At 43.9% G+C, this 71,921-nt stretch overlaps 3 protein-coding genes and 1 long non-coding RNA gene across 11 annotated transcripts in view; 3 read left to right on the plus strand and 1 right to left on the minus strand.

The window, feature by feature from the left end:
* The window catches only part of LOC115178078 (cysteine protease ATG4D), an 8,916-nt gene extending 2,190 nt beyond the window's left edge, over positions 1-6,726 (plus strand). Inside the window, exons 2-11 of the mRNA XM_029739115.1 lie at positions 1-85; positions 430-513; positions 656-829; positions 1,215-1,578; positions 2,085-2,149; positions 2,394-2,551; positions 2,667-2,745; positions 2,846-2,922; positions 3,109-3,228; positions 4,449-6,726. The exon at positions 1-85 is cut by the window's left edge and continues 225 nt beyond it. Of these exons, the coding sequence (XP_029594975.1) occupies positions 1-85; positions 430-513; positions 656-829; positions 1,215-1,578; positions 2,085-2,149; positions 2,394-2,551; positions 2,667-2,745; positions 2,846-2,922; positions 3,109-3,228; positions 4,449-4,643 (1,401 nt within the window). The 3' untranslated portion in view covers positions 4,644-6,726. The remainder of the gene's footprint in view (positions 86-429; positions 514-655; positions 830-1,214; positions 1,579-2,084; positions 2,150-2,393; positions 2,552-2,666; positions 2,746-2,845; positions 2,923-3,108; positions 3,229-4,448) is intronic.
* Positions 6,727-9,846: 3,120 nt separating this feature from the next.
* Positions 9,847-37,802, plus strand: LOC115178267 (transcription activator BRG1-like). Of its 8 annotated transcripts, none has more exons than XM_029739366.1 (35): positions 9,847-10,035; positions 10,602-10,889; positions 14,346-14,718; positions 14,967-15,277; positions 15,623-15,836; positions 16,333-16,428; positions 16,937-17,195; positions 17,727-17,853; positions 18,167-18,340; positions 18,986-19,159; positions 19,867-20,034; positions 20,332-20,382; positions 23,079-23,209; positions 23,323-23,377; positions 23,605-23,744; positions 24,975-25,128; positions 26,783-26,946; positions 27,522-27,588; positions 27,862-27,972; positions 28,158-28,400; positions 29,405-29,518; positions 31,019-31,126; positions 31,890-31,976; positions 32,530-32,576; positions 32,669-32,835; positions 33,311-33,474; positions 33,838-34,107; positions 34,631-34,708; positions 34,956-35,174; positions 35,455-35,711; positions 36,015-36,123; positions 36,204-36,305; positions 36,708-36,840; positions 37,082-37,233; positions 37,385-37,802. In XM_029739366.1, exons 2-35 carry the CDS (start codon positions 10,665-10,667, stop codon positions 37,418-37,420), a joined length of 5,280 nt encoding a protein of 1,759 aa, XP_029595226.1. In that variant the 5' UTR covers positions 9,847-10,035; positions 10,602-10,664; the 3' UTR covers positions 37,421-37,802. The 8 variants fall into 8 exon arrangements, with proteins under 8 accessions (XP_029595226.1, XP_029595227.1, XP_029595229.1 ...); XM_029739367.1 differs by having other exon boundaries at positions 36,018-36,123; XM_029739369.1 differs by having other exon boundaries at positions 36,018-36,123; positions 37,082-37,218.
* LOC115178272 (uncharacterized) lies at positions 36,529-46,227 on the minus strand. The gene is made up of 2 exons (XR_003872591.1): positions 45,551-46,227; positions 36,529-36,851 (listed from the first exon to the last, which is right to left on the minus strand). It is a non-coding gene; the product is annotated as an uncharacterized LOC115178272 (long non-coding RNA).
* A 20,891-nt stretch (positions 46,228-67,118) lies between these two features.
* Positions 67,119-71,921, plus strand: part of LOC115178268 (low-density lipoprotein receptor) — a 21,030-nt gene continuing 16,227 nt past the window's right edge. The window contains exon 1 of the mRNA XM_029739371.1: positions 67,119-67,471. Within this exon, the coding sequence (XP_029595231.1) occupies positions 67,393-67,471 (79 nt within the window). The 5' untranslated portion in view covers positions 67,119-67,392. The remainder of the gene's footprint in view (positions 67,472-71,921) is intronic.

The raw sequence follows: 71,921 nt of genomic DNA on the forward strand, positions 1-71,921 counted from the left end.
AGAGAGGCCTCCACTGCTGGAGAGCCAGACGAGGTGGACAAACTCAAGACCAAACTGATGTCGGCGTGGAATAATGTCAAATACGGTCAGTCAGTGGGTTCATTTGAACTTTTTTCCATAAGGCGGATAGTTCTATATAGCTGTTTAACAGCAACAGACATAACTTCCAGTTTTTCCATACAGTCAGTTTAAACAATGGCTTTTTTAATTTTCTTAAGAAATAGCAACAAGGGAGATTTTCTAGTCTTTGTACTTTCTGTGTGAATAATCTTTTTTAGGTCTTTTTTTATTTCTTCTTCTTAACAGAAGTCTCATACAAAGCTATGTGTAATAGCCCTCCCGAAGTCAACTTCCCCCTTCCTCAACCAGTCATCAAGACATAAAGAATCCCCTCTAAAAAGGTCTGTTCTGTTTCTTTTCCCTCTTTAGGCTGGTCGGTCAAGTCGAAGACCACATTCAACAAGAGCTCTCCAGTGACTGTAATGGGCCACTCATATCTGCTCAATAGTGAAGGTAGCTAACCTCCAACAACCCCACTCCAACTTCAAAAGACTTCCTGGTAAAATAGATGACGCTCCATGCCCAGTGAGAAAAACTGGTTGGAAAGATGTATTTTAACCAGTTCTACTCACTGGGTATCTCTCTCCCCTTCCAGACGAGGTGGAGCGCTTCAGGCGGGCGTTCGTGTCTCGGCTGTGGCTGACCTACCGTAGGGAGTTCCCCCAGCTGGAGGGCTCCACCTTGACTACAGACTGTGGCTGGGGCTGCATGCTGCGGAGCGGACAGATGCTGCTGGCCCAGGGCCTACTGCTACATCTGCTGCCACGAGGTGAGACAGAGTTAGAAAGAGGGCTCTAAATGGGTATAGATACAAAGATGGGACCTCTTCATAACTCTGAGACAACTACACCAACTCTGGCCCAATCCCAAATGGACCCCTATGCGCATACAATTGTGGAGATCTGAGAGGGTTTGTTTGGAATAAGCAATATGATCGGTGAAACTTACACCTAGCGGGGTGGAGCTATTAACATATTGCATACACCTGTCAGATCCTCTCAGATCTCCACCAGTGCGTAGGGGTTCATTTGGGATGGGGCCCCTGTCTGTCTCTCTCTCTCTCTCACTCTTGTTTCTCTTTCTGCCACATCTCGCTCTCCCTTCCTTCCATCTCCCCATCGATCATTACTAACTGTCTGTATTGTGTTGTCTAGACTGGTTGTGGCCAGACGCCCAGCAGTTCGTCGACGTGGACTTTGAGGCTCTGAGACCCCGCTCCCCGTCCCGCGCTGGAGGCGTACCCATCCCCTCCTTCGGCTACTCCTCCTCCTCACGGACCCCCACCACGCCCCAGAAGACCTCCATGCCAGGGGGCACGGCTCTCAACCATACCCAGAAGAAGAGGCCCGAGTCGGGCAGGGACAGGCAGGCTGAGCCCCTCCACCGGAGGGTTGTGGCCTGGTTTGGGGACGAGCCCCCGGCCCCGTTTGGGGTGCACCAGCTGGTAGAATTGGGGAAGAGCTCAGGGAAGAAGGCGGGGGATTGGTACGGCCCCTCAGTGGTGGCACACATACTACGGTGAGGAGCCCTCCATGGGGTGTGGTCAAGATAATGATGCTGTCAGAGCATCAGCCATAGAAGTAGAATCTATAGAACATACATCGTTCAAGTCAGTGATGGCATCAGCATGCATTTGATTTCTGTACTTAGATTTTTGATAGATGTCTGTAATGCCACAATGCATCAGAATGATCTCCAGCAGTCATGTTTACGGATGCACCTTTATTGTGTAGATGTTTTGGTTGCTATTATATTTTTTAAGGAGGCTCGGTGGTGTGCCTGACTGCATGCTGACGTTTACCAGGGTTGGAGTCAATTACATTACAATTCCACTCAATTCAGGAAGTAAACTGAAATTCCAATTGTTTTCAATGTTGTTCAATGAGGAACATTTGGAATTAGAATCAACATTTGGTTTACTTTCTGAATTGAAATGGAATTGAACCAAACCCTGATATTTACTTCATGCCCAGTAGCATCAGTATGTTGTGACATTAAACATGAGCCGTATGTTTGTTTTCCAGAAAAGCAGTTGCCAAGACTTCTGAGGTTCACAACCTGGCTGTATATGTAGCGCAGGACTGTACCGGTGAGTTTGACTTTATACTGTACCTTTCCTACTGGGTGGTTGGTTGGTGGTGTTGGTTGGTGTTGTCATTTGTCGAATTCACCAGATATTGTATGTTTGGTCCATCTCAAATGTTCTCGTCATAAGTGATGTTTTTGTCATTGGTCTTCTGAATGTAGCTGAACTGTGTCTCATTTCAGAATGTGGGGGGGGACATGTCCCTAGTGAAACTTAGGCCCAAGGTGTCATTGTGTGTTTCTTTCAGTGTACAAAAAGGACGTGGTGCATCTATGTGACCAGTCGTTGAACCAGAGTATATCTGATCCTGAGCCCAGTGGTCCAGGCTGGAAGTCTGTCATCATACTGGTTCCAGTCCGACTAGGTGGAGACTCTCTCAACCCCTCCTACATCGAGTGTGTCAGGGTGTGTACACGCATGTACACACACACTTTCATAACCTAACCTTAGTCACAAAGCTTGTTATTTCTCCATGGTTGATGTCGCTCTAACATGAATATGGATTTCTTTGTGTCTTAAGAACATTCTCAGGTTAGAATGCTGTATCGGAATCATCGGCGGCAAACCCAAGCATTCGTTGTTCTTTATCGGCTGCCAAGGTAAGAACTGCACTCTACTTCCTGGTTCAGTTGCTTCTGATTGGACAGTGGGCTGTCATTTAACCTAACCTCGCCTTCTTCCTATTTCCTGTCCAATCAGACGAGCAGCTGCTGTATCTGGACCCTCACTACTGTCAGGCCGTGGTGGATGTCACTCAAGACAACTTCCCACTGGAGGTTGGTTGGACTTGATATCACTTGATCTCTCCTTCGCCGCTCCATCTGTCTTTGGACTTTGTCTGTCTGTGCTATGACGCAGATAAGCATGTTTTGACTGGCTCAAAGTAGGTCATTTCAGATTCAGACGTGTACCTTGTCTGTAATGCTCTCCCCCCTCCCTCTCTCTCCTCCCCACCTCCCCAGTCGTTCCACTGTAGCTCGCCCAGGAAGATGCCCTTCAGTCGCATGGACCCCAGTTGTACTATAGGCTTCTACGCCAAAAACAAGAAGGACTTTGAGTCTCTGTGTTCCGCCGTCTGTGTGGTGAGCTCAGCCTCTTGGCCTCATTTCAAATCTCTTTTTACTCATGTATACATTCATCACTTATACATTAGTTATGCATCACATATAGATAATTTATAGATCTCTGTAACTTTGACGCTGATATGATTTATAGATGCATGAGTTGAAGCGACGCAACTTAGATGGCTTATTCGTCACTTATAGATAGATATGTTACACATTTCTTACGCATCAGTGATGCATCACTTATTCAGAACCAGTCAAAAGTTTGGACACCTACTCATTCCACTTTTTCTTTTTTTTAAACTATTTTCTAGAATAATAGTGCAGACATCAAAACTATGAAATAACACTTATGGAATCATTTAGCATCCAAAAAAATCGTTAAACAAATCAAAATATATTTCAGATTGTTCAAAGTAGCCACCCTTTGCCTAGATGACAACTTTGCACACTCTTGGCATTCTCTCAACCAGCTTCATGAGGTAGTCACCTGGAATGCATTTCAATTAACAGGTGTGCCTCTCCTCCTCAATGCGTTTGAGCCAATCAGTTGTGTTGTGGCAAGGTAGGGGTGGTATTCAGAAGATAGCCCTATTTGGTAAAAGACCAAGTCCATATTATGTCAAGAACAGCTCAAATAAGCAAAGAGAAATGACAGTCCATCACTACTTTAAGACATAAAGGTCAGTCAATCTGGAAAATGTCAAGATCTTTGACAGTTTCTTAAAGTTCAGTTGCAAAAACCATCAAGCGCTATGATGAAACTGGCTCTCATGAGGACCGCCACAGAAAAGGAAGACCCAGAGTTACCTCTGCTGCAGAGGATAAGTTCATTACCAGCCTCAGATTGCAGCCCAAATAAATCCTTCACAGCGTTCAAGTAACAGACACATCTCAACATCAACTGTTCAGAGGAGACTGTGTCAATCAGGCCTTCATGTTGGAATTGCTGCAAAGAAACCACTACTAAAGGACACCAATAATAAGAAGAGACTTGCTTGTGCAATGTAGAAAATAGCAAAAATAATGGAAAAATCATGGAATGAGTAGGTGTGTCCAAACTTTTGACTGATTACATCAACTGTATACATTAGTTACACTAACTGTTACTGTATACATCACTTATGCATCAGTTGCATTGTTACTGTATACATCACTTACATAAAGCTCTTATCTTATTCTGGGTGACATTAATAAGTGACCAATTCAACACTTTCATATTCCCCCCCCCACCCCAGGCCCTATCGTCGTCCGAAGAGAAGTACCCCATCTTTACCTTCGTGGAGGGCCAGGCCCAGGACTATGGGCTGGTGGGCCACAGCTCCTCCCATCCTCACTCTGACACCTCCCCTGGCCCCGCCCACATGCTACCCCAAGGCAAGCTCAGCAGGAGCAACACAATAGGCAGCTCTGACGACTTTGTCTTCCTGTGAGTACTGGTTTGTGTTCCTGAGGAACGAAATGTAAGCAAATGGGGAAAGACTGACTTTGAATTTTGGGATGGATTCCATTTCCCTGTTTTTATAGAGCTCAAAGTGGATATGCTTTCTGCTATATCACAAACTCTGGAATTTGTGTCTGTCATATTCGAGGCGAGGCTTCAACTGAATCTCACTGTCGGTCTGTCTGGGCAGAAACAGGTCTTAGAAACTAACGCTAGGCATTTCTAAATTGGACTGTTGCCCCATCCCAAATGGACCCCTAAGCCCTATACAATTATGGAGATCTGACAGGTGTTAGTAATATAAACTAGGCTAGGTGTACGCTTCACCATATTGCTTATACCAATCAAATCCGCTCGGATCTCCAAGGCCGTAGGGATTTGGGATGGGGCCTCTGACTTCATTTAGGGAATAATAACAACTGGAAACACGGAGCCTGTTTGATACATGCTACATGACGGGGGTCACTAGTAGTGGAAGAGAAGGTACTCAGCCCTCTTCTCTCTGACTTGTATTATAATACTGCTGTATACTTTTTACATTAATTTCTGTTTTGTAAGAGCTATTAAGTGTGTGTGAACTGAAGCTGTTGGTGTGTTGAGTTGCTGTTATGTTCACATTCCTCTACTGTACTCTTATATTCCCTATGCCATCTTAATTCAGTGTCATGGCTATAGTACTACATGGCTATATGAATTTCATTGCAGCATTCCCAACCCTCTCTTTAGTTGTGCCGTCCTTTGACACACCATTCAGGTGACAGTAAATGACCTGGGCTGGGCTCCCTACCTAACCTCGCTCACTGGTTTCCACACCTGGGTTCAAATAGTATTTGCTTTTTTTTTTTTTTTTTCCCAAAAGGCACTGAGAGTTGATTTAACCTGCCTGGAGTGCCAGATGGGCAATGTTTGCACTTTTGGGACTATTCTTTTTGCCCTGGCAAGCTCAGAAAACCAATACTAATTGAACCCCTGATCTGCAACACTCTCACACTATTTCATCAGCTCTCTCTTGTCAATTAGTCTATCAGTATCAACTTGCAACACACTAACAGGAATCCACTGTTACAACAATAGCCCCTTTTGTGTAATGTGTTACACTAGCTCCTATCTAGATGATGGGAAATTATCCATTTACCAAGAGGCTATGTCCAAAATGACACCCTATTCCCTACATCATACACTACATAGAGAATAGGATGCCTTTTTGGGTGAAGACAGTTTTTGGTTGTAGTGAGACTTGTTGAATGAATGATTCTGAACTCCATTCCTTTAAGAGTCCTCCTCATAATTTTTTTAACAAGGTGGTGCTGCTGAGTACTGGTGGGGGGGATGCCTCACTTTGGACAAAGTGCAAGGTGTTTTTGAACACGTGTAACTTCAATTTATTAAGGTAGAGTTAAAAGCCTTGCACTTTGGAGACCTGCATATTAATATCTAAGTCAGGGCTGTTCAAGTCTGGTCCTGGAGGGCCAAAACACTTCTGTTTTTTGGTTTCTACCTGGTAGTTAATTGCACTCACCTGGTGTCTCAGCCAGGTCTGCATTAGGTCCTTATTAGAAGGAGAGGATGAAAACCAGGACTGACAATGAACAGCCCTGATCTAAGCATTAAACCCCCCAAGTTAGATATCAAAGTCACGTCACAAGCTCCCTCAACCCCAAAATAAAATGAAGTATTCTGGGCAGTGGTTAAAACACTGTTGATTGGATGCTTGATCTCACATTTTAATTAGGCTTCTGACCTGTGTGCAACAGGTATCCTCTAAGGGGCAAATCTTGACTTTCACTTAACCTGAATGTTCACTGATCATTCATTGAAGTCAATGGGAGAATAAGTGAAAATGCGAGGTTAGCGAGTTAGGATTCACCCCAGTAATCTGTGTATTTCACTCTTGTCCATGTGTATATTATCTCATAAAGGTGACATTTATTTTCTCAATAAAGTGAAGAATTGTCATGTGTAGAAGTCTTTAATGTGCTAATGGCCACCCTAATAAGGGACTGCATTCATGTGGACAACATGACTTTGTAAAACTGTTGTATAGAATGTTATTAAAGGTAACTTTTTTTGTATTTATTGTCTGAATATAAGATTGATTGAACTCTTGGCCTACATGTGTATGTTTTGTGCCAGCCAGGATTCTGGCGAGTAACAACCTCCTTATCTAAGTGTCTATTGTCCCACATCGTCACAGTCTTTATCCTGTATAAAAAAAACACTATCTCTTATAGTGCCTTGAGAAAGTATTCACACCCCTTGACTTTTTCCATATTTTGTTGTTACAAATTGGGATTAAAATGAATTTACTTTTTGTGGAAGGAAAAATTCTAACACTTAAAAAAAAATATATATATATTTTTTTTTTATATATATATATATATACACACACACACACACACACACACCAGTGCATTCTAAAAGTATTCATACCACTTGACTTTTTCAGAATTTTGTCACGTTACAGCCTTATCCTAAAATGAATTAAATTGTTTTTTCCCCCCCTTATCAATCTACACACAATGCCTCAATGACAAAAGCAAAAACAGGTTTAGAAATGTATTAAAAATAAACTGAAATATCACATTTACATATGTATTCAGACCCTTTACTCAGTACTTTGTTGAAGCAGCGATTACAGCCTCAATTCTTCTTGGGTATGACGCTACAAGCTTGGCACACCTGTATTTGGGGAGCTTCTCCCATTCTTCTCTGCATATCCTCTCAAACTCTGTCAGGTTGGATGGGGAGCTTCGCTGCACAGCTATTTTCAGGTCTCTCCAGAGATGTTTGATCTGGTTCAAGTCCGGGCTCTGGCTGGGCCACTCAAGGACCTTCACAGACTTGTCCCGAAGCCACTCCTGCGTAGTCTTGGCTGTGTACTTAGGGTCGTTGTCCTGTTAGAAGGTGAACCATCGCCCCAGTCGGAGGTCCTGAGCACTCTGGAACAGGTTTTTATCAAGGATCTCTCTGTACTTTGCTCTGTTCATCTTTGCCTCAATCCTGACTAGTCTCCCAGTCCCTACTTCTGAAAAACATCCCCACATGATGCTGCCACTACTATGCTTCACCGTAGGGATGGTGCCAGGTTTCCTCCAGCGGTGAAGCTTGGCATTCAGACCAGATAATCTTGTTTCTCATGGTCCGAGTCCTTTGGTTGCCTTTTTGGGAAACTCCAAGCAGGCTGTCATGTGCCTTTTACCCAGGAGTGGCTTCTGTCTGGCCACTCCACCATAAAGGACTGATTGGTGGAGTGCTGCAGAGATGGTTGTCCTTCTGGAAGGTTCTCCCATCTCCACAGAAGAACTCTGGAGCTCTGTCAGAGTGACCATCGGGTTCTTGGTCACCACCTCAATTTTGAGTCTCATAGCAAAGGGTCTGAATACTTATGTAAATAAGGTATTTCTGTTGTTTATTTTTAATAATTTGCAAAAAATTATAACAGTTTTTGCTCTGTTTATTATGGGGTATTGTGTGTAGATTAATGAGGGGAAAATGTATTTAATCCATTTTAGAAAAATGCTGTAACAAAATAAGGGAAAGGGATCTGAATACTTTCTGATTTCACTGTATATCTATATCTACAGTGCCTTCGGTAAGTATGCAGACCCCTTGACTTTTTCCACATTTTGTTAAGTTACAGCGTTATTGTAAAATTTGCTTAAATAGAAACCACTCCTCAGCAATCTATACAATACCCCTGTTTTTGCTTTGACATTATGTGGTATGGTGTGTAGATTGATGAGGGGGGAAAAAAATATTGTAGAATAAGGCTGTAGCGTAACAATGTGGAAAAAGTAAAGGGGTCTGAATACTTTCCGAAGGCACTGTAAATATTTTGTATTCACCCCTGAGTCAATACATGTTAGAATCACCTTTGGCAGCGATTACAGCTTGTCTTTCTTGGTAAGTCTAAGAGCTTTACACACCTGGATTGTACAGTATTTGCACATGTATTATTTTTAAACTTCTTCAAGCTCTGTCAAGTTGGTTGTTGATCATTGCTAGACAGCTCCAGTGTATATTTGGCCTTATGTTTTGGGTTATTGTCCTGTTGAAATGTGACTGTGTCCCAGTGTATGTTGGAAAGCAGACTGAACCAGGTTTTCCTCTAGGATTTGGACTGTGCTTAGCTCTATTCCGTTTGTTTTTATCCAAAAAGCTTCCTCGTCCTGGCCGATAACAAGCATACCCATAACATGATGCAGCCACCACCATGCTTGAACACATTAAGTGGTTCTCAGTGATGTGTTGTTTTGGATTTTCCCCAAACATAATGCTTTGTATTTGGGACATAAAGTTAATTTCTTTGCCACATTTTTTTGATGTTTTACATTTTGTGCCTTATTGCAAACAAGAAGCATGTTATTTAGGTTACATTTGTGGAGTAACTTCAATGTTCTTAATCCATCCTCAGTGTTCTATCGCAGCCATTAAACTGTTTTAAAGTCACCATTGGCGTCATGGTGAAATCCCTGAGCGGTTTCATTCCCCTCCGGCAACTGAGTTTGGAAGGACGCCTTTATCTTTGTAGTGTCTGGGTGTATTGATACACCATCCAAAGTGTAATTAATAACTTAATCATGCTCAAAGGGATAGTCAATGTCTGCTTTATTATTATTATTATTATTGTTTTACCCTTCTACCAATAGGTGCCCTTCTTTGCATTGGAAAACCTCCCTGGTCTTTGTATTTATTAAGGATCCTGTCAACAGCTACTCCTCCTGGGGTCCAGCAACGTTAAGGCATTTATATACTATTTAAAATGACATTACATAAACACTTAATGTATTGTGTAAAGGGTTGTGGTTGAATCTGTGTTTTGAAGGCACTGTATGCTCCTACATGGATAGTGGTATTTGGTTTAGATATAACATCTGTAACACAGAATAGACCCTTTGCTGTAATAGCTTCAAATCAAATAATATCCTTGGAACTGATATTGATCTAAATTCAGTCTGGGGAAAATAGTCACTGCTCAGTCTGTGTGAAGGAATCATCTTTGCATTTGGTTTTTATCTAAATATCAATCATCAAATAACATTTGACTTGGAAATCTAGACAAGATATAACTAATATACAAAGTACAGTGTGTAGCCTAGCCTACGGTCAGTTTGCAACAATACACAATAGGCTACCTTGGCTCTGTTGCTGCACAGGGACGCATGCGCAATTCTCGGTGGCGGTGACTCTACAGTCGGTCATCACTGCAACGGTGAGGGAGGGGGCGCTCGAGCCACGTCGTTGACTCAAATACCGCTTCAAGCGCAGCTCCAATGTTTACGAAAGAGCAAGGGTGAGAACATTAATTACGACAGTCGCGACGTGTCTAATAGAACCAAATTCTGGACAACGGGACACCGGCGAGCCTTTAATTTTTCCCGGTAAGTCCGACTGTGGCACAATCACAGACAGTCCGACATTCCCCCTTCATCGAGACTCCTATTTAATGCTCTATAGGCAAGGGATAATATAATTTTCATGTTTCCCCCTTTTCAAGTTGAGTCGATAGTCCGACGTGTATAAACAGCGGTATAATTGCTATGGAACGGGAGGCTGTGCGCAGCGAGTGCTTTGATGCAGCGCAGGGTGTGAGTGCATCAAACAGCCAGACAGAAAGGATGGATAACTAGTGAAATCCTATTTTTCTATCATGCAATCGTGACTTAGTAGCGATAGACAGATAATCGATAGGTTATTGGATTTATATATTTCTATATTTCTTCAATAAACCTCCGGCATTTCATCATTCCAACCATTCAGTTTATTATGGCCATACCATTTAGCTATCATGGGTGGGTCCTATTAAAACGCTTATTACATTGTCATGTCTATAAATAAATAAATTACTAACTACACACATTTTAATGGATTATGCCCAATGGGATTTCAGTACTAATTAATTAATGATCAGTCTTAATGCATGTTTATCCTCTGTCTCGCTCTCCAGTGGTCCCTACTATCATCCAATAGCAGGAGGGTCTTCCCCCTCCACCCAACCCATCCATTCTGGATGTCCACTCCAGACCCTCCCATAGGGGGTACCCCTCGACAGGGTCCTTCCCCAGGCCCGGGGCCCTCTCCTGGGGCAATGCTTGGCCCCAGCCCTGGTCCTTCTCCAGGGGGGTCCTCTCACAGCATGATGGGGCCCAGCCCAGGGCCTCCATCCTCAGGTCACCCCCTGCCTCAGCCTGGACCCTCTGGATACTCCCAGGAGAACATGCACCCTCTGCACAAAGTAAGGACACCTTGTGGATTATTGAGTGCTACTGTACCTAACCAGCTGTACCCTTCAGAACCAAAGGCACATTTCCACATTGTGTGGACAATAATGTTTTTTCTTCTTTTGTTGTGTTCTATTCTATTCCATGCTACTTTGTCTGCCATCTACAGTACCAGTCAAAAGTTTGGACAGACCTACTCATTCAAGGGTTTTTCTTCATTTTTACTATTTTCTACATTGTAGAATAATAGTGAAGACATCAAACTATGAAATAGCACATATGGAATCATGTTGTAACTAAAAAAGTATTAAACAAATCAAAATATATTTTATATTTGAGATTATTCAAAGTAGTCACCCTTTGCCTAGATGACAGCTTTGCACACTCTTGGCATTCTCTCAACCAGCTTCATGAGGTCGTCACCTGGAATGCATTTCAATTAACAGGTGTGCCTTTTTTTAAAGTTAATTTGTGGAATTTCTTTCCTCCTTAATGTGTTTGAGCCAATCAGTTGTGTTGTGACAAGGAAGGGGTGGTATACAGAAGATAGCCCTATTTGGTAAAAGACCAAGTCCATATGATGGCAAGAACAGCTCAAATCAGCAAAGAGAAACAACAGTCCATCATTACTTTAAGACATGAAGGTCAGTCACTCCGGAAAATGTAAAGAACTTTGACAGTTTCTTCAAGTGCAGTCGCAAAAACCATCAAGCGCTATGATGAAACTGGCTCTCATGAGGACTGCCACAGGAAAGGAAGACCCAGAGTTACCTCTACTGCAGAGGATAAGTTCATTAGAGTTACCAGCCAAATAAATGCTTCACAGAGTTCAAGAAACAGACATATCTCAACATCAACTGTTCAGAGGAGACTGTGTGAATCAGGCCTTCATGGTCGAATTGCTGCAAAGATATGGAATCATGTAGTAACCAAAAAACTATTAAACAATTCAAAATAAATTTTATATTTGAGAGTCTTCAAAGTAGCCACCCTTTGCCTTGATGACAGTTTTGCACACTCTCGGCATTCTCTCAACCAGCTTCACCTGGAATGCTTTTCCAACAGTCTTGAAGGAGTTCCCACATGTGCTGAGCACTTGTTGGCTGCTTTTCCTTCACTCTGCGGTCAAACTCATCCCAAACCATCTCAATTGGGTTGAGGTCGGGTGATTGTGGAGGCCAGGTCATCTGATGCAGCACTCCATCAATCTCTTCGGTCAAATAAGCCTTATACAGCCTGTAGGTGTGTTGGGTCATTGTCCTGTTGAAAAACAAATGATAATCCCACTAAGCGCAAACCAGATGGGATAGCGTATCGCTGCAGAATGCTGTGGTAGCCATGCTAGGTAACTGTGCCTTGAATTCTAAATACAGTGGGGGAAAAAAGTATTTGATCCCCTGCTGATTTTGTACGTTTGCCCACTAACAAAGAAATGATCAGTCTATAATTTTAATAGTAGGTTTATTTGAACAGTGAGAGACAGAACAACAACAAAGAAATCCAGAAAAACGCATGTCAAAAATGTTATAAAATGATTTGCATTTTAATGAGGGAAATAAGTATTTGACCCCTCTGCAAAACATGACTTAGTACTTGGTGGCAAAACCCTTGTTGGCAATCACAGAGGTCAGACGTTTCTTGTAGTTGGCAACCAGGTTTGCACACATCTCAGGAGGGATTTTGTCCCACTCCTCTTTGCAGATCTTCTCTAAGTCATTAAGGTTTAGGCTGACGTTTGGCAACTCGAACCTTCAGCTCCCTTCACAGATTTTCTATGGGATTAAGGTCTTGAGACTGGATAGGCCACTCCAGGACCTTAATATGCTTCTTCTTGAGCCACTCCTTTGTTGCCTTGGCCGTGTGTTTTGGGTCATTGTCATGCTGGAATACCCATCCATGACCCATTTTCAATGCCCTGGCTGAGGGAAGGAGGTTCTCACCCAAGATTTGACGGTACATGGCCCCGTCCATTGTCCCTTTGATGCGGTGAAGTTGTCCTGTCCCCTTAGCAGAAAAACACCCCCAAAGCATAATGTTTCCACCTCCATGTTTGACGGAGATGGTGTTCTTGGGGTCATAGGCAGCATTCCTCCTCCTCCGAACACGGCGAGTTGAGTTGATGTCAAAGAGGTCCATTTTGGTCTCATCTGACCACAACACTTTCACCAGTTGTCCTCTGAGTCATTCAGATGTTCATTGGCAAACTTCAGATGGGCATGTATATGTATTCTTGAGCAAGGGGACCTTGCAGGCGCTGCAGGATTTCAGTCCTTCACGGCATAGTGTGTTACCAATTGTTTTCTTGGTGACTATGGTCCCAGCTGCCTTGAGATCATTGACAAGATCCTCCCGTGTAGTTCTGGGCTGATTCCTCATCGTTCTCATGATCATTGCAACTCCACGAGGTGAGATCTTGCATGGAGCCCCAGGCCGAGGGATATTGACAGTTCTTTTGTGTTTCTTCCATTTGCGAATAATCGCACCAAATGTTGTCACCTTCTCACCAAGCTGCTTGGCGATGGTCTTGTAGCCCATTCCAGCCTTGTGAGCTTGGAGAGCTCTTTGGTCTTGGCCATGGTGGAGAGTTTGGAATCTGATTGATTGATTGCTTCTGTGGACAGTTGTCTTTTTTACAGGTAACAAGCTGCGGTTAGAAGCACTCCCTTTAAGAGTGTGCTCCTAATCTCAGCTCGTTACCTGTATAAAAGACACCTGGGAGCCAGAAATCTTTCTGATTGAGAGGGGGTGAAATACTTATTTCCCTCATTAAAATGCAAATCAATTTATAACATTTCTGACATGCGTTTTTCTGGATATTTTTGTTGTTATTCTGTCTCTCACTGTTCAAATAAACCAACCATTAAAATTATAGACTGATCATTTCTTTGTCAGTAGGCAAACGTACAAAATCGGCAGGGGATCAAATACTTTTTTCCCCCACTGTAAATCACTGACAGTGTCACCAGCAAAGCACCATCACACCACCACCTCCATGCTTCACGGTGGGAACCACACATGCGGAGATCATCCATTCACCTACTCTGCGTCTCACAAAGACACGGCGGTTGGAACTAAAAATCTCAAATTTGGACTCATCAGACCAAAGGACAGATTTCCACCGGTCTATTGTCCATTGCTCTTGTTTCTTGGCCCAATCAAGTCTCTTCTTCTTATTGGTGTCCTTTAGTAGTGGTTTCTTTGCAGCAATTTGACCATGAAGACCTGATTCACGCAGTCTACTTTGAACAGTTGATGTTGAGATGTCTGTTATTTGAACTCTGTTAACCATTTATTTGGGCTGCAATTTCTGAGGCTGGTAACTCTAATGAACTTATTTTTGACTGGAACTGTAACTCCTCCCTGTAAATACAGTACATACACTTTTTTGAAACAATTCCTTTCAACAATCAAAACCTGTTTCCATGTAGATATATCTACATTTGTTTGTATCTATGTCTCCCTCCCTGTAGCCACTGGAAGGTATGGAGAGAACTGCCATGGAGAGGTCTGCCATGGAGAGGACTGCCATGGAGAGGACTGCCATGGAGAGGACTGCCATGGAGAGGACTGCCATGGAGAGGACTGGTATGGAGAGGACTGCCATGGAGAGGACTGCCATGGAGAGAACTGCCATGGAGAGGACTGCCATTGAGAGGACTGCCATGGAGAGGACTGCCATGGAGAGGACTGGTATGGAGAGGACTGCCATGGAGAGAACTGGTATGCATGAGAAGGGCATGAGTGAGGAGTCCCACTTTGCCCAGATGAAGGGCATGCCTATGAGACAGGGAGGACACAGTGGCATGGGCCCTCCTCCCAGCCCCATGGACCAACACTCTCAAGGTAGGTACACACTCTCACCAGGGGTCTGTTCAGTAGGGTGCACAGTTGAACAATGTTCAGAATTAACTGTATTGTATAGAACCTATATGAATATCTATCATGGCAGAATTGGATATTGTCAGATCTATTCATTTTTATGTCATGTTTCACCTCACTAAATATCCCCTTTCTCTATCTCTCTCGCTCTCTCTCTCTCTCTCTCTCTCTCTCTCTCTCTCTCTCTTTCCATCTCCCTCTCTTTTCACCAGGCTACCACTCCCCACTCGGCGGCTCTGACCACTCCAGCCCTGTCCCTTCCAACGGGCCCCCCTCTGGCCCTCTCCAACCCTCTAGCGCTGGTCCAAACCCCTCAGACATCTCCTCCAACCCGGACTCCCAAACCCTGGGGGGGCAGAACCAGCAGCAGAACCGGCCCGGTGGGCCCCAGCAAAGTGTCTCCGGCCCTGGCCCTCATGGCCCCAGCCCTGGCCCCACCACCCCTGGTGGCCCCGGAGGAGGCCCTACTCCTTTCAACCAGAACCAGCTTCACCAGCTGCGGGCCCAGATCATGGCCTATAAGGCATGTACAGATATTGATGATTTAATGGTTGAAAGACCGATACGTGTTTAAGATGATACATTATAACTGATATATAATGTGTAATGACTGCCTATGGTTATTTATAATGTCTCCAAACTCTGAGCGGTCCACAATGTTGTTTTTAATATGTAGCTAATATGCCTTGTCACCAGTTATATAAATATTGTAGTGACACTTTATATGCTTTTTAATTTAATTACAATTTCATGACTAAGGGGTCATGAAATTGGGTAGACAAGCAAATCAATGAACATCATTCACATGTTACAATAACTAACATTAACGTACTGGATTGATACTTTAATAAACGTTTCTCTCTATAAGATGCTGGCCAGGGGGCAGCCACTACCGGACCACCTCCAGATGGCTGTCCAGGGGAAGAGGCCCATGGGGTGCAGCCCAGGGATGCAGGGTCCGGGGCCAGGGCAGGGGGGACTGGGGCAGCCCATGCCCAGCCTGGCTCCTGGAGGTCCTGGAGGTGTGGGGCCAGGACAAGGACCAGGAGGACCCATGGGCCAGGGCTACAGCAGAGCTCACGGTGAGGGAGGCAGAATGAGGAGCATTGGATATTGATCTGTATAATTACAGTAGCTAGTTGAAACGGGAAGATTGATCAGTCAAAGCATTGATCAGTCAAAGCAGTGATCAGTCTGCTCCAGCCTCTCCAACCTAATGTGTGTGTATCGGGTGGGGTTGGATACAAAGCAGAAGACACATTTCCATCTCGTGTGGACTAAAAATATATTTTATATCTCAAGCATTTCGCTACACCCGCAATATCTGCTAAACACGTGTATGTGACCAATAACATCTGCTAAACAAGTGTATGTGACCAATAACATCTGCTAAACACGTGTATGTGACCAATAACATTTGATTTCATCAGTCAATTAATCAGCATCTAAATGCTGTGAGAAGTAGCAAGCTTGTATTGTTTTGATCTGGTATAGTAGCTGGATATCTGTTTTCCAGTAGGTCTGAAAAGTTTGAAACATTAGCCTTTCTCTAAATATACCACTGATATAATGTTGTAGGAATGATGGGACCCAACATGCCTCCTCCAGGCCCCTCTGGTCCAACAGGCATGCAGGGACAGAACCCCAACGGACCCCCAAAGTCCTGGTCTGAAGGTGAACATAATAACACCAGCGTTATTGTCACTTTCTACTGAGGGGCAATGCGTTCAAGTTTATTATAGTATGTCACATAGTAGGAACAGATGTGGGATCTTAATTTGATCACAGTTTTGTTGTTGAGAATTTTCCTTCAAAGCTGGAAATGTGAACTTGTAGTGTATTTGAGTTTTAAAAAGTCTTCTAAAGTTTGTAATTTCCACTTTGAAATTGTTGACTTGATTTGCTCTAATGAACAATCTATCAACCCATACAAAAATATCTTGTTGCTGCAGGATTATTTTCCTGCTGTAGCAAACTAAGATCCTACATCTGTACTCACATAGTAGTTAGTCACGTAGCAGGTAGTTAACACAGAGTTAATTGTTAAAACATTATTCATGATGGTATTTCATGATTTAGTCCTGTATATAATTTTAATCCATGTTAGGTTTTGGTCAGTTACAATCACATCAATAAATTGATTGATGGTTAGTTACCTTTGCCCTTTCTTTCCTTCCCCCAGGTCCGATGGTAAACGCTGCCGCCCCCTCTAACGCCCCCCAGAAGTTGATCCCTCCCCAGCCGACGGGCCGTCCCTCCCCCGCTCCACCCTCCATACCCCCCGCGGCCTCCCCAGTCATGCCACCCCAGACCCAGTCCCCTGGGCAGCCGGTTCAGCCCCCACCCATGGTGCCCCACCATGCCAAGCAGAACCGCATTACCCCCATCCAGAAACCCCACGGACTCGACCCGGTGGAAATACTGCAGGAGAGGGAGTACAGGTAACCTATGAGCCCTGACCCTTGAGCCCTGACCCTTAAGCCCTGACCCTTAAGCCCAGACCCATGACCCCTAACCCTGTGGAGAAACTGCTGGAGAGGGATTACAGGTAATATACTGACCCTTAACCCCTGACCCCTAACCCGGTGGAGATACTGCAGGAAAGCGATTACAGGTACAGTACACAATTAATCAAAACGTATTTATAAAGCCTTTTTTACATCACAAAGAGCAGTAACCTGGCCTAGACCCCAAAGAGCAGTAACCTGGCCTAGACCCCAAAGAGCAAACAGCATTATATCTATCATTCATCATACATTAATTGAATAGATAGATACATAGTTACAAAGTTAGTCCTACTATATATACATTTATAATAGCAGACAGTTCTCTACAGCACTAGTACTGTCTCTCTCACACTATCCCCCTCTCTACTTTTCTCTCTTTCTCTCTCTCCCTCTCACTCCTTTTCTCTCTCTCTTTCTCTCTCTCTCCCTCCCTCCTCTATCTCGTGTCTCTGTGGTATCTAACAGACTGCAGGCTCGTATCACCCATCGTATAGCTGAGTTGGAGAACCTCCCTGGCTCTCTGGCTGGAGACCTGAGGACCAAGGCCACCATCGAACTCAAGGCCCTCCAGCTGCTCAACTTCCAGAGACAGGTAGACTACTGGCCTGCCCTGCGGATCACACACAGGACTGTGTTGTACTGTAGCACTCCTTCGTAACGTCTACATGACACTGTCATTACAATGACCCTTCATAATGGCTACATAACACTGTCATTACAATGACATAACAGAAGTCCTATAAACAGTCATGACTCTTGAACTGTGTTGTACTGTTGTAACTGTCCTGAAAACATTGGAGACTGTTGAGACCCTCTCCCATACAGTATTCCCACACACGATGGTGACGATGATGATGCAGTTCTATCCACATTTCTCATTCCTCCGGTCTCTTCCAACCCCACAGCTGCGTCAGGAGGTAGTGGTGTGTATGCGTAGGGACACAGCTCTGGAGACAGCTCTGGACGCTAAGGCCTACAAGAGGAGCAAGCGCCAGTCCCTACGGGAGGCTCGCATCACAGAGAAACTGGAGAAACAGCAGAAGATCGAACAGGAGCGTAAACGGCGACAGAAACACCAGGTACACTAACACAAACCTAGGGCCAGATTACACCTGCTTCTAGACAAAGCTATTTACAATGGACATTATTTGGGAGAAGTGAAGTGCTGTTCAAGGCACAATGTCAGATAACATCCTTCATGAAGTTTAGATTATTTGAATTCCTTTAATCCTTAATGGGGACATTTGGGAGAAGTATATCTCACTCTAATATATTTCACTCTTTCGCTGTTCATCATAAAAAACAGAGGTTATTAGATACAGTACATTACGTTAATCAGTAGTAGCAGTAGGAAAGAGAAAGGGGGAATTCTAGTCAGTTCTACACCCGAATGCCTTCAACTGACATGTCTCTTCCTCATTTAACCCAACCCCTCTGAATCAGAGAGGTGCGGGAGGGCTGCCTTAATCCACATCCACGGCGCCCGGGGACCAGTGGGTTAACTGCCTGTAGTAGTAGTAGTAGTAGTAGCGGTAGCAGTAGCAGTAGCAGCAGTAGCAGTAGCAGTAGTAGTAGTAGTAGTAGTAGTAGTAGCAGCAGTAGTAGCAGCAGCAGTAGCAGCAGTAGTAGCAGCAGCAGCAGTAGTAGCAGAACAGCCTGCAAGCAAGAAATGCTAGCTATGGGACAGAACTGAATACTGACTCTCATCTCTTGTCTGTCTCCAGGAGTATCTGAGCATTATCCTGGCCCACGCTAAAGACTTTAAGGAGTACCACCGCTCCATCACAGCTAAGATCCAGAAAGCCACCAAGGCCGTGGCCACATACCACGCCAACACAGAGCGCGAGCAGAAGAAGGAGAACGAGCGTATCGAGAAGGAGAGGATGAGGAGGCTGATGGTGAGGACCATTACTTACATAGTCAGACAGCACATATTCTCATTCACACACTTGTGTGTATAAAGACACACACGTGCAAACACTCATACTCTTTCACATACTTACACACAATCATGTGTATACAAAGACACACACTGTGGAAACACACACACACACTCTTACAACGCACATTACTTTACCCTACTCTCGCTACTCTGATTCCCACACACACTCATCCATCTCACATCAATGAGTTTTGTGTCTGAATATCTCCCCCTTCTTTCCCTCTTCCCCCCTCTCTCTCTCCCTCTCCCCCATTCCTCTCTCTCCCTCTCCCCATTCCTCTCTCTCTCTCTCTCTCTCTCTCTCTCTCTCCCCCTCTCTCCCTCTCCCCATTCCTCGCTCTCTCTCTCTCCCTCTCTCCCCATTCCTCTCTCTCTCCCTCTCTCCCCATTCCCCTCTCTCTCTCTCTCTCTCTCTCTCTCTCTCTCTCCCTCTCCCTCTTCCCCCATTCCCCTCCTTTCTCTCTCTCTCTCTCTCTCTCTCTCTCCCTCTCTCTCTCTCTCTCTCTCTCTCTCTCCCCCCATTCCCCTCCTCTCCACCCTCTCTCTCTTACCCCATTCCTCTCTCTCTCTCTCTCTCTCTCTCTCTCTCCCTCTCCCTCTTCCCCCATTCCCCTCCTCTCTCTCTCTCTCCACCCTCTCTCTCTCCACCCTCTCTCTCTCCAGGCTGAGGATGAGGAGGGCTACCGTAAGCTGATTGACCAGAAGAAGGACAAGCGTCTGGCCTACCTGCTGCAGCAGACGGATGAGTACGTGGCCAACCTCACTGAGTTGGTCCGGGCTCACAAGCTGGTACAGGCCCTCAAAGAGAAGAAGAAGAAGAGGAAGAAGAAGGTATGAGAGAGAGAGGTGCGACAAAGGAAACATACACACATCCAATAGGTTCAGGTGCTGGACAGAAGGGGGAAAAAACGTATGTCCACGACTGATATGTTCCTATAGTGATTCGTTGAGACGGACACATGACAGACGAGGTATCAACCCAACCGGGATCTCCTGAGGAATTTGTGTGTGTAGATGTGTTTGTGAGCTGTAGTCAGCACTAGTCTCTGTAGGGAGTTTATAGAGTCAGTGTGTAGATGTGGTTGTGAGCGTGATAAACACACTGATGTGTGGATGTCTTTCCTACAGAAGCTGGAGAACGCTGAGGGTCAGACTCCTGTACTGGGACCTGATGGAGAAGTGAGTGGGATATTAAACTAACGTACTGGACATTTGAGTCATTTAGCAGACGCTCGTATCCAGAGCAACTTACTGTAATGAGTGCATAAATGTTCATACTTATTCATAACCAATCTACAGTACACTGTTACATCACTATGGTTACCAGTATGTTACCTGTTGTTATACAGTAATTCTAGACATAGTATTTGCCAGCAAAAAAACACCCTGTGGCGTACTGCACTAGCAGTCCCCGCGATATGCAACTTTTCAGGGAAGTCAGGAACCAATACACACAGTCAGTTAGGAAAGCAAAGGCTAACTTTTTCAAACAGAAATTTGCATCCTGTAGCTCTAACTCCAAAAGGTTTTGGGACACTGTAAAGTCCATGGAGAATAAGAGCACCTCCTCCCAGCTGCCCACTGCACTGAGTCTAGGTAACACTGTCACCACCGATAAATCCATGATAATCGAGAATTTCAATAAGCATTTCTCTACGGCTGGCCATGCTTTCCTCCTGGATACCCCAACCCCGGCCAACAGCTCCGCACCCCCCGCAGCTACTTGCCCAAGCTTTCCCAGCTTCTCCTTAGCTGATGTTCTGAAAGAGCTGCAAAATCTGGACCTGTACAAATCATCTGGGCTAGACAATCTGGACCATCTCTTTCTAAAATTATCCGCCGCCATTGTTCCAACCCCTATTACTAGCCTGTTCAACTTCTTTCGTATCGTCCGAGATTCCTAAAGATTGGAAAGCTGCCGCGGTCGTCCCCCTCTTCGAAGGGGGTGACACTCTAGACCCAAACTGTTACAGAACTATATACATCCTGCCCTGCCTTTCTAAAGTCTTCGAAAGCCAAGTTAACAAACAGATCACTGACCATTTCGAATCCCACCGTACCTTCTCCGCTCTGCAATCAGGTTTCCGAGCTGGTAACGGGTGCACCTCAGCCACGCTCAAGGTACTAAATGATATCATAACCGCCATCGACAAAAGACAGTACTGTGCAGCCATCTTCATCGACCTAGCCAAGGCTTTCGACTCTGTCAATCACCGGCAGACTCAACAGCCTTGGTTTCGCAAATGACTGCCTCGCCTGGTTCACCAACTACTTCTCAGATAGAGTTCAGTGTATCAAATCGGACGGCCTGTTGTCCGGACCTCTGGCAGTCTATGGGGGTACTACAGGGTTCAATTCTCGGGCCGACTCTTTTCTCTGTATATATCAATGATGTCGCTCTTCCTGCGGGTGATTCCTTGATCCAACTCTACGCAGATGACACCATTCTGTATACATGTGGGCCTTCTTTGGACCCAGTGTTAGCAAACCTCCAAACAAGCTTCAATGCCATACAACACTCCTTCCGTGGCCTCCAACTGCTCTTAAATGCTAGTAAAACTAAATGCATGCTCTTCAACCGATCGCTGCCCGCACCCGCCCGCCCGACTAGCATCACGGTTCTGACTTAGAATATGTGGACAACTACAAGTATCTAGGTGTCTGGCTAGACTGTAAACTCTCCTTTCAGACTCACATTAAGCATCTCCAATCCAAAATTAAATCTAGAATCGGCTTCCTATTTCGCAACAAAGCCTTCTTCACGCTTGCTGCCAAACATGCCCTTGTAAAACTGACTATCCTACCGATCCTCGACTTCGGCAGTGTCATTTTACAAAATAGCCTCCAACACTCTACTCAGCAAACTGGATGCAGTCTATCACAGTGCCATCCGTTTTGTCACCAAACCCCATATACCACCCACCACTGCGACCTGTATGCTCTCGTCGGCTGGCCCTCGCTACATATTCGTCGCCAAACCCACTGGCTCCAGGTCATGCTAGGTAAAGCTCCGCCTAATCTCAGCTCACTGGTCACCATAGCAACACCCATCCGTAGCACGCGCTCCAGCAGATATATCTCACTGGTCATCCCTAAAGCCAACACCTCCTTTGGTCGCCTTTCCTTCCAGTTCTCTGCTGCCAATGACTGGAACAAATTACAAAAATTGCTGAAGTTGGAGACTTATATCTCCCTCACTAACTTTAAGCATCAGCTATCTGAGCAGCTTACCGATTGCTGCAGCTGTACACAGCCCATCTGTAAATAGCCCATCCAACTACCTACCTCATCCCCATATTGGTTTTATTTACTTTTTTGTTCTTTTGCACACCAGTATTTCTACTTGCACATCATCATCTGCACATCTCACTCCAGTGTTAATTTGCTAAATTGTAAATACTTCGCTACTTTGGCCTATTTTTTGCCTTACCTCCTTACTCCATTTGCACACACTGTATATTTCTATTGTGTTATTGACTGTACTTTTGTTTATCCCACGTGTAACTCTGTGTTGTTGTTTGTGTCGCACTGCTTTACTTTATCTTGGCCAGGTCGCAATTGTAAATGAGAACTTGTTCTCAACTGGCCTACCTGGTTAAATAAAGGTGAAATAAAAAAATATTTTAAAAAATAGTGATGGTTCAGCAGGCATCTACATTAACCCACACAATCAGCATCAGTATCCACAGCCGTTCTGACTCTTATCACCAGACATATTGGACCCCAGGAAGAGTAGCTGATGTGTTAGCAGCAGCTAATGGGGATCCTAGTAAAATACTAAACATTATCAGTATTTGTAGACGCCAAGAATAGTGTATTTCCCCTTCAACGTCAGCATCCAGTGTTTTTCTGACTCGGTGTTCCCCCCCCCCCAGCCTCTAGATGAGACGTCCCAGATGAGTGACCTACCAGTGAAGGTGATCCACGTGGACAGTGGTAACATCCTGACAGGGGCGGACGCTCCTAAAGCTGGACAACTGGACACATGGCTGGAGATGAACCCTGGGTACGAGGCTGGAGGAGGAGGATGAGATGGGCCTATTAGGTTTTTAGGGGTATATTTTAGCGGGGGTAAAGGTATGTTTGTGGTTGTAATACTGATGTTCTCTGCTGTTCCAGGTACGAGGTGGCCCCTCGCTCTGACAGTGAAGACAGTGGATCGGAAGAGGAGGAGGTGGGTTTGGTCATAAAAGATAGTACCCAACCATGACTAAACTCTTAATATAGAGATTACAGGATGAAAACGCTACAAATAGGAACAAAATCAACTGAATTGGTTGTACAGTCATAAAGACTAGATTCATTCCACACTCTCTCTGTACCAAAGCTATGACCAGTTTGTCTGAATGGTGATTGACAGGTTGTTGTTGTCCCGCCCCTGGCCTGTCATTGGCCTGTCAGGAGGAAGAGGAGGAGCCCCAGCCGGCAGTGCCTCCAGTAGTGGTCCTCCCAGGGTTAGTGGGGTTAGAGGAGAAGAAGAAGAAGATCCCAGACCCAGACAGTGAAGAAGTATCAGAGGTGGACGTACGACACATCATAGAGTGAGCACACTACACCTGGGTCCCTATAGAGTAACAAAGTATGAGTCATAATATCCATAAAACCTAGCGGTCAAACAGGGAAATGGTTCCAATCGTCACCATTCCTTTTTCTTGATTTTATAAACACTTAAAATAAGGGCTGTGTTTCGTGTAGGCTTACCCTGGCATGACAGGGTAGCGGCAGGGTAGCCTAGTGGTTAGAGCGTTGGGCTAGTAACCGAAAGGTTGCAAGTTTGAATCCCCGAGCTGACAAGGTACACATCTGTCGTTCTGCCCCTGAACAAGGCAGTTAACCCACTGTTCCTAGGCCGTCTTTGAAAATAAGAATTTGTTCTTAACTGACTTGCCTAGTTAAATAAAGGTAAAATAAAAATAAAAAATAACCGTGGAAATCTCTCTATCAATATTTTCGCCTGTATTTAACCCTCAAAAATGGAATGCTAATGAGCTGCTAATGTAGCATTTTGGAATATCGTAGTAAATGGAGACGAATATATTGATAAAAGTCACCTAGACCCAGAGAGATTTACATGGTTATCAAAATGTCATGCCAGGGTAAGTCTACACGAAATACAGCCCTTATTTTAAATCTTTCTAAAATTGAGACGTGATTTGACTGAAATTGTTTGGAAGGGCCCATAAGTAAGCATTTAACTGTTAGTCCACACCTACTGTTTACAAAGCATGTGTCAAATACATTTAGATTTGATTTGAAATGTCTGGTGTATGATTCATGTTTGGAGTCAAAAGAACTGTTCATTTTCAGTGAGGAATTGGGTGAATCTCGAACCTCTGACCTTCTCCAATGTGTTTTGAGGAGGCAAGAAGATAGGACACAAGGAGACACAATTGAGATTCACCTGTTGTGCACTCCTGCCTACACATTGGATTTATTTAAATAAGCCATAAAGACAGAAATGCCTACAATTCAGTTTTGGGGTCAAAAGTGCCATTAATATTCAGTGAGAATTTGACCCAAATGCTGTTTTGCTGACTTGCAAATCCTTATCAATGACGGAGTGAATTTTCCAGCTAAAGATGCTTGTCTCTCATAGCGATATAATTTTTTTAAATAGCACAATTACTTTATAGGGCTCATGCCAATATGTAATAATAATACATTGAATTTATAACATGTTTTTAACTGAAGAACTATCATAAAAGTGCTACAGTGATTGCATTAAAGCCATTCAGCCAGTGATGTTGTTTCTTCCCTGGTTCCGTCCCTAGGCACGCTAAACAGGATGTGGATGATGAGTATAACAGTGCAGAGGCAGCGTTCGCTCGGGGACTCCAGTCTTACTACGCTGTGGCCCATGCTGTCACTGAGAGAGTGGAGAAACAGTCTACTATACTCATCAACGGACAGCTGAAACAGTACCAGGTGAAGCAGCACTGACAAGAGGCTGGATAAGCCTGAGAAGTGACATTTCCTTTCTTAAAACATCTTACATCTAGATGTTCCGCTAGCGGAACGCCTCGCCAATATCCAATGATAGAGCGTGGCGCGAATTACAAACTCCTCAAAAATCCCAAAACTTCGATTTTTCAAACATATGACTATTTTACACCATTTTAAAGACAAGACTCTACTTTATCTAACCACATTGTCCGATTTCAAAAAGGCTTTACAACGAAAGCAAAACATTAGATTATGTCAGGAGAGTACCCAGCCAGAAATAATCAGACACCCATTTTTCAAGCTAGCATATAATGTCACAAAAACCAAAACCACAGCTAAATGCAGCACTAACCTTTGATGATCTTCATCAGATGACACTCCTAGGACATTATGTTATACAATACATGCATGTTTTGTTCAATCAAGTTCATATTTATATCAAAAACCAGCTTTTTACATTAGCATGTGACGTTCAGAACTAGCATACCCACCGAAAACTTCCGGTGAATTTACTAAATTACTCACGATAAACGTTCACAAAAAACATAATTATTTTATGAATTATAGATACAGAACTCCTTTATGCAATCGCGGTGTCCGATTTTAAAATAGCTTTTCGGTGAAAGCACATTTTGCAATATTCTGAGTAGAAAGCCCGGCCATCATGGCTAGCTATTTTGACACCCACCAAGTTTGGCACTCACCAAACTCAGATTTACTATAAAAAAAATTGGATTACCTTTGCCGTTCTTCATCAGAATGCACTCCCAGGACTTCTACTTCAACACCCAATGTTGTTTTGGTTCCAAATAATCCATAGTTATATCCAAATAGCGGCGTTTTGTTCTTGCGTTCAAGACACTATCCGAAGGGTGACGCGCCGGCGCGTATCGTGACAAAAAATTTCAAAATATTCCATTACCGTACTTCGAAGCATGTCAAACGCTGTTTAAAATCAATTTTTATGCGATTTTTCTCATAAAATAGTGATATTATTCCGACCGGGAGACCTTGTTTTCGTTCAAACACTGAAAATAGAAAATGGAGTCTTCACATGCACGCTCGCACCCGTGTCATTGTTCTCAGAACGACCACTTTCCAAAAGCCCTACTGTTTTTCGCCCAGGGACTGCAGAGTCATCATTCCCCGTTCTGGCGCCTTCTGAGAGCCTATGGGAGCCTTAGAAAATGTCACGTTACAGCAGAGATCCTCTATTTTCCATAAAGAGGCTATAGAAGGACAAGAAATGGTCAGAGAGGGCACTTCCTGTATGGAATCTTCTCAGGTTTTGGCCTGCCATATGAGTTCTGTTATACTCACAGACACCATTCAAACAGTTTTAGAAACTTTAGGGTGTTTTCTATCCAAATCAAACAATTATATGCATATTCTAGTTTCTGGGCAGGAGTAATAACCAGATTAAATCGGGTACGTTTTTTATCCGGCCGTGAAAATACTGCCCCCTATCCTAAACAGGTTAAGTCATTAGAAGAAACCCAGACCAACCTGTACAATTGTGGCTGGCTGACATTGTCCTTTGTCTTTCTCTGTTGATTCTCTCTCCTCTTCCTCTCCTTGTCTCTCCTTTCCACTCAAACTGTTTCTCCCTCCCTCCCTCTGTCCCTCCCTCTGTCAGATTAAAGGTCTGGAGTGGCTGGTGTCTCTCTACAACAACAATCTGAACGGTATCCTGGCTGATGAGATGGGACTAGGAAAGACCATCCAGACCATCGCTCTCATCACGTACCTGATGGAGAACAAACGAGTCAACGGACCTTTCCTCATCATAGTACCGCTCTCGTGAGTACTGTACCGCTCTGCCACGCACAGAGAACCATGGCTTCAATTACAATTAAACTTTAAAGGGACATTACACTCCAAAATCAATCACGTTTTCAAGACCCCAACATTGGTCGTACGTTGAGCTACTGTAAGTCCGTGTCACAGGCCGTTTTGTACATTCAGCTATATGCCACAATCCAAAATGAATGGAAGACATAAGCTCCACATAATTTTCCAGATTTGCTGTGCTTATTTTTTCCATTACTTTGGGGTTGAGGTACAGTATATAGCTGGATATACACAACTGATGGTGTGGGACTTTTGAAGAGTACTGTCCCTTTAATTGTAACTGTATTCATAGTACACTTAACGTGACTGTCATACATGATATGATGGAGTACAGTACTAATGAGAGGGAAACAATGATCCGGAGAGAGGGGTGGGTAAGGTTTGGTACAGTCGCATAATTCAAAAGTAATAATTAAAATAGAAATAGAATAGTAATATATATGTATCTATCGCTATGGGTACAGTGCTATTTGTTTGCTTAGGTAAGTTTGGCCCTCTGTTTTCCTCTCTTCTCACATTGACAGAACTCTCTCTAACTGGGTGTATGAGTTTGACAAGTGGGCTCCGTCTGTAGTGAAAGTCTCCTACAAGGTGAGTTGGAGCAGCTAACCTTCCGCCAACTATATGGTAACCATGGAAACGCTAATTACTTGAGGTCCTGAAATACAGCCATATGGGCGGCCGTGTGGAAGCCTGTCTATAATGCATTCAAATCAAAAGTGTATCACTTGCAGTCAGAACAACAACAACTAGGCTTATTATGAATACAAATGTAAAGTCGCACCATTTTAGTAATTATTCATTTAATTAATTCATTAATGTCAAGTTAAGTCCAAGTTCCTGTCCTTCATGTTGTCTCTGCAGGGTTCCCCTCAGGCCAGAAGGGCCTTCATCCCCCAGCTACGCAGCGGCAAGTTCAACGTTCTCCTCACTACCTATGAGTACATCATCAAGGATAAACAGGTCCTAGCCAAGGTAACACACAGACACACACTCTACCTCCAGCGTGATTCTGAACAACTCTCACCATGACCATTTGGCTGATGACCTATATACCCTCTTTCTCTTTCTCTCTCTCTCTCTCTCTCTCTCTCTCTCTCTCTCTCTCTCTCTCTCTCTCTCTCTCTCCTCCATCACACCCCTGCTCCCTCCCCCCACAGATCCGGTGGAAGTACATGATTGTGGACGAGGGCCACCGGATGAAGAACCACCACTGTAAGCTGACCCAGGTCCTCAACACCCACTACCTGGCCCCCAGGAGAGTGCTCCTAACTGGGACACCGCTCCAGAACAAGCTGCCTGAGCTCTGGGCCCTGCTCAACTTTCTCCTGCCCACCATCTTTAAGAGCTGCAGTACCTTCGAACAGTGGTTCAATGCACCGTTCGCTATGACTGGAGAGAAGGTGAGTTTTTTTTAGCTGAAAGAACACCAGTCTCAACGTCAACAGTGAAGAGGCGACTCCGGGATGCTGGCCTTCTAGGCAGAGTTCCTCTGTCCAGTGTCTGTGTTCTTTTGCCCATCTTAATCTTTTCTTTTTATTGGCCAGTCTGAGATATGGCTTTTTCTTTGCAACTCTGCCTAGAAGGCCAGCATCCCGTAGTCGCCTCTTCACTGTTGACGTTGAGACTGGTGTTTTGCGGGTACTATTTAATGAAGCTGTCAGTTGAGGACTTGTGAGGCGTCTGTTTCTCAAACTAGACCCTCTAATGTACTTGTCCTCTTGCTCAGTTGTGCACCGGGGCCTCCCACTCCTCTTTCTATTCTGGTTAGAGACAGTTTGCGCTGTTCTGTGAAGGGAGAAGTACACAGCGTTGTACGAGATCTTCAGTTCCTTGGCAATTTCTCGTATGCAATAGCCTTAATTTCTCAGAACAAGAATAGACTGACGAATTTCAGAAGAAAGAGCTTTGTTTCTGGCCATTTTGAGCCTGTAATCGAACCCACATATACTGATACTCCAGATACTCAACTAGTCTAAAGAAGGCCAGTTTTATTGCTTCTTTAATCAGTACAACAGTTTTCAGCTGTGCTAACATAATTGCAAACGGGTTTTCTAATGATCAATTAGACTTTTAAAATGATAAACTTGGATTAGCTAACACAACGTGCCATTGGAACACAGGAGTGATGGTTGCTGATAATGGGCCTCTGTACACCTATGTAGATATTCCATAAAAAATCTGCCGTTTCCAGCTACAATAGTCATTTACAACATTAACAATGTCTACACTGTATTTCTGATCAAGTTTGTTATTTTAATGGACAAACAATGTGCTTTTCTTTCAAAAACAAGGACATTTCTAAGTGACCCCAAACTTTCGAACGGTAGTGTACCTTTAGTCAATTGTATACATTTCTGTTCATGAAATTAAATAATATTTAACTCCGTTCTCTTCTTCTCTCCAGGTGGATCTAAATGAAGAGGAGACCATCCTGATTATCCGTCGCCTCCACAAGGTGCTCCGCCCCTTCCTGTTACGCAGGCTCAAGAAGGAAGTAGAGGCTCAGCTACCGGAAAAGGTATAGGTCGTCTCTCCATCTTCACATTTCTTTTAAATACAAACTCATGTTCACAGCTTTCTTCAGTATTTTGTCCATTGGGTGTCCTCTTACCTATGCTGTCAGGTATTTTTCAGCTGACTGTGTTTGCATAATATCTCCATTCTGTGGTTTTAATTGATTGATTGGCTGATTGATTGGTTTATTGATCTCTCTCTCGCTGCGTCTCTCTCACTCTCTCGCTGCGTCTCTCTCTCTCTCTCGCTGCGTCTCTCACTCTCTCGCTGCGTCTCTCTCTCTCTCGCTGCGTCTCTCTCACTCTCTCGCTGCGTGTCTCTCTCTCTCTCGCTGCGTGTCTCTCTCTCTCTCGCTGCGTCTCTCTCTCTCTCTCGCTGCGTCTCTCTCTCTCACTCTCTCGCTGCGTCTCTCTCTCTCTCGCTGCGTCTCTCTCACTCTCTCGCTGCATCTCTCTCTCTCTCTCTCTCTGCGTCTCTCTCTCTCTCTCGCTGCGTCTCTCTCTCTCTCTCTCTCGCTGCGTCTCTCTCTCTCACTCTCTCGCTGCGTCTCTCTCTCTCTCTCGCTGCGTCTCTCTCACTCTCTCGCTGCGTCTCTCTCTCTCTCTCTCTGCGTCTCTCTCTCTCGCTGCGTCTCTCTCTCTCTCTCTCTCACTGCGTCTCTCACTCTCTCGCTGCGTCTCTCTCTCTCTCTCGCTGCGTCTCTCTCTCTCTCTCGCTGCGTCTCTCTCACTCTCTCGCTGCGTCTCTCTCTCTCTCGCTGCGTCTCTCTCTCTCTCGCTGCGTCTCTCTCTCTCTCTCGCTGCGTCTCTCTCACTCTCTCGCTGCGTCTCTCTCACTCTCTCGCTGCGTCTCTCTCACTCTCTCGCTGCGTCTCTCTCTCTCTCTCGCTGCGTCTCTCTCTCTCTCTCGCTGCGTCTCTCTCTCTCTCGCTGCGTCTCTCTCTCTCTCTCGCTGCGTCTCTCTCTCTCTCTCGCTGCGTCTCTCTCTCTCTCTCTCGCGCTGCGTCTCTCTCTCTCTCTCGCTGCGTCTCTCTCTCTCTCTCGCTGCGTCTCTCTCTCTCTCTCGCTGCGTCTCTCTCTCTCTCTCGCTGCGTCTCTCTCTCTCTCGCTGCGTCTCTCTCTCTCTCGCTGCGTCTCTCTCTCTCGCTGCGTCTCTCTCTCTCTCTCTCGCTGCGTCTCTCTCTCTCTCTCTCGCTGCGTCTCTCTCTCTCTCTCTCTCTCTCGCTGCGTCTCTCTCTCTCTCTCTCTCGCTGCGTCTCTCTCTCTCTCTCGCTGCGTCTCTCTCTCACTCTCTCGCTGCGTCTCTCTCTCACTGCGTCTCTCTCACTCTCTCGCTGCGTCTCTCTCTCTCTCTCTCTCGCTGCGTCTCTCTCTCTCTCTCTCTCGCTGCGTCTCTCTCTCTCTCTCGCTGCGTCTCTCTCTCTCGCTGCGTCTCTCTCTCTCTCTCTGTCTCTCTCTTGCTGTGTCTCTCTCTCTGTCTCTCTGTCTCTCTCTCTGTCCTCCAGGTGGAGTATGTAATAAAGTGTGATATGTCAGCGCTCCAGAGGGTTCTGTACAGACATATGCAGGCTAAGGGAGTCCTACTGACAGACGGCTCAGAGAAGGACAAGAAGGTGAGGAGGAACAACTCAAGTTCTTTGTCTAAAACATACAGTTTGTAAAATATGTACTTTTTTAGATCATATTCTGAATATATGAATATGTATAAGAAGCTTTTTGATTATATTGCAAGGTGAAATAATTATAAAATGTACAAGGCAGTATTAGTTTTGTCTTGTTTTAAAAACATTCTCACATGCCTCACTTCCATAAATTCATAGCTTGTGGTGGCTAAAGTCAGCTAAAGTTTGAAGTTGCAGTTTGAAGAAAACAGATTAGTTTCCCCAGGCCCATATACTATTTTCATGGTGAGGAACCATCTAACATCGCGTGGTAAAATCCTGAACTTCTCCTGTAAAATCTCTGTGTCTATTGTAGGGTAAATCCTCCTGTAATATCTCTGTGTCTATTGTAGGGTAAAATCCTGAACTCCTCCTGTAATATCTCTGTGTCTATTGTAGGGTAAAATCCTGAACTCCTCCTGTAATATCTCTGTGTCTATTGTAGGGTAAATCCTGAACTCCTCCTGTAATATCTATGTGTCTATTGTAGGGTAAATCCTGAACTCCTCCTGTAATATCTATGTGTCTATTGTAGGGTAAATCCTGAACTCCTCCTGTAATATCTGTGTGTCTATTGTAGGGTAAATCCTGAACTCCTCCTGTAATATCTGTGTGTCTATTGTAGGGTAAATCCTGAACTCCTCCTGTAATATCTATGTGTCTATTGTAGGGTAAATCCTGAACTCCTCCTGTAATATCTGTGTGTCTATTGTAGGGTAAAGGAGGTACCAAGACTCTGATGAACACCATCATGCAGTTGAGGAAGATCTGTAACCATCCCTACATGTTCCAACAGATAGAGGTACAGTGGGAATACACACACAGATAGAGGTACAGTGGGAATACACACACAGATAGAGGTACAGTGGGAATACACACACAGATAGAGGTACAGTGGGAATACACACACAGATAGAGGTACAGTGGGAATACATTCACAGATAGAGGTACAGTGGGAATACACACATACATATATACACACACAGATAGAGGTACAGTGGGAATACACACACAGATAGAGGTACAGTGGGAATACACACACAGATAGAGGTACAGTGGGAATACACACACAGATAGAGGTACAGTGGGAATACACACACAGATAGAGGTACAGTGGGAATACACACACAGATAGAGGTACAGTGGGAATACACACACAGATAGAGGTACAGTGGGAATACACACATACATATATACACACACAGATAGAGGTACAGTGGGAATACACACACACACACACACACACACACACAGAGGTACAGTGGGAATGCACACACACAGATATAGGTACATACAGTGGGAGAATACTTTCTATTGATGAACTAACCCCACCACAATTCTGTATTTGTTCATAGGAATCTTTCTCTGAGCATTTAGGATTTTCCGGAGGGATAGTGAGTGGGTAAGTGCATAAATCGATTGAGAATAATTTTCACAACAACGACCCGAAATGCTTTCACTCTATTGGCCTGGTTGTTCTCTCTCTGCCCCTAGTCTTGACCTGTACCGAGCCTCAGGGAAGTTTGAGGTGCTGGACCGTATCCTGCCCAAGCTGAGGGCCACCAACCACAAGGTGTTGTTGTTCTGTCAGATGACCTCGCTCATGACCATCATGGAGGACTACTTCGCCTACCGTAACTTCAAGCACCTGCGTCTGGACGGTACGGTGTGTGTGTGTGTGTCTCGGTATCAGAACTGGGTTCAAATAGTTACTTGGCGTCTTTCTATTACATGCCTGGTGCAATGGAACAAATGGGACAAACCCCACCCATCTGGCATTCCATAAAGGCTCAATCATACTCAAAGTATTTTGTAGTCTAGAAAATAAATACTTTTTGAACCCATGTCTGCTACGCATATGATACAAAATCAAAGTTGGGATTTTTGTCTCTCTTAGTTGCTGTGTTTTACTCATCCACTTCCCTCTCCCTCCCTCCGTCCGCCTCCCTCCCTCCCTCCCTCCGTCCGCCGCCCCCCTCTCCCTCCCTCCCTCCCTCCCTCCGTCCGCCGCCCCCCTCTCCCTCCCTCCCTCCCTCCCTCCGACCGCCGCCCCCCTCTCCCTCCCTCCGACCGCCGCCCCCCTCTCCCTCCCTCCCTCCCTCCGTCCGTCCGCCGCCCCCCTCTCCCTCCCTCCAGGCACCACCAAAGCAGAGGACAGGGGCATGCTGTTGAAGGCGTTTAACGACCCGGCCTCCCAGTACTTCATCTTCCTGCTCAGTACCAGAGCCGGCGGGCTGGGCCTCAACCTGCAGTCAGCTGACACCGTGGTCATCTTCGACTCTGACTGGAACCCTCACCAGGTAGGGGGAGTAACACACTCACTCACATACACACACACACACACACACACACACACACACACACACACACACACACACACACACACACACACAACTCCTAAGGGATTGGCTGGAACCCACAGCAGGTACACTTGCAATGTTAGTAGTTGAAGTCATATTTTAACATTACTTGAGTAAATATTCAGTTAGAAGTACAAAATAGCCCACTAAACTTGCCATGTTAGTATTGACATGCCACCATGGGCCAGATACTAACTGAATCATTGCTAGCCATCGGAATTTGAACTACGAATATCTAACGATTCAGCCCAAAGTTTCCTACCGTATTCTAACCATCTCTCCCTCTCCTCCCTCTCTCTCCAGGATCTGCAGGCCCAGGACCGTGCGCACCGCATCGGCCAACAGAACGAGGTCCGCGTCCTGCGTCTCTGCACCGTCAACTCCGTAGAGGAGAAGATCCTGGCGGCGGCCAAGTACAAACTCAACGTGGACCAGAAGGTCATCCAGGCCGGCATGTTTGACCAGAAGTCATCGAGCCACGAGCGCCGAGCTTTCCTGCAGGCCATCCTGGAGCACGAGGAACAGGACGAGGTCGGGGCCCCGGGGGGCGTGTGGAAGTCTGGGGGGTCTTGGGTGGGTGTGACCGACGAAAGCCCGGAACTCCCACACCCTCAGAATACCCACGCTGCCCACTGACACACCTAGCTCTCTCCGTTGTACTGTTCTTCCCTCTTCCTCTTTTTCATCCGTTGTACATCTCTCTCTCTCTCTTGCTTTCAATCCCTCTTTCTTCTTTTCACCACTCTCTTTCTCTCACATATTTTGTCCCTTGTGTATTTGTCTTAGGTGGACAAACACAATGTGGATGGTATTTCATCTACACTTCTTTTGAATGCTAATACTGTTTTAAAGACTTTACATGTACTGTAAATTACATGTTGTGTATATTCACCCATTCCTTGATGATTTTACAGAGTGGTGGATTGGATAGTCTGGTCCCAGACCTGTTTGTTCTGTCTGACAATTCCTCTTGTCATTGCTCATATGGTCACAAACAGATCTGGAACCAGGCTATAGAGCTATAGCTTTGCTCATGTCCTTCTGTCCTGCTGTGTGTTGGGTCTGTCTGTCCATTGATGTGTGTTTGACCGCTCAGGAGGAGGACGAGGTGCCAGACGATGAGACGGTCAACCAGATGATCGCCAGGAGCGAGGAGGAGTTTGACCACTTCATGGTTAGTTAGTGTCTGTTGGTCATCATGGTCATTTCTCTGGGTCAACGTGTCAAGGGCCAATCCAATATCTATACATACAATGATGCAGAATACTCTGTTCGTTCCTCTGCCTACTACGTTACACTTTCGTTTCCTCTTTCTCCTCTCCTCCTTTCTCCTCCCTCTACCTCTGTCCCATCCGCTGTTTTCTCTGTCTTCTCCTCTCTCCTGCCCCTTCTCCTGGTCTCTATCTCCCCGCCCCCTCCAGCGTATGGACCTGGACAGGCGGCGTGAGGACGCTCGGAACCCCCGGCGTAAGCCCCGTCTGATGGAGGAGGACGAGCTGCCCACCTGGATCATGAAGGATGACGCCGAGGTGGAGAGACTCACCTGTGAGGAAGAAGAGGAGAAGATGTTCGGGAGGGGGTCCCGCCAGCGCAAGGAGGTGGACTACAGTGACTCACTCACCGAGAAGCAGTGGCTCAAGGTTAGAGGTCAAGGGTCAGGGGTAAAATGACACTCTGGGATTGGTGTATTCATTTGATGTTGTTTATTAAGTGACAAGGTGCTCATCATGTGTTTGCCTCTCTCTTTCTCCCTCTCTCTCTCTCTTTCTCCCTCTCGCTCTCGCTTTCTCCCTCCCTCTCGCTTTCCCCCTCCCTCCCTCTCTTTCGCTCTCTCTTTCTCGCTTTTTCCCCCTCCCTCCCTCTTTCTCCCTCCCTCTCTTTCTCCCTCCCTCTCTCTCCCCCCTCTCCTTCTCCCTCCAGGCCATTGAGGAAGGCACGTTAGAGGAGATCGAAGAGGAGGTGCGTCACAAGAAGACCACCCGGAAGCGAAAGCGTGACCGCGATGACCTCCCTGGCCCCTCCTCTTCCTCCTCGGGCGGCAGGCGGAGCCGGGACGAGGACGGGAAGAGACAGAAGAAGAGGGGACGCCCCCCCGCAGAGAAACTCTCCCCCAACCCCCCCGCTCTCACCAAAAAGATGAAGAAGATAGTGGACGCTGTTATTAAATACAAAGACAGGTAAGACTGGGGCTAGTGTTCTCTTTAGCTTGTCCATCCTCTTTAGCTTGCTTTACAATTTTGACTTACATGCTGGTTGGAGCTAGCCTGGGTACCAGTCTGTTTGTGCCGTCTTGACACTCTTTGTCATGCCAAACATGTTTGGGACCAGGCTAGGTTGGATCAAGGTGCTTGCAACACCAGAGTTGTGAGACTGATTTCCCATATGGGCCACAACATGCTGCAGTACTGACAGTCTGTGTAACTGCTGTGTAACATCAGTACTACGGGTACTAACGTCAGTATCTCTGATGTCTTTCACAGCAGTAATGGTCGTCAGCTGAGTGAGGTCTTCATCCAGCTGCCCTCGCGCAAAGAGCTGCCAGAGTACTACGAGCTCATCCGCAAGCCTGTCGACTTCAGGAAAATCAAGGTAAATTAACACACACACTCATTCTCATCCCCCCTCTAATCTCTCTCTCTCTCCCTCTCTCCTGTCTGTTCCTCCTGTAGGAGAGGATCCGTAGCCACAGATACCGTAGTCTAGGAGACCTGGAGAGAGATGTGATGCTACTCTTTCAGAACGCACAGACCTTCAACCTGGAGGGATCACTGGTGAGACACACACACTTTATACTGGAATGAGTACACAACAACACAAACACATCGATAACAATAGATGTAACAATAGATTAAATGAGTGGATGACTTTGTGTGTTTATCGACTTTAACTCACATCGTCCAGTAACTTCATTAGAGATGCTGCTTACAGGAGTTGTAACTGCTCTTCCTATATGCGCTCTTGTTCCTGTATAAAAATGTATCAAGGGACCAGTCCTTTTTTTGATCAACTTTTTATTTGAATGTTTTGAAGCAGGTTAAGGCTGAATAACAATAAGCAGTGGACCAAATAACAATACCATTGTTGGCACATGTCCAACTGCATCTGTTCATGAGCCTAAAATAGCTACATCGGTCTATGGTCTGGTTGCTGTCTGGTTGCTGCCTCGTTCCCAGATCTACGAGGACTCCATCGTGCTCCAGTCGGTGTTCACCAGTCTGAGACAGAAGATCGAGAAGGAGGAGGACAGCGAGGGAGAGGACAGTGAGGAAGAGGAGGAGGACCTGGACGAAGGCTCCGAGTCAGAGTGTGAGTCATCACTGAAGAAAGGAAGTAAGGAATGAAGAAGCACAGGAAGGAAGAAGGAAAAAAAAATACTGAGAAAAATAAAGAATTAATGAAAGACAGAGAGAGAATGATTAAACCAGCCATTTCTGTGACCTTGCAATAAACTGTGTTGTGTTGATCCTGTGGTGCGTGTGTTTGGTGTGTGTGTGTCTGCATGTGTATGATATGAATGTGTGTGTGTGTGTGTGTGTCCATCCTCTAGCCCGCTCAGTGAAGGTGAAGATCCGTCTGGGACGGAGAGAGAAGAGTAGTGACCGGGGGAAGGGTAGGAGACGTATGGGACGCACCCGAGCCAAACCTGTAGTCAGCGACGACGACACTGAAGAGGAGCAGGAGGAGGTGAGGGGAGAGGAGGTGTGTGTGTGTTTGCACCTTCCATCTTTGATGTTTTGTTTTATAATCCCTCTGCAAAAATGTGTTGGCCATATTGTGCATGACACCCAGAAATATTCCCCCTTCTCTCTCTCTTTATATTTCTGTCTCTCTCCTGTTCCACCTCTCACAGGAACGCTCCCCCAGTGGCACTGATGAAGAATCCTAAATGGAAACTAGCTACTAACTCCAAGATCCAACTCTACTTCCATTATTACCAGGTTTTGTTCAGCTCCATTTCATATCTACTTGGGAATGGGGAATTTCACTCAATATTGACGCCAACTCCCTCCCTGTTATGTACATTAGCACAGCTTTCATAACAATAACTACTGGACATGAAGCACTGCTTAGGTGTGGAAAATAGACTCATTCTGCCTCCTCCTGTTAGTCGATGTAAACAACCTTGTTAATGTAATATGTGTCAATTACTAAAAGTGTTATTTATTATGTCTGGTGACTTTTGAGGGGTAAGTTGAGGCCATATACAGTGCCTTCAGTAAGTATTCATACTGCTTGACTTATTCCACATTTTGCTGTGTTACAGCCTGAATTCAAAATATATATATTTTTAAATCGGACACCCATCTACACACAATACCCCATAATGACAAAGTGAAAACATGTTTTTAGAAATGTTTGCAAATGTATTGAAAATGAAATATCTAATTTACATAACTTGAGTCAATACTTTGTAGAAGCATCTTTGGCAGTGATTACAGCTGTGAGTGTTTCTGGGTAAGTCTCTAAGAGCTTTCCACACCTGGATTGTGCAACATTTTCCTTTTATTATTTTCAAAATTCTTCAAGCTCTGTCAAATTGGATATTGATCCTTGCTAGACAACCATTTTCAGGTCTTGCCATAGATTTTCAAGTAGATGTATATCAAAACTGTAACTCGGCCACTCAGGAACATTCACTGTCTTCTTGGTAAGCAACTCCAGTGTATATTTGGCCTTGTGTTTTAGGTTATTGTCCTGCTGAAAGGTGAATTCATCTCCCAGTATTTGGTGGAAGGCAGACTGAACCAGGTTTTCCTCTAGGATTTTGACTGTTCTTAGCTGCATTGTTTCTTTTCTATCCAGAAAAACTCCCCCAGTCCTTAACAATTACAATATGTAGAGTGGTACTCGGTAATGGATTTGCCCCCAAAAACATTACATTGCTTTTCCACATTTTTTGTAGTATTATTTTAGTGCCTTGTTGCAAACAGGATATAGTTGTATTCTGTACAGGCGTCCTTCTTTTCAGTCTGTCATTTAGGTTAGTATTGTGGAGTAACTACAATGTTGTTGATCCATCCTCAGTTATCTCCTATCACAGCCATTAAACTCTGTAACTGTTTTTTAAAATCACCATTGGCCTCATAGTGAAATCCCTGAGCGGTTTCCTTCCTCTCTGGAAACTGAGTTAGGAAGGACGCCTGTATCTTTGTATCGACTGGGTGTATTGATACCCCATCCAAAGTGTAATTAATAACTTCACCACGCTCAAAGGGATATTCAAAGTCTGCTTTTTTATTTTTTACCCATCTACCAATAGGTGCCCTTCTTTGTGAGGCATTGGAAAACCTCCCTGGTCTTTGTGGTTGAATCTGTGTTTGAAATTCACTGCTCAACTGAGGGACCTTACAATTATATGTATGTGTGGGGTACAGAGAGGGGATAGTTATTCAAAAATCATGTTAAACACTATTATTGAACACAGAGTGAGTCCATGCAACTTATTATGTGACTTAAGCACATTTTACTCCTGAACGTATGTAGGCTTGCCATAACAAAGGGGTTGAATATTTATAGACTCAAGACATTGCAGCTTTGAATTTTTTATTTATAAAAAAATAAAAAATCCACTTTGAAATTATGGGGTATTGTGTGTAGATCAGTGACACAAAATCTCAATTGAATCAATTTTTAATTCCGTCTGTAACAACAAAATGTGGAAAAAAATCGGGTGTGAATTCTTTCTGAAGACACTGTAGGTGTGTGTTCATCGTCTATTTTGACAGAGGCCCTCTGTTAGAATTGCCACCGCTTCTTTCTGTGGTGGTTCTAGGAATCTGTGTACATTTGAGCAAGGCTCCGTCCTAAACTGACTTGAGTTGAAATGGAATTGACCCCAAGCTAAAACTGACATACAGTACCTGTCCATGTATTATACCATAACTCACCCAGTAACTGCACCAGAGATGCTGCTTACAGTAGTTGTAACTGCTATTACTATACACTCTTATTACTGACGATTGTATAACAATTAATTAAGGGGCAAATCCTAACTTCCATTTAGGTCAAATTTTCACTTAATCTCACTTAGGCCTGGATTCAATCCGGAAGCGTGGATGATCCTCGTTATAGCGCAATTGACATTTAAAAGTAATTCCCGATTGAGCCTACATAGGCAGCGTTTACCGTGAATGCGGTCTCCGCCAACGCGGAAATGTTACCTTTCAAAGGTGCATAGCCGGAAAGGGCCGATCGAATTAAAACTATCCCAAGGTCTCCCATTGACGTCAATGCTGACTATGTGAAAATTATATTTAAATGGAAGTTAAGTTTGCCCCTAAGTATTAATAATACATTAAGTAATGTAGAAGTAAGTGAAATTTCAAATGCTTCTATTTGGATGTTGTGCTGCATAGTGTAACTAAACAAAATGTCAGACTGTTTGAATCTACTTTTTTGCACATTTTCTTCCATGTTTGTTGTTTTTAAGATGACGGACCAGAGGGACAGTAGTTCTTCTCTGTATTCATGTATGCCTCATGGCAGTACGGTGTTAGATATCTATGGTTATGTCATTCTAGATATGCATGTATACACTGAGTGAACAAAACATTAGGACCACTTTCCTAATATTGAGATGCGCCTCCTGTTGCCCTCAGAACAGCTTCAATTCATCGGGGCATGGACTCTATAAAGTGTTGAATGCATTCTACAGGGATGCTGGCCCTTGTTGACTCCAATGCTTCCCACAGCTGTGTCAAGTTGGCTGGATGTCCTGTGGATGGTGGACCATTCTTGATACATATGGGGAAACTGTTGAGCGTGAAAAACCCAGCAGCGTTGCAGTTCTTAACACACTCAAACCAGTGCACCTGGCACTTACTACCATACCCCGGACAAAGGCACTTAAATATTTTGTCTTGCCCATTCACACTCTGAATGGCACGCACACACAAAAACCATGTCTCAATTGTCTCAAGGCTTAAAAGTCCTTCTTTAACCTGTCTCCTCCCTTTCATCTACACAGATTGAAGTGGATTTAACAAGTGACATCAATAAGAGATCATAGCTTTCACCGGGTCAGTCTGTCATAGATAGAGCATGTGTTCTTAATGTTGTGCATACTCAGTGTATGTATGTAGGATACAATCCAATGTACTGTATTTTTTCATATGACAAAGTTAATGTTATGAGTAGGTCTGAGTGTTTTGTGTAATTATGTGACATGCCTGGATTTTAACCTTTATTTAAAGCTTTTTCATCAAACTGTCCTCTTTTACTTTCATGTCATAGAGTTCAGGGCCATCCTAAGTCAATTGCTTCGATTTTTGGTGTAATTATCATTTCTGGAAAAGGTTTTAGATACAAGATAAATGATTGCGCAAAACACAGGGCCCTAGAAGAGGTATTAACCAAAGTGGCAGTATTCGACTCCCTCCTTCAATGTTGGGGACCTCTGTATCGTGTTGTCATTCACTGGATCTTCAAGATTACAATAAACTACAGTAAGGAAACCATTGAGATATATAGGCTACAGTATTCATATTCAATTTCTTATAAAGAAACGTGATGATTTCCATTTTATTTCAGATCTACAGGTAATTGTGCTTAATGCATGATGGTGTAATGGCCGTTCTTGTCCACAGTGAGGCGATCTCACTCAAACCTTCCAAGCAGCCTTTCCCAGCTAAACGGAGGTGTGTTCCTATCTTATTAGCAGACTAGATAGATCTTTTTAATGCATTTTTATTTCTTCTGTTTCCTTCTTCCGTCTCAGTCTGGGTGGGTGAGTGAATGAGTGTGTGTTAGTGGGGTATTTTGACAGAGGGTGTATGACTTGGAAGGGTTTCTCTCTGACTGAGAAGCAGTGATGCGAGGAACACTTCTTGACAGGTCAACCTCAACCAAAAACACATTTTATGTTATTCCACAGACACAAACTCTCATCAACAAGAGGTTGCAAGAGGTCCATTTAACCTGTCTGGGAACCTGGGACGCTTGCGTCCCACCCTAGTCAACAGCCAGTGGAATCGCGTCGCGCGAAATACAAATACCTCATAAATGCTATAACTTCAATTTCTCAAACATATGACTATTTTACACCATTTTATAGATACACCTCTCCTGAATCGAACCACGTTGTCCGATTTCAAAAAGGCTTTACAGCAAAAGCAAAACATTAGATTATGTTAGGAGAGTACCCTGCCAAAAAAAATCACACTGCCATTTTCAAAGCAACTAGCATGCATCACAAATACCCAAAACACAGCTAAATGCAGCACTAACCTTTGACAATCTTCATCAGATGACACTCCTAGGACATCATGTTACACAATACATGCATTTTTTGTTCGATAAAGTTCATATTTATATATAAAAACAGCATTTTACATTGGCGCGTGACGTTCAGAAAATATTTTCCCTCAAATGCTTCCGGTGAATCAGCGCTACAATTTACAAAATTACTATTAGAAAACATTGTTAAAATGTAATATTGTCATTCAAAGAATTATAGATTAACATCTCGTGAATGCAACCACATTGCCAGATTTCAAAATAACTTTACTGGGAAATCACACTTTGCAATAAACGAGGTGGTATGCTCAGAAAAATAGGCTAGGCGATACATGTTAGCGCCATCTTGGAACCATCTAAAATCAAATATACTATTGTAAATATTCCCTTACCTTTGATTATCTTCATCAGAAGGCACTTCCAGGAATCCCACGTCCACAACAAATGTAGTTTTGTTCGAAAAAGTTAATAATTTATGTCCCAATAGCTCCTTCTTGTTAGCGCGTTCCGAAGGCTACTCATAATGTACGAGGCGCGCTGGACTTGTCGTCACGAATGTGCAAAAAATATATATTTACGTTCGTTCAAACATGTCAAACGTTGTATAACATAAATCTTTAGGGCCTTTTTCAACCAGAGCTTCAATAATATTCAAGGCGGACGATTGCATTGTCTTACTAAACGTTTCGGAACAAAAGGGTTCCCATGGGCGCCCGCGTCATAGTAGTAATGGCCCTCCCCCTGTGACCAACTTTCCAAGCCTCTCTTTCGGTCAGTTTCTACTGGAGAAGACTCAAACCACTTTGTAAAGACTGTTGACATCTAGTGGAAGCCTTAGGAAGTGCTAAATGAATCCTAACTCATGGTGTGTTTCAAAGGCAAAATGTAGAAGGTGATTCCACAAATCAGATTTCCACTTCCTGCATGGAATCTTCTCAGGTTTTGGTCTGCCATATGAGTTCTGTTATACTCACAGACACCATTCAAACAGTTTTAGAAACTTTAGAGTGTTTTCTATCCAAATCTACTAATTATATGCATATTCTAGTTACTGGGCAGGAGTAGTAACCAGATTAAATCGGGTACGTTTTTTATCCGGCTGTGCAAATACTGCCCCCTATCCCCAACAAGTTTTAAGGTCAGGTGACTCAGGTCAATAAATTCATCTATTTCTATCTAACCTGTTTAAACAACATGGAATACACCAATCAGAAGTGATGTTTATTTTTGCGGCACATTGGGCGGATTCGATTATGTTGAGTCGTGGAGCACCAGGCAAAGGCCCATCACCTCATTGGGCAAAAGTTAGTAGGGAGGAGCAGCCTTCTCAAATAGAACAGTTTAGGCCACTGGTTTATTTATTTTTTAGCTAGGATTTTTAGCCCATAGATTTTGTTGTAATGTTTGAGTCACTCGAATATGGGAACCACTGATTTAGGGGGTTAGAAATAAATTCCGACGCCACCGTGATGTAGACTAGAATAGCTTTCTGGAGATATTTTTGTATTTATACCAATAGACTATTCGAAGGGGCACGCAAGCTCTTTTTTGTTGAATGTTAAATGAAGCAGCCAATAGAATTGATGGGTAGTTTGAAAGAAGAGCGAACGCGCGATGGCGATAGGCTATAACAGTTATTTATTCAGACCCATAACCATTCAATCTTCGTGAAGAGAAGTGAAAACCTTCTGAATCCAATTCTAGTTCTATATTATTCAAGGATGTCATAAGAATGATGAAGATGAGGACAACGAAACTTATTTCATTTAACTGTTGAAAGCGAGAAAGCAATGAAGGATCATTAGAGAAAGAGGGGGTAGGCTAATAACATTAGGGGAAATATTATGAAAGGTATGTACACATCAGTTTACTATTATTACAGGCCCTATTATATTTCAACATTTAAATCCAATTTGCTAGCCTATACTTGTAACTTTGTAGGCCGCATGTGATGCACCAGAATCGCATGTTCTCTTCTGCTTTATCATGGTTTAAACGATATGCATAATTCCAGTCCGTATAATACAATACACTACAGTAATACAGTTCACACTCAAAAATATTAGTCTACTGGCGCTAATTTCAGGTATTCACTAGAGAGTATATAGCCAGCTACATCTATGGGCGTTTGTTTTTCTGTTGTGCGAAGCCTATGTACGTCATATACAGTGCATTCCTGAAAGTATTCAGACCCTTTGACTTTTTCCACATTTTGTTACATTACAGCCTCATTCTAAAATTGATTACATTATTTTGTTCTCATCAATCTACACACAATACCCCATAATGACAAAGCAAAAACCGGTTTAGACATTTTTGCAATTCTATTGAAAATGAAATAAAGAAATATATGATTGGAGTACACCTTCGATAAATTCAATTGATTCAATTGACACCTGTCTCTATAAGATCCCACAGTTGACAGTGCATGTCAGAGCAAAAATGACCTGGTCTGATGAAACCAAGATTGAACTCTTTGGCCTGAATGGCAAGTGTCACGTCTGGAGCAAACCTGGCACCATCCCTACGGTGAAGCATGGTGGTGGCAGCATCATGCTGTGGGGATGTTTTTCAGGGGCAGGGACTGGGAGACTAGTCAGGATCGAGGCAAAGATGAACGGAGCATAGTACAGAGAGATCCTTGATGAAAACCTGCTCCGGAGCGCTCAGAACCTCAGACTGGGGTGAAGGTTCACCTTTCAACAGGACAATGACCCTAAGCATACAGCCAAGACAACTCAGGAGTGGCTTCGGGACAAGTCTCTAAATGTCCTTGAGTGGCCCAGCCAGAGCCTGGACTTGAACGCGATGGAACATCTCTGGAGAGACCTGAAAATAGCTATGCAGCAACTCTCCCCATCCAACCTGACAGAGCTTGAGAGGATCTGCAGAGAAGAATGGGAGAACCTCCCCAAATACAGGTGTGCCAAGCTTGTAGCATCATACCCAAGAAGACTCGAGGCTGTAATTGCTGCTGAAAGTGCTTCAACAAAGTACTGAGTTAAGGGTCTGAATACTTTTGTAAATGTGATATTTCTGTTTTAAATGTTTAAACTAGCAAAAAAAAATGTAAACTGTTTTTGCTTTGTCATTATGGGGTATTGTGTGTAGAATGATGGGGGGGAAACAACTATTTAATACATTTTAGAATAAGGCTGTAAACCAGCAAAGTGGGAAAGGTCAAGGGGTCTGAATACTTTCAGAAGGCACTGATATATATATATATATATATAACACACAGTACCAATCAAAAGTTTGGACACACCTACTAATTCAAGGGATTGTCTTTATTTTTACTATTTTCTACATTGTAGAATAATAAGTGAATACATCAAAACTATGGAATCATGTAGTAACCAAAAATGTGTTAAACAAATCAAAATATATGTTATATTAGATTCTTCAAAGTAGCCACCCTTTGCCTTGATGACAGATTTGCACACTCTTGGCATTCTCTCAACCTAAAACAAAAGATCTAGCTTAAAGGAAAAATCCATCCAAAACCACTCATTCATTTAATTTACTGTGTTAAATAACACTAATATGTGAGATCAATATTTTTGGTAAACAAATGTTTCATTTTGGCATTATAATAAGGTTGGTAGCAACTACAAAATCCATAATGCAGTGGTCTCTCTATTGGCTGGCTGACTGGCTGGCTGGCTAGCAAACGTAGCTACACACAATAATACCAAAGACAATATCAGCATGTAAAGTAGCTAGTTAGTGCAGTTTGTTTAGGTGAGTTTACAGCTATCAATTTAGGAGTCTACAATCTCACCATGTTCAACCTGCAGATCGAGGTCCCACACAGAGTGGAGTCTGACATTCGCAACGGCTGATATACTTTTGAGGAGATGGGAAACGTTGCCCATGTTACGTCAATGGGACGCGCTCTCCTTCAAGGAGTGAATGGGAGTCTATTGGGCGCTAGCTCAAAAACCCAACATTAGCACGAATTTCGTCAACAAGAAGTACAACATCATATCTTTTCCAAGATGTGAGAAAAATAGGCAAGTTTCTCAACACTGACATTGAGAAGGGATTGCGTGATGATTTGCTTACCAACCGTGTAACACAGCATGACAACGTGAACGCGATTGGTTGACAGTCTGCTGGGTGGGGCGTTAACGTTCCGGTCATTCATTGGATTCATTTCTCCTCTCTATAATATCTCTGGCAACGGCACCATGCAATGCACCCTGGACTAAATTTACTAGACCCTCTGTTAAATTACACATTTCTCGAGGTAGGAATATCACAAAAATAGGATCAATGGCTCATTCGAGAGAAGACGTCCTCCCGAATTATGACATCGGCCAGTATTGAAATTTGACATGTATGATAGACGTTTTTGGCGATGTAAAAGTCTTATTCCTGTTAACTTCCAGTGAAGTGAGAGACTTTATCACAGTGTTACGTCATACCATCCGGATATCTGCCTGCTTGAACGCCAATAACTCAGATACACGTGAAAACATGAAATGACTAAGGGAATCGATGGATCATCACTCAGAGATGCACAAAAACAATATAATATAAAACATCAGTGAACTTTTCGTTTAAACTGATGGATTTCGATGGGGATTTTTAAAATTGTTACTTAGATTGATGTACTGGTGTGTCAATCAACTCTAGGGGATTAATTACAAACTGCAGCAAATGTTATGCATATGGAGCCTATATTTTTGTTTCTGGTTGATGTTAAGCCACAACATTAGGTCATAGTTCAACCTTACCTTACTCACTTGATGCAGGTCAACCTTAACTGTTAAAAACACATTTCATGTTTGAGTTTATTTTATTTTTACAGGGACAGTGCACATTAATCAACGTTTCAGTAAAAGTGCCGGTTTTAGCCAGCCGGCTAATTTTCAACCGCAGTCCCTGGGCAGGTTATTAAAAACAATTACAATATAGACAATCATAGAACAGTGAGCACACGCAGAGTAACATAGGACAAGCAAGACATAGCATAAAGACAGAGCAACATAGGACAAGCAAGATGTAGCATACAGACAGAGCAACATAGAACAAAAAGCAACAAGACAAAATCCATAAAAAGTGAGTGTTTCCACACCTCACAAGCTACAGACAACAGACAACATGGAAAGCGGCAATACACAGCTAGGGATTATGTTCACAAATCTGATTGACCTTTAGCCATGTCTTCATGCATTTTGTGAAAGTGTGATATGTGGTGCAGTTATGTGTGTCTGATGGCAGTGTATTCCAGACATGGGACGCTCTCACAGAGAAAGCGGATTTACTAAAGGTGCTTTTCCTTAAGGGAACTATACAGTCACCTCTCATGGCAAACCTTGTGGATCTGCTGCCATATGTTTGGATTTTCTGTTTAACAAAAGTACTGAGTGGAGGGGGAGCTAGGCCATTTAGGATCTTGAATACAAGACATGCGTCGGTGTATTGCACCAGATTTTCCCAACTCAGGAGCTCATGCTTTCTGAGGATGTAACAGTGATGATGGCTACAGGATGTAACAGTGATGATGTTTGTCCACAACATGACAAGAGGTCCAATAAATGACTCACTATCTGACTGATATAAGCAACCTGGATTACACCAATCAGAACTGATGTTTATTTATGTGGAGCATTGACAGTAGGCACAGGATAGAGAATGGTCAGTGTGTGTGTGTGTGTGTTTTGACAGGGGCCCCAGTGTTTGACTTGGAAGGGTTTCTCACTCTGGAGCCGTGCTTCGAGGAACACTTCCTGACTTCTAGGAACCCCTTGTCTGGACCTCTGGAGGAACGTGCACACACACATCCAGAGCAAGTCTCAGCGAGCTGTTCACATCTGTCAAGGGGGAGGGGCGGCACGTTCATGTTCTCCCAGTTGGAGGGAGGATGGGGAGTGGGAAAGCCATGTGTCTAAAGCTAACTCAAAGCCATGTACATAGAACAGGTCCTAAACATGAGTAGAACAGGTAGGGTAAACACTACCTAACTTGGAAAACAAGTTGCTGTTGTTTTGAATGTAGAGTCCTCAGGATTGCTATCTAAAGGTCATATGAAAAAGGTTATATGAAGTCAATCAATAGCCTCTGAGAAAATATGTTTTATACTCCCACACACGAACAGGGCCAGACAAGATTAAAGCTAAAGCCATCCTGTCCATTACGAGGGATGGGGAGAGGTACCATTTTCACAGGCCACGTGAGTTTGTTTCAGTGTGCGTGAGTGCTAGTGTGTGTATGGACACAATGGTCATCACCCATCTTGCTGTACCAAAGTATGAAGCACTTGTCAGAGGTCTTAAACATTAGGCCCTAATTGGAGCAGAGTGGAGCCCTCTTCCTCCCACCCTATCCTAGCACTGGGCTTGAGATGCTGTATACAGAGTACAGGGCCGTGGTATCAGCTTCCAGTCCAACCAGCACATGGCCTGACTGGCTGCATCTATCGATCTGTCAAGGACACACACACACACACAAAATAATCACTCTAGGACATGCACTGTTACTTGATTGAAGACTACTGCACTGAAAAGCCTGTGTTGTTAGATAATGTGATATAGGATATTGCTGGAGTGTTGCCCAGGCAGGAGGTTTGTTTCCCACAAATGCTCCATGTTGCACTTTCTGTCTGAAAGAGAGATCAGTTGTCAGCCTCAGGGTTCGTTTAAGGTCAAGATTCCATTGTGTTTTATAGGAGTCAATGATTCAAATCAAACGTCATTTAACCTCTTACATCTAGATGTTCCGCTAGCGGAACACCGCTCCAATATCCAATGATAGGGAGTGGCGCGAATTACAAATTCCTCGAAAATCCAAAAACTTCAACTATTTTACACCATTTTAAAGACAAGACTCTCCTTTATCTAACCACACTGTCCGATTTCAAAAAGGCTTTGCAACGAAAGCAAAACATTAGATTATGTCAGGAGAGTATCCAGCCAGAAATAATCAGACACCCATTTTTCAAGCTAGCATATAATGTCACCAAAACCACAGCTAAATGCAGCACTAACCTTTGATGATCTTCATCAGATGACACTCCTAGGACATTATGTTATACAATACATGCATGTTTTGTTCAATCAAGTTCATATTTATATCAAAAAACAGCTTTTTACATTAGCATGTGATGTTCAGAACTAGCATACCCACCGCAAACTTCCGGTGAATTTACTAAATTACTCACGATAAACGTTCACAAAAAACATAACAATTATTTTAAGAATTATAGATACAGAACTCCTTTATGCAATCGCGGTGTCCGATTTTAAAATAGCTTTTCGGCAAAAGCACATTTTGCAATATTCTGAGTAGATAGCCCTGCCATCATGGCTAGTTATTTTGATACCCACCAAGTTTGGCACTCACCAAACTCAGATTTACTATAAGAAAAATTGGATTACCTTTGCTGTTCTTCGTCAGAATGCACTCCCAGGACTTCTACTTCAATAACAAATGTTGGTTTGGTTCCAAATAATCCATAGTTATATCCAAATAACGGCGTTTTGTTCATGCGTTCAAGACACTATCCGAAGGGTAACGAAGGGTGACGCGCAGACGCGTATCGTGACAAAAAATTTCAAAATATTCCATTACCGTACTTCGAAGCATGTCAAACGCTGTTTAAAATCAATTTTTATGCGATTTTTCTCGTAAAATAGCGATAATATTCCGACCGGGAGACGTCCTTTTCGTTCAAAGACTGAAAATCTAAAATGGACTCTTCACGTGCATGCGTGCGCCCGTCTCATTGTTCTCAGATCGACCACTATCCAAATGCGCTACTGTTTTTCAGCCATGGGCTGCAAAGTCATCATTCAATGTTCTGGTGCCTTCTGGCGCCTATGGGAGCCTTAGAAAATGTCACGTTACAGCAGAGATCCTTTATTTTGGATAGAGATGACAAAGAAGGCCAAGAAATGGTCAGACAGGGTACTTCCTGTACAGAATCTTCTCAGGTTTTGGCCTGCCATTTGAGCTCTGTTATACTCACAGACACCATTCAAACCGTTTTAGAAACTTTGGAGTGTTTTTTCTATCCAAAGCCACTAATTATATGCATATTGTAGTTTCTGGGCAGGAGTAATAACCAGATTAAATCGGGTACGTTTTTTATCCGGCCGTGAAAATACTGCCCCCTATCCATAACAAGTTAAAGTGCATTTAAAATCGCAACACACATTACAGAAGTAAAAGCAAACGGGAGCAGTGAAAGGGATGCATAAAAGAACATAAAAACACACATGATGTCTAAAACAATCAAATCCAAGGTGTGACAGTGGTGTGAACTACCTTGATTCAGCACCTGAGTGAGCCAACTCATCTAGCATGCAACAGTAGATAGAATGGAATGTGATGAAAATGAGTCCTCGTTATCAACAAGAAGTGTAGGAAAGTAATCAATACTTCACAGTTTCTGTTGGGCAATCATTTTTGGTAACAGTAGTAGCCCTAACCCTACCTTCATGTCCACATCCTATTTTCACTGGCTACGTGTGTATGGACACAATGGTCATCTTCACTCTTGCTGTACCAGAAGATGAAGCACTTAACAGAGTTAGAGATCTTGATAGTTAGACCTGAGCTGAAGCAGAGTGTAGCCCTCCCACCCTATCCTATAGAGCTGGGCCTGAGAGTACAGCAGTGGAGGCTGCTGAGGGGAGGACTGCTCGTAATAATGGCTGGAATGGAGTGGTATCAAATATATTTTGTAGTAGCATTCCATCGACTCCATTCCGGCCATTATTATGAGCCATCCTCCCCTCAGCAGCCTCCACTGGAGTACGGGGCCGTGGTATCAGCTTCCAGTCCAACCAGCACATGGCCTGACTGGCTGCATCTATCTATCTGTCAAGGACACACACACACACACACACACACAAAACATTCTACTATTCAGCAGAAAACGAAATAATCACTCTCTAGGACCTTCAGTGTAGACTACCACTAGAACCCCTGTGTTTTTAGATAATGCGATATAGAATACTGCTGGAGCGTTGCTCAGTCAGGATGTTTGGTTCTTTAATGCTCTGTTGAAGTCTGTCGGAGAGAGACATATCCATTGTGATAGGAGCCACTGATTCATAGATGTGACAGTGAACGCCTTCAGCAACCAAATAATCCAGCATGCAACAGTAGATGTGATGGAAATGAGTCATCATTATCAACATGGAGTGTAGGAATGTAATTAACACTTACAGTTTCTGTTGGGCAAGAATTTTCGGTAACAGTAGTAACACTAACCCTAGCTTCATGTCCACATCCCAGTTCAACCCTAACCCTGGCCTCAACCCTAACACTAACCCTAGTTAAACCCTAACCCTAGCTTCATGTCCATATTCCGCTTCAACCCTAACCCTAGATTCATGTCCACATCCCAGTTCAACCCTAACCCTAGCCTCAACACTAACCCTAGCTTCATGTCCACATCCTAGTTCAACCCTAACCCTAGCCTCAACCCTATCACTAACCCTAGTTAAACCCTTGCTTCATCTCCACATCACGCTTCAACCCTAACCCTAGCCTCAACCCTAACCCTAGCTTCATGTCCACACCCTAGTTCATTCCTAACCCTAGCCTCAACCCTAACCCTAGCTTCAACCCTAACACTAACCCTAGCTTCATGTCCATACCCTAGTTCAACCCTAACCCTAGCCTCAACTCTTTAACACTAACCCTAGTTCATTCCTAACCCTAGCCTCAACCCTAACACTAACCCTAGCTTCATGTCCACACCCTAGTTCAACCCTAACCCTAGCCTCAACCCTATCACTAACCCTAGTTAAACCCTTGCTTCATCTCCACATCACGCTTCAACCCTAACCCTAGCTTCATGTCCACACCCTAGTTCATTCCTAACCCTAGCCTCAACCCTAACCCTAGCTTCATGTCCACACCCTAGTTCATTCCTAACCCTAGCTTCAACCCTAACACTAACCCTAGCTTCATGTCCATACCCTAGTTCAACCCTAACCCTAGCCTCAACCCTATCACTAACCCTAGTTAAACCCTTGCTTCATCTCCACATCACGCTTCAACCCTAACCCTAGCCTCAACCCTAACCCTAGCTTCATGTCCACACCCTAGTTCATTCCTAACCCTAGCCTCAACCCTAACCCTAACCCTAGCTTCATGTCCACACCCTAGTTCATTCCTAACCCTAGCCTCAACCCTAACACTAACCCTAGCTTCATGTCCACACCCTAGTTCAACCCTAACCCTAGCCTCAACTTTTTAACACTAACCCTAGTTCATTCCTAACCCTAGCCTCAACCCTAACACTAACCCTAGCTTCATGTCCACATCCCGGTTCAACCCTAACCCTAGCCTCAACTCTTTAACACTAACCCTAGTTCATTCCTAACCCTAGCTTCAACCCTAACACTAACCCTAGCTTCATGTCCACACCCTAGTTCAACCCTAACCCTAGCCTCAACTTTTTAACACTAACCCTAGTTCATTCCTAGCCCTAGCCTCAACCCTAACACTAACCCTAGCTTCATGTCCACACCCTAGTTCAACCCTAACCCTAGCCTCAACTTTTTAACACTAACCCTAGTTCATTCCTAGCCCTAGCCTCAACCCTAACACTAACCCTAGCTTCATGTCCACATCCCGGTTCAACCCTAACCATAGATTCATGTCCACATCCCGGTTCAACTCTAACCATAGATTCATGTCCACATCCCAGTTCAAGCCTAACCCTAGCCTCAACACTAACCCTACAACAGAGTTACTATGGATACCTTAACAGGAAGTGTCAGTCAGGGAGTTGACCCACATCCACTTCCTGCTCACCTATGTTACTTCCTGTAGAAGTCAGAATATAATGTGGTTTACAATGACAGGAAGTCACAACTATCGTAAACCATGTTTAGTTTGATAACTTAAAGGAAGTTAAGGCCATAGAGTACATTGTATAGTGAACATTTCCACTTAATAAGTTACATATTTGACCACCCATATCTAAATTGGAATAGGATTGAAAATAGTTTATTGCCCATGAACAAAAGATTACAGGAATTTGCTCTGACAATGATTAACTCAGGACAAAAGTATTTCTGTTACTACTATTTCTTCTTCAGTCATGCCATTCTGTATGTAGGTAGGTAATTAATGTGCACTTGTCTCTTTCTATGTCAGTCTGTCTACATTTATGTGTAGGTAAGGAATTAACAACACTAATTCATACACTTGTCTCTGTCATTTCAGTCTGTTTATTTATGTATGTATTTACACTACATGATCAAATTATGTGGACACCTGCTCATCGAACATCTCATTCCAAAATTATGGGCATTAATATGGAGTTGGTCCCCCCTTTGCTGCTATAAAAGCCTCCACTCTTCTGGGAAAGCTTTCCACTAGATGTTGGTACATTGCTGCAGGGACTTGCTTCCATTCAGCCACAAGAGCATTAGCGAGGTCGGGCACTGATGTTGGGCGTTTAGGCTGGCTTGCAGTCGGTGTCCCAATTCATCCCAAAGCTGTAGGATGGGGTTGAGGACAGGGCTCTGTGCAGGCCAGTCAAGTTATTCCACACTGATCTCGACAAAACATTTCTGTATGGACCTCGCTTTGTGCACGGGGGCATTGTCATGCTGAAACAGGAAAGGGCCTTCCCCAAACTGTTGCCATAAAGTTGGAAGCACAGAATCGTCTAGAATGTCATTTTATGCTGTAGCGTTAAGATTTTCCTTCACTGGAACTAAAGGGCCTAGCCCTAACCATGAAAAACAGCCCCAGACCATTATTCTTCCTCCAACAAACTTTACAGTTGGCACTATGTATTGGGGCAGGTAGCGTTTTCCTGGCATCCCAAAACCATATTCGTCCGTAAGACTGCCAGATGGTGAAGCGTGATTCATCACTCCAGAGAACGCGTTTCCACTGCTCCAGAGTCCAAATGTGGCGAGCTTTACACCACTCCAGTGGACACTTGGCATTGCGCATGGTGATCTTAGGCTTGTGTGTGGCTGCTCGAATCATGGAAACCCATTTCGTGAAGCTCCAGATGAATAGTTCTTGTGCTGACGTTTCTTCCAGAGGCAGTTTGGAACTCGGTAGTGAGTATTGCAACCGAGGACAGATGATTTTTACACGCTTCACCACTCTGCGGTCCCGTTCGGTGAGCTTGTATGGCCTACCACTTCGCGGCTGAGCCGTTGTTGCTCCTAGACGTTTCCACTTCACAATAACAGCACTTACAGCTGACCGGGGCAGCTCTAGCAGGGCCACAAACTGACTTGTTGGAAAGGTGGCATCCTATGATGGTGCCACATTGAAAGTCACTGAGCTCTTCAGTAAGGCCATTCTACTGCCAATGTTTGTCTATGGAGATTGTATGACTGTGTGCTTGATTTTATACACCTGTCAGCAATGGGTGTGGCTGAAATAGCAGAATCCACTAATTTGGAGGGGTGTCCACATACTTTTGTATATATAATTGTATGTTTGTATGTACAGTATGTATGTGTGTGTATAAACAGAGTTTATACACAATTACACGTACACTCGTCTCTGTTTTTCAACAACTGATGGACCGCCCCCAGGTGGTATAGGTAGGCAACAACACATCTGCCAAGCAGATCCTTAACACGGGGACCCCTCAGAGGTGTGTGCTTAGTCCCGTCCTGTACTCCATGTTCACCCACGACTGCATGGCCAAGCACAACGCCAACACCATCATTAAGTTTGTGGATGACACAACTGTGGTAGGCCTGATCACCGACAATGATGAGACAGCCTGCAGAGAGGAGGTCAGAGACCTGGCAGTGTTGTGCCAGGAAGACAACCTTTCCCTCAACTTGATCAAGACGAAGGAGCTGATTGTGGACTACAGGAAAAGGAGGGCCGAGCTCACCCCCATTCTCATCGACTGGGCTGTAGTGGAGCAGGTCTTGAGCTTCAAGTTCCATGGCGTCTACATCACCAACAAACTATCATGACAGTCGTGAAGAGGGCACGACAATGCCTATTCCCCCTCAGGAGACTGAAAAGATTTGGCATGGGTCCTCAGATCCTCAAATATGTCTACAGCGGCACCATCGAGAGTATCTTGACTGGTTGCATCACCCACCGCCTGGTATGGCAACTGCTTGTCATCTGACCACATGGTGCTACAGAGGGTAGTGCGTAAGTCCCAGTACATCACTGGGGCCAAGCTTCCTGCAATCCAGGACCTCTATACCAGGCGGTGTCAGGGGACGGCTCCTTAACTTCTTTGGGATAGGGGGCGGTATTTTGACGTCCGGATGAAAAGCGTGCCCAAAGTAAAGTGCCTGCTACTCAGGCCCAGATGCTAGGATATGCATTGTAGATTTCGTGCCCGATTGCAGTTCCTAGGGCTTACACTAGATGTCAACAGTCTTTAGAAAGAGTTCCAGGCTGGTTTTTGGAAAAATGAGCCAGAAATTGTAGTTTTTCTAGGTAGCTCCCATTTTGGCTGTAGTGTTTCCAAGCGTGTGAATGAGAGTGCGTTCTTTGGTATTTTTCTCCGGTAAAGACAATAACGATTCTCCGTTTTTAAATTGTATCATTTATTTGCGTATTAGGGTACCTAAGGTTTGATTATAAACGTTGATTGACTGGTTTGGATAAGTTTATTGGTAACGTTTGGGATTCATTTTGCATGCATTTTGAAGGAAGGAAACCGAGTGGATTATTGACTGAAGCCCGCCAGCTAAACTGAGTTTTATGGATATAAAAAAGGACTTTATTGAACAAAAGGACAATTTGTAATGTAACTGGGACCTTTTGGAGTGCCAACAGAAGAAGATCTTCAAAGGTAAGGCATATATTATATCGCTATTTCTGACTTTCATGTCGCAACTCCCTGGTTGAAAATTATTTGTTATGCATTTGTGTGCTGGGCGCTGTCCTCAGATAATCGCATGGTTTGCTTTCGCCGTAAAGCCTTTTTGAAATCTGACACGGTAGCTGGATTAACAACAAGTTAAGCTTTATTTTGATGTATTGCACTTGTGATTTCATGAAAGTTTAATATTTATAGTAATTTACTTTGAATTTGGCGCTCTGCAATTACACGCTAGCGTCCCACTAATCTGCAAGAAGTTTTAACAGCTTCTACCCCCAAGCCATAAGACTGCTGAACAGTTAATCAAATTGCTACCCGGACTATTTGCATTGCCCCCCCCCCGCCCCCCTTTTTTACGCTGCTGCAACTTGCTGTTTGTTATTTATGCAGAGTCACTTTACCCCTACCTACATGTATATATTACCTCAATTACCTTGACTAACCTGTACCCCCGCACATTGACTTGGTACCGGTACCTCTTGTATATAGCCTCGTTATTGTTGTTTTATTGTGTTACTTTTTGAAACTTTCATTTAGTAAACATTTTCAAAACTGCATTGTTGGTTAAGGGCTTGCAAGTAAGCAATTCACTAAGGTTGTATTCGGCGCATGTGTCACGTCCTGACCATAGTAAGTTGTTATTTTCTATGGTAGAGTAGGTCAGGGCGTGACAGGGGGTGTTTGTCTGTTTTTGTATTTCTATGTTCAGTTTCTAGTTTTCTATTTCTATGTTGGTGTTGTTTGGGTTGATCTACAATTGGAGGCAGCTGATCCTCATTACCTTTAATTGGAGGTCATATTTATGTTGATGTTTGTCCCACCTGTGTTTGTGGGTGATTATCTTTTGAGTAGTGTGTTTTCCTCTCTGCGTCACGGTTTGTTGTTTTTTGTGTTTCAAGTAATTTAGGTATTGCATTTAGTTTCACGGAATAAATAAATATGTGGAACTATGAACACGCTGCATTTTGGTCCGATCCTTCAAACAGCCGTGACAGCATGTGACATAACATTTGATTTGATTTTATGTCAATCTGTCTGTGTTTGTAGGTATAGAAGGAGGAGTATGTCAGTCTTTCAACGTACACTATGTCGGATGTTGCAGGAGGAGCTACACATGAGAAGAGTAAAATAGGTTAACGTTATGGCTGGGCTCTGTTGGCAACCAACTACTATATCTATAGTGATAGACAGTTATTAAAACACTACTATATCTATGGTGATATACAGTTTTTATTTATTGATTTCACCTTTATTTAACCAGGTAGGCAAGTTGAGAACAAGTTCTCATTTACAATTGCGACCTGGCCAAGATAAAGCAAGCAGTTTGACACATACAACAATACAGCGTTACACATGGAGTAAAACAAACATACAGTCAATAATATAGTAGAAAAATAAGTCTATATACAAAGTGAGCAAATGAGGTGAGATAAGGGAGGTAAAGGCAAAAAAGGCCATGGTGCCGAAGTAAATACAATATAGCAAGTAAAACACTGGAATGGTAGATTTGCAGTGGAAGAAAGTGCAAAGTAGAAATAGAAATAATGGGGTGCAAAGGAGCTAAATAAATAAATACAGTAGGGGAAGAGGTAGTTGTTTGGCCTAAATTATAGATGGGCTATGTACAGGTGCAGTAATCTGTGAGCTGCTCTGACAGCTGGTGCTTAAAGCTAGTGAGGGAGATGAGTGTTTCCAGTTTTAGAGATTTTTGTAGTTCGTTCCAGTCATTGGCAGCAGAGAACTGGAAGGAGAGGCGGCCGGAGGAGGAATTGGCTTTGGGGGTGACCAGAGAGATATACCTGCTGGAGCGCATGCTACAGGTGGGTGCTGCTATGGTGACCAGCGAGCTGAGTTAAGGGGGAACTTTACCTAGCAGGGTCTTGTAGATGATCTTGAGCCAGTGGGATTGACGACGAGCATGAAGCGAGGGCCAGCCAACGAGAGCGTGGTGGGTAGTATATGGGGCTTTGGTGACAAAACGGATGGCACTGTGATAGACTGCATCCAATTTATTGAGTAGGGTATTGGAGGCTATTTTGTAAATGACATCGTCGAAGTCGAGGATCGGTAGGATGGTCAGTTTTACAAGGGTATGTTTGGCAGCATGAGTGAAAGATGCTTTGTTGCGAAATAGGAAGCCAATTCTAGATTTAACTTTGGATTGGAGATGTTTGATGTGAGTCTGGAAGGAGAGTTTACAGTCTAACCAGACACCTAGGTATTTGTAGTTGTCCACATATTCTAAGTCAGAACCGTCCAGAGTAGTGATACTGGACGGGCGGGCAGGTGCAGGCAGCGATCGGTTGAAGAGCATGCATTTAGTTTTACTTGTATTTAAGAGCAGTTGGAGGCCACGGAAGGAGAGTTGTATGGCATTGAAGCTCGTCTGGAGGGTAGTTAACACAGTGTCCAAAGAAGGGCCAGAAGTATACAGAATGGTGTCGTCTGCGTAGAGGTGGATCAGAGACTCACCAGCAGCAAGAGCGACATCATTGATGTATACAGAGAAAAGAGTCGGCCCAAGAATTGAACCCTGTGGCATCCCCATAGAGACTGCTAGAGGCCCGGACACCAGTCCCTCCGATTTGACACATTGAACTCAATCAGAGAAGTAGTTGGTGAATCATTAGAGAAACCAAGGCTGTTGAGTCTGCCGATGAGGATGTGGTGATTGACAGAGTTGAAAGCCTTGGCCAGGTCAATGAATACGGCTGCACAGTATTGTTTCTAATCGATGGCGGTTAAGATATCGTTTAGGACCTTGAGCGTGGCTGAGGTGCACCCATGACCAGCTCTGAAACCAGATTGCATAGCGGAGAAGGTGCGGTGGGATTCGAAATGGTCGGTAATCTGTTTGTTGACTTGGCTTTCGAAGACTTTAGAGAGGCAGGGTAGGATAGATATAGGTCTGTAGCAGTTTGGGTCAATAGTGTCCCCCCTTTGAAGAGGGGATGACCACAGCTGCTTTCCAATCTTTGGGAATCTCAGATGACACGAGAGGTTGAACAGGCTAGTAATAGGGATTGCAACAATTTCGGCAGATAATTTTAGAAAGAAAGGGTCCAGATTGTCTAGCCCGATTGATTTGAAGGGGTCCAGATTTTGCAGCTCTTTCAGAACATCAGCTGACTGGATTTGGGAGAAGGAGAAATGGGGAAGGCTTGGGCGAGTTGCTGTGGGGGGTGCAGTTCTGTTGACCGGGGTAGGGGTAGCCAGGTGGAAAGCATGGCCAGCCGTAGAAAAATGCTTATTGAAATTCTCAATTATAGTGGATTTATCGGTGGTAAAACACTACTATATCTATGGTGATATACAGTTATTAAAATACTACTATATCTATGGTGATATACAGTTATTAATCCACTACTATATCTATGGTGATATACAGTTATTAAACCACTACTATATCTATGGTGATATACAGTTATTAAACCACTACTATATCTATGGTGATATACAGTTATTAAACCACTACTATATCTATGGTGATATACAGTTATTAAACCACTACTATATCTATGTGATACAGTTATTAAACCACTACTATATCAATGGTGATATACAGTTATTAAAAGACTACTCTATCTATGGTGATATACAGTTATTAAACTACTACTATATCTATGGTGATATACAGTTATTAAACCACTACTATATCTATGGTGATATACAGTTATTAAAATACTACTAATGTAGGTCTGGATTGAAATCATTGCATGCTTCATCCATGGCCTGAAGAACGGTGGTACACTCATGGGGATGGCAATTGTATTGTAATCGTGTATTGTATTTTACTGTACTTATATATTGTTGTGGTCCTGTACGTGGCTCAGTTCATAAGAGCATGGCACTAGAGTTGTGGGTTCGATTCCCACTGGGGTCACATACCAAAATGTGTGGACTGTTGTCACTTTATATCAAAGTGTCTGCTACATAAATGGCATATATTACAATATTACAGTACTGTATTGGCCAATGTAATTTTAATAAAGGGATGCATTTCTTTCTTGTTTTGAACTTTCTGGATTATTTGCGTATTGTATTAATATTGTATTATTGCACTGTAGAAGCTAGAAACACAAGCATTTCACTGCACCTGCTGTAACATCTGTTAGTGTGTGTGCGCGACCAAAATGAAGTTGCTGGGGTCTTTTCGATCGGGGGGGGGGTCACACTGCTTTACTAAAATCACAAACTCATTATGTTGGGTTTTGGTAATTAAACCAATGTACTCATTATATCTCACAGTAAACTTATACCCTGAGTGTACAAAACATTATGAACACCTGTTCTTTCCATGACATAGACTGACCAGGTGAATCCAAGTGAAAGCTATGATCCCTTATTGATGTCACTTATTAAATACACTTCAATCAGTGTAGATGAAGGGGAGGAGACAGGTTAAAGAAGGATTTTTAAGCCTTGAGACATGTATTGTGTGTGTGTGTACCATTCAGAGGGTGAATGGGCAAGGCAAAAAGATTGAAGTGCCTTTTAATGGGGTATGCTAGTAGGTGCCAGTCATAAACTAACACAGTTTCCTGTGTATCAAGAATGGTTCACCATCCAAAGGACATCCAGCCAACTTCACACAACTTTGGGAAGCATTGGAGTCAACATGGGCCAGCATCCTTGTGAAATGCTTTCAACACCTTGTAGAGTCCATGCCCGACGATTTGAGGCTGTTCTCAGGGCTAAAGGGGGTGCAACTCAATATTAGGAACGTGTTTTTAATGTTGTGTACACTCAGTGTATTTTGGATCAATGGTTGCATGGCGAAAGATGTCTACAAACAAAATGAATGAACAATTCACGTTTTTGAAATATAAGACTGGCTGCGTTACAAGTACTACCAGTTTGGAGTTGTGTACTAATTCACCACATACTCTGGAAAATGGTACCAAAACTATTATAAAAAAAACTGTAACATACACTCGTCCCTTTGTGCCGGTCCCTGAGGGTGTGTGCGTGTGCGTGCATGTGTGTGTGCATATGTTGAGTCATTGTGGGCTTTCTGAAATATGTAATCCAGCAGCCATTTCAGCATTACAGGAATACCAGCCTGCTACTTTCACTACCAGGAGTACCAGACTTCTACCTTCACTACCAGGAGTACCAGCCTTCTACCTTCACTACCAGGAGTACCAGCCTTCTACCTTCACTACCAGGAGTACCAGCCTGCTACCTTCACTACCAGGAGTACCAGCCTGCTACCTTCACTACCAGGAGTACCAGCCTGCTACCTTCACTACCAGGAGTACCAGCCTGCTACCTTCACTACCAGGAGTACCAGCCTTCTACCTTCACTACCCAGAATACCAGCCTTTTACCTTCACTACCAGGAATACCAGCCTTTTACCTTCACTACCAGGAATACCAGCCTGCTTCCTTCACTACCAGGAGTACCAGCCTGCTTCCTTCACTACCAGGAGTACCAGCCTTCTACCTTCACTACCAGGAGTACCAGTCTGCTACCTTCACTACCAGGAGTACCAGCCTTCTACCTTGACTACCAGGAATACCAGCCTTCTACCTTGACTACCAGGAGTACCAGCCTTCTACCTTCACTACCAGGAGTACCATCCTGCTACCTTCACTACCAGGAGTACCAGCCTTCTACCTTCACTACCAAGAATACCAGCCTTCTACCTTCACTACCAAGAATACCAGCCTTCTACCTTCACTACCAAGAATACCAGCCTTCTACCTTCACTACCAGGAATACCAGCCTTTTACCTTCACTACCAGGAGTACCATCCTGCTACCCTGCCTCAACTAGTAACTTACTAGCCCCTCTCCCCATCGAAAACACACACATCACCCAATTGAAATACTTCCTCTGATTATTAACTATCCTACCCCATCCACACACACAGACAGGCAGATACACACCTCCCAAGCAGGAGCCAGCTGACAGGGGCCGACCAGGAGTGAACTGTACATTTACCCTCTTGGAGGGTGAATAAAGTGGTATCTTATCTTATAACTGATAACTAACTAACCCCTCATCCTACTGAAACACACCTATCACCCCATGGAAAGATTTCCTCTATTCTATAAATATTAACAAGGCTTCCCCCTCTTACACACACACACACACACAATCTCTCTCCATTCCAATGGGTTTGCTCACAGACGACCTCTCGGTCTTTCCTTTATCCACTAGGGGTGTGTAGGATATATCATCTTGACATGTCATTTTTTTGTGTTTGAATTCCTGGTGATTTTACAGTGGAGAGTTTCATTTAATAGATTCCAGGAAAATGTATGACTTTCCAAGATGAACTGTAAACAACTAGAGGGGCTGGATAGAGGAGAGGAGGAGCGGTAGACTAGGAGAGAGAAAAGGGGGGCAGGATTTCCATCATCCCTCCCTAGTCTTATTTCGGGAATCCCCAACCAGCCTCCAACCGATGATTGTACACCAAACGTGTGTATCAATACAGGCTGAATGGAGGGGACAACATGATGGCAGGAAACATAACATAAACATAATAACATAAATCGATTGTGTTAACAATGATTTTCATTTATTTTGTCCTTCCAGTTACTGAATCTATGTAATACCAGATTTATATATAAATACTCACTAAATAGAAGAGTGACAACAATATGGAGAATAGATATTGAATATACAGTGTATATACATAGATATGATGGCTAATGTGATTTATGGTAAGTTGATGGTAAGTTGATGGCTAATGTGATTTATGGTAAGTTGGTGGTTGAAGATATCCCTCTAGTGGTGTGGGGGCTGTGCTTTGGCAAAGTGGGTGGGGTTATATCCTGCCTGTTTGGCCCTGTCCGGGGGTATCATCGGATGGGGCCACAGTGTCTCCTGACCCCTCCTGTCTCAGCCTCCAGTATTTATGCTGCAGTAGTTTATGTGTCGGGGGGCTAGGGTCAGTCTGTTATATCTGGAGTATTTGTCCTGTCTTATCCGGTGTCCTGTGTAAATTTAAGTATGCTCTCTCTAATTCTCTCTTTCTCTCTCGGAGGATCTGAGCCCTAGGACCATGCCTCAGGATTACCTGGCATGATGACTCCTTGCTGTCCCCAGTCCACCTGGCCGTGCTGCTGCTCCAGTTTCAACTGTTCTGCCTGCAGCTATGGAACCCTGACCTGTTCACTGGTCGTGCTACCTGTCCCAGACCTGCTGTTTTCAACTCTCTAGAGACAGCAGGAGCGGTAGAGATACTCTCAATGATCGGCTATGAAAAGACAACTGACATTTACTCTTGAGGTGCTGAGGTGCTCGACAACTACTGTGATTACTATTATTTGACCATGCTGGTCATTTATGAACATTTGAACATCTTGGCCATGTTCTGTTATAATCTCCACCCGGCACAGCCAGAAGAGGACTGGCCACCCCTCATCGCCTGGTTCCTCTAGGTTTCTTCCTAGGTTTTGGCCTTTCTAGGGAGTTTTTCCTAGCCACCGTGCTTCTACACCTGCATTGCTTGCTGTTTGGGGTTTTAGGCTGGGTTTCTGTACAGCACTTTGAGATATCAGCTGATGTAAGAAGGGCTATATAAATACATTTGATTTGATGATTTAAAGGTATCTTCTAAGTGTGACATCCCTCCCTGCTGGGATCTCCTGTTTGGCAGTCTGCGTGTTGCATGAGGCCAGTGGGCAGAGCTGGGAAGATCGTCAGCTGATGTGGCGCACCTGGGCAGGCTTGGCCTGCAGGCTATAAAGGGTTGTCACATCAGCCAACTCTCGGTCTTCCCTGACTGGCAGGCTGGCTTCCACCACCTTTAGTTTTTTTGGTCTGTTTTCACCATACAACACCCTCTCCACTCATCCACACACTTCATACACTACTGATCCTACAGACGTCCACAGTATGTTACATTTTTATATTTCTTATTATTTAGTTGAATAAATGTATTCCTTTTTACATTTAAGTCCTGTGTGGTCTCCCTTTGTGGTTACGAACTACGAGTCAGGTCGTAACGCAAGTTACTAAATCTGTTTTGAACTGTCTGTCACACCCTTGGGACTCAAGGCATCTTGCTCAACAACCCAAATACCTCAGTTACGTCAGCCAATAGGACTCCTATAAGGAGCAGCCTGTTCACTCTAGTCATACTTCACACACAGTAAATCATTTATGATCCACAAGACGTATGTTTTGCAATATTTATTAAGCCTTACATTTGTTTTGCAAATCTGCCCAGGTTGCTTACTTAGAGAAACTAGGCTACATACAGGATGTGGTAGAAATGAACATTTGAATACAGATGGTGTCACGGTTGTCGTCGGTGAATGAGGACCAAAATGCAGCAGGTACGTGTATGCTCATTTTTAGATTTATTAACTTTCAAAATAACACTCCAAAACAACAAAAACACGAAAGCGAACGAACAACATAACAGTCTGGCAAAGCCTAGGGCTGAACACAGAACAATCACCCACCACATCAAACACAAACACACCCTCATATATGGGACTCTCAATCAAAGGCAGATAGACAACACCTGCCTTCAACTGAGAGTCCCAACCCCAATTAACCAGACATAGAAACAGACATACTAGACTAGACATAGAATACCAGAACACCAAACAGTACCCAAAAACCCCGGAATACTTAAACCAAATGCCCTTTAACAAAAACACACCACCCCGAACCACATAAAACAAATACCCTCTGTCACGTCCTGACCAAACTACAATACTAATTAACCCTATACTGGCCAGGACGTGACAGATGGCATGCTGCCATTGGCTCAGGATAGACTTTACAGTATGTAAAGTAGTGTCTAGTTGATTTAGATATTTTAAATGTTCCATTCATTTACTACATTTTCCAAAACAGAAGTCAGTCCAGGTGAATTTTTACTTTCTGCTGTGAGAAAAAGCCTTAGATTCATGGAGGAGCTGCTATTATTTCTATTAAAATGGATTACAGTGCATGAGAATGGTTATTGGATTCTCAGACCGGTTTTGATATGGAATTGAATGTGACAGCTTACATCATAACTGTTATCTTGTGTAAATGGCACTTTGTTCATGGGAGTAACATTGAAACTGTACAATTGTATTGTGTAACTGTTTGAAATACTTTTCTATGGCCAAGAACATACCATTGAAGCTTAGATTGACACAGCTGTCGAAGGCAGCTAGTGAGTTTCCTAATATTGGACTTCTTGAAACTATCTTGCAAATCCTCTGCAAAGCATTTGGCAATGATTTCACTACTGAATAGGGCATTTTCTTATGTAATACTTACAATAGGCTTCATGTAGTGATTCAACAAAGATACATTCCTACATGTACAGTAAAATAGCTTATTGTTGTTCCTGCATAACACAAAAATTAAATGTGATTTTACCTCCACCAAACTTTACCCAGGTGGTAAATTCTATATCTTGAATTTATCCTGTTTAACTTTATTAAATGTTTAATTTCTTGTTTTTAATTCTTCTTCTTCATCTCATTTTATTTTGCACATGATTTGTACATGTGCCAGCCACAAGACCACAACAAAAGTGCCCTGCCTCTCACTCCCTGAGTGTAAAACATCAATGGGAACGTCATAGACTAGAGAGTGGTATTTTATGGGAAGGAATTCTGAAGGCCTCTGTCTCTTCATTTCTCTCAGTGGAGAGATCAGATGACACACCCACAGGAGAGGGGCTGGAGATGCACACTCACCCTGCCCTTGCCCCTCCAAACACACCCACCCCTCCCACACACCCACAGAGAGAGAGAGAGAGCTTTTGTGAGTGTAATGTTTACTGTTCATTTTTATAAACTCAGCAAAAAAAGAAATGTCCTCTCACTGTCAACTGCATTTATTTTCAGCAAACTTAACATGTGTAAATATTTGTATGAACATAACAAGATTCAACAACTGAGACATAAACTGAACAAGTTCCACAGACATGTGACTACCAGAAATGGAATAATGTGTCCCTGAACAAAGGGGGGATCAAAATCAAAAGTAACAGTCAGTATCTGGTGTGGCCACCAGCTGCATTAAGTACTGCAGTGCATCTCCTCCTCATGGACTGCACCAGATTTGCCAGTTCTTGCTGTGAGATGTTACCCCACTCTTCCCCCAAGGCACCTGCAAGTTCCCAGACATTTCTGGGGGGATTGGCCCTAGCCCTCGCCCTCCAATCCAACAGGTACCAGACGTGCTCAATGGGATTGAGATCCGGGCTTTTCACTGGCCATGGCAGAACACTGACATTCCTGTCTTGCAGGAAATCACGCACAGAACGAGCAGTATGGCTGGTGGCATTGTCATGCTGGAGGGTCATATCAGGATGAGCCTGCAGGAAGGGTACCACATGAGGGAGGAGGATGTCTTCCCTGTAACGCACAGCGTTGCGATTGCCTGCAATGACAACAAGCTCAGTCCGATGATGCTGTGACACACCGCCCCAGACCATGACGGACCCTCCACCTTCAAAACGATGCTGCTCCAGAGTACAGGCCTCGGTGTAACGCTCATTCCTTCGACGATAAAAGCGAATCCGACAATCACCCCTGGTGAGACAAAACCGTGACTTGTCAGTGAAGAGCACTTTTTGTCAGTCCTGTCTGGTCCAGCAACGGTAGGTTTGTGCCGTAGGCGACGTTGTTGCCGGTGAAGTCTGGTGAGGACCTGCCTTACAACAGGCCTACAAGTCCTCAGTCCAGCCTCTCTCAGCCTATTGCGAACAGTCTGAGCACTAATGGAGGGATTGTGCATTCCTGGTGTAACTCAGGCAGTTGTTGTTGCCATCCTGTACCTGTCCCGCAGGTGTGATGTTCGGATGTACCGATCCTGTGCAGGTGTTGTTACACATGGTCTGCCACTGCGAGGACAATTGGCTGTCCATCCTGTCTCCCTGTAGCGCTGTCTTAGGCGTCTCACAATACAGACATTGCAATTTATTGCCCTGGCCACATCAGCAGTCCTCATGCCTCCTTGCAGCATGCCTAAGGCATGTTCACTGAGGTGAGCAGGGACCCTGGGCATCTTTCTTTTGGTGTTTTTCAGAGTCAGTAGAAAGGCCTTTTTAGTGTCCTAAGTTTTCATAACTGTGACCTTTTTAATTTCCTTAATTGCCGTCTGTAAGCTGTTAGTGTCTTAATGACGTTCCACAGATGCATGTTCATTAATTGTTTATGGTTCATTGAACAAGCATGGGAAACAGTGTTTAAACCCTTTACAATAAAGATCTGTGAAGTTATTTGGATTTTTACAAATGATCTTTTAAAAACAGGGTCCTGAAAAAGGGACGTTTCTTTTTTTGTTGAGTTTAGTTTTTCACTTTTATCTACTTCACTTGCTTAATCAATGTTAACATATATTTCCCATGACAATAAAGCCCTTAAATTAAAATTGAAGGTGGGGTCAGGCTTGGCAAGACAGGGAATCCAGCTCAGCCAGATAATGATAACAGTAACATTGTGGTTGGGTGACTCTCTTCCTTTCTCTTCCTCTCTGTCAGTGACTGCTGTAGCTCCACCCCTGCGGTGCTGATGTCGAATTTCAAATATCACACCACTCTGCTGATCCCGCCCACTTGTAGGACCACATAGAAATAGTCAGAAGTGACTCAAAAAATCAAATATTTCTCCACCGGCACTAGTCCTAGACACAGGCGCACAGTAAGTCTTCTCTATATATCCAAACAACAATCATTCGTTTATCCCAGTTTGTTTTAGCTGTGACTGCAACATCCACAAAGATATAGAAGCATCTCTCAGTTGAGTTGAAATAGTGCTGTTCAGTAGGCTAGCTGTCAAACATTTTGCGTGCCGGGTGGTCGATATTAGACCAAGAAGAAACACTTCGAATTGCGTGGAAGTCCGAAGGAGAAAAGATGCTACCGACTCGTGTGGGAATCACCGGGCTGACTGCATGTTGCCTGGTTTTGCTTTCCCACTTTTTTGCTCCTACAGGTAAGGATGTGAAGTCAATTGTATCATGCAAGATGCTTATGATGCGTATTTTTGGGGCTGACTCCGGCTGAGTGCAGAGCGGGTTTTGCCCTTGGGGTTCTCTAGTCTAAACGATCTGACATGGAATTTGACATCTTTAAATTACTTATATCATGACATAGTTGTCAATTGCCTATATTTCAGTCAGCTTTTTATTTTATGTCTGACATGGAATTGCAAATGCAACCGTGCTGCTCACATAGAATAAATGGCTAAATTTACATTTTCTGAATTCATTTCTATTTTTGTGCTTTAATACCAGTCGAATGTTCAATTAAACCAATGTTTATACCCTCGTGTCCTAGGCTGAACTTGTAATAGTGGGTTTAGTGCGCAGGAAGTGGGCATGTTCTTGACATTGATAGTCAAGCGCTAACAGCTTTTCAATACATTTTCCCTTTCAAAGTCGATTAACTTGTAGGACCACATAGAAATAGTCAGAAGTGACTCAACAAGTCTAATATTTCTCCCCGGCACTAGTCCTAGAACTTAAACTATAATTTTCGGTAATAAAATGTTTATCAATAAAAGTTAAAATGTATCTATTTCGTCCGTATGAACGAAAGCTACACTCGGGAAGTCGATTGGCTGTTCTTCAAATAGTATGTAGCCGCGAGCCAATCAGAATGAGAAATAGGCTCGTCACATCCGGTAGGACTACATGTCAAGGCTGTCTGGTTTTACCTCTGGGCTTGACTTGTTGGAGGAAAAAGACGGTTGTCAACGAGAAAGGGCGCGGCAAAAGGGCGCCCAGCCCAGCTTCTATACCGTGTGGCAAGAGGTTATTTAGCCCAGCTTCTATACCGTGTGGCAAGAGGTTATTTAGCCCAGCTTCTATACCGTGTGGCAAGAGGTTATTTAGCCCAGCTTCTATACCGTGTGGCAAGAGGTTATTTAGCCCAGCTTCTATACCGTGTGGCAAGAGGTTATTTAGCCCAGCTTCTATACCGTGTGGCAAGAGGTTATTTAGCCCAGCTTCTATACCGTGTGGCAAGAGGTTATTTAGCCCAGCTTCTATACCGTGTGGCAAGAGGTTATTTAGCCCAGCTTCTATACCGTGCGGCAAGAGGTTATTTAGCCCAGCTTCTATACCGCGCGGCAAGAGGTTATTTAGCCCAGCTTCTATACCGCGCGGCAAGAGGTTATTTAGCCCAGCTTCTATACCGCGCGGCAAGAGGTTATTTAGCCCAGCTTCTATACCGCGCGGCAAGAGGTTATTTAGCCCAGCTTCTATACCGCGCGGCAAGAGGTTATTTAGCCCAGCTTCTATACCGCGCGGCAAGAGGTTATTTAGCCCAGCTTCTATACCGCGCGGCAAGAGGTTATTTAGCCCAGCTTCTATACCGCGCGGCAAGAGGTTATTTAGCCCAGCTTCTATACCGCGCGGCAAGAGGTTATTTAGCCCAGCTTCTATACCGCGCGGCAAGAGGTTATTTAGCCCAGCTTCTATACCGCGCGGCAAGAGGTTATTTAGCCCAGCTTCTATACCGCGCGGCAAGAGGTTATTTAGCCCAGCTTCTATACCGCGCGGCAAGAGGTTATTTAGCCCAGCTTCTATACCGCGCGGCAAGAGGTTATTTAGCCCAGCTTCTATACCGCGCGGCAAGAGGTTATTTAGCCCAGCTTCTATACCGCGCGGCAAGAGGTTATTTAGCCCAGCTTCTATACCGCGCGGCAAGAGGTTATTTAGCCCAGCTTCTATACCGCGTGGCAAGAGGTTATTTAGCCCAGCTTCTATACCGTGTGGCAAGAGGTTATTTAGCCCAGCTTCTATACCGCGTGGCAAGAGGTTATTTAGCCCAGCTTCTATACCGTGTGGCAAGAGGTTATTTAGCCCAGCTTCTATACCGTGTGGCAAGAGGTTATTTAGCCCAGCTTCTATACCGTGTGGCAAGAGGTTATTTAGCCCAGCTTCTATACCGTGTGGCAAGAGGTTATTTAGCCCAGCTTCTGTGCCATGTATGGAGGAAATAGAACAACTTCGATTTTTACAGGAATGGTTTTATTTTACACCTTTGGATAGACTATTTTGAGACAAAATTCTGATTGTTGCAGACCTTGATCACTAATTGTATGCATTTGTAGGTTAGATGTAGCTTAATGTCAAAATACATTCTCAATTGACATTTAAAATCATAGCTTTTGTCATCAACAATTAAATGTAATAGGCTTATTAATAGATGCATGTTATGAGAATATGTTTATCACCTCAAGCAAAGTCTGCTTCCTTCTTTAGATGTCTTGATATGATTAAAACCACCAACTTCCTTTACCAGCAACCCACAGTAGGAACTAAATACACTGTCATACAACTCACATGTACATTAACTTATTTGCTAACATTATTACAATGTATTGTATTGCAATGCATTAACAGCAGTCGAGGCAAATTCCTTATTGGTTTCAGTAGGTAGGCTAAGGGTGAACTTACCGGCCTCTAGGTTAATCTTGTGTTGTGTATTAGTCTAGTTGTGGCTCCATTCTGCCACCCTGTTCTACTGTAATCCCTCAATCTTTAAGGTTGCACCCCAAATAGCAACATATTTCCTTTAAAGTGCACTACTTTGACCAGAGCCCTATGGGACTATGCCTATGGAGACTAACTCCCGCTCCCAGGGATTTGAAGATTAGAACTTCCATCCAATGTTTATAGTTTAAGGTATTCATTAATATAGCGATTAAATCTGCTGCTGACATGTGCAGAGTGTGTGTGTGTGTGTGTGTGTGTGTGTGTGTGTGTGTGTGTGGGGCCCCCACAGTAGGTCTGCTGTTACTGTATTGTGTGGGGCCCCAACAGTAGGTCTGCTGTTAATGTATGTGTGGGGCCCCAACAGTACTGTAGGTCTGCTGTTACTGTATGTGTGGGGCCTTAGCAGTACAATAGGTCTGCTGTTACTGTATGTGTGGGGCCTCAGCAGTACTGTTGGTCTGCTGTTACTGTATATATGGGGCCCCAGCAGTAGGTCTGCTGTTACTGTATATATGGGGCCCTAACAGTAGATCTGCTGTTGCTGTATGTGTGGGGCCCCAGCAGTAAGTCTGCTGTTACTGTATGTGTGGGGCCCCAGCAGTAGGTCTGCTGTTACTGTATGTGTGGAGCCCCAAGGGGCTGTATTAGTTGACACCATGGAGAATAATGGGAAAATCCCTGTAGAGTTGCATCAGTGGTTCAAGAATAGAATAGATTCTAGAATAATCCCCATATGAATCATGCAGCCCCAAGAGCATCTTCTAGGCATAGCATGATGTACATTCTCCTAACACACCAGATCTCTCAATCAGTCACCAGTGGCATGCAAAAACACCCTTAATAACCTCACAATGAAGGTCCAAGAGGAATTGGATGAACTTGCATAAACCAATGCAGTTAGATTAATTAGTATAAGCCGAATGCAGTTGGATGAACGAGTTTAAACAAAAAATGCAGTTAGCTGAACTAGTACAGACTGAGTTCTGTTGGTTTAGCGTCTTGACAGACGACCATCAGTGGTCACCTAGTTCTAAATGAATCTGTGGCTATGGAAAGACCAAGCCCTGACCTTTGGCAAGATTTGTGTATACATACAAACACTTTTCTCGCCGGGTGTTTGTTTATGTGTGCCACTGCCCACGTGCCAAAACAAGCAGAAATGCAGAGGCAAAATAACTTAAAGAAACAAGCCTGTCAAACACAATGACAAGGGCGTTGATGAGGACTCCAATATTAGCCTCGCCTTTGACCTATATGGACCGTCCTCCTGTTGTCATCCAATGTAGCCTTTCATACACTTCAACTAAAGCTGCAGAGACGGGGGGTGTTGCTGCAAAACAATATAGTCTTTTCAGCTGTAGTTTTACATTGACATTTCAGTCATTTAGCAGACGCTCTTGTCCAGAGTGACTTACAGTTGGATTCATTCTTCTTAAGATCGCTAGGTGGGACAACCACACATCTCAGTCATAGTAAGTCCGTTTTTCCTCAATAAAAGGAGCTCTCAGCAAAGTAACGGCTATGTAAGGGGGAGGAGTCACGTGCTAGTGTTGTTGGATTACTTAAGATACTCATTGAAGAGGTAGGGTTTCAGATGTTTTCTGAAGATGGGCAGGACTTTGATGTCCTAGCTTCAGGGGAAGATGGTTCCACCATTGGGGTGCCAGGACAGAGAAGAGCTTTGACTGGGCTGAGCGGAAGCTGCCCTCCTGTACAGTTGGGAGGGCCAAGAGACCAGAGGTGGCAGAACAGAGTATTCGGGTTGGGGTGTAGGGTTTGAGCATAGCCTGAAGGTAGGGAGGGGCAGTTCCTCTTGCTGCTCCGTAGGAAAGTACCATGGTCTTGTAGTGGATGCGAGCTTCGACTGGAAGCCAGTGTGGCGTGTGCGGAGGAGAAGGGGTGCCATGGGAGAACTTGAGAAGGTTGAACACCAGGCGGGCT

Source organism: Salmo trutta, chromosome 38, assembly GCF_901001165.1.
Source record: "Salmo trutta chromosome 38, fSalTru1.1, whole genome shotgun sequence".
Lineage (NCBI taxonomy): Eukaryota > Metazoa > Chordata > Actinopteri > Salmoniformes > Salmonidae > Salmo > Salmo trutta.

Bases quoted from the DNA above. Each gene is read 5' to 3' on its own strand.
- LOC115178267 (XM_029739362.1), top strand. From the start codon at position 10,665: ATGTCCACTCCAGACCCTCCCATAGGGGGTACCCCTCGACAGGGTCCT. The intron at 19,160-19,866 runs GTGAGGACCATT...CTCTCTCTCCAG, and splicing joins AGAGGATGAGGAGGCTGATG to GCTGAGGATGAGGAGGGCTA. The intron at 23,378-23,604 runs GTGGGTTTGGTC...TTGGCCTGTCAG, and splicing joins GTGGATCGGAAGAGGAGGAG to GAGGAAGAGGAGGAGCCCCA.